This window comes from Dermacentor andersoni, chromosome 1 (genome assembly GCF_023375885.2).
Source record: "Dermacentor andersoni chromosome 1, qqDerAnde1_hic_scaffold, whole genome shotgun sequence".
NCBI classification, from domain to species: domain Eukaryota; kingdom Metazoa; phylum Arthropoda; class Arachnida; order Ixodida; family Ixodidae; genus Dermacentor; species Dermacentor andersoni.
This window is the reverse complement of record NC_092814.1, coordinates 331080968-331153056: the sequence shown is the minus strand read 5'-3', so window position 1 is coordinate 331153056 and position 72089 is coordinate 331080968. Positions and strand designations below refer to the sequence as shown.

The following is a 72089-nucleotide window of genomic DNA, read 5'->3' as shown; positions in this document are numbered from 1 at the left end:
GCTGCTCGCTTAGTGGTATAATACAGTTCAGTAATTGATTTGTGGCTAGTGCAGCATGCTGGGTATGTCTTCGGCTCTTGTTAATTAGCTGGCAATATTAACATACGAAATGCTGTCTAATTTTTCTGAAGAAATATACGGGCACCGAATGATGTATGAAACGCAACAACAGTTATTTGTACATTTTTGTGTATTCAATGTTTTGCGAATATCACAATTTATAAAATAATCTGGTATAGCCCATCTCTCCATTACTGTCGTCGTTATTGAGATTGGTATTTAAGCAATGTACCGACACACCGTATTGCTGAAGATACCGTCATTTAGAATCTGCAGTGGTAATTCGGAAATATCCACTGCTTCGGCTATATGCGACCTACAATGTCTCCGTGATCGGCCCACATTGTTGTGACGCTTGCTTGCCAGGGTTGGCCATGACCAAGACGGCACGACGACTGTATGACGACCACTGACGTCAAAGGAACGACGAATGTGGCATGACGACGACGGCACGACGCCAACGGTATGACAATTCCCCAATGATGACGGTAGCATTACTACGACAGCGTGACGACGACAGCATGACGACAATGGGATGACGGCGAGTGCATAGCGACGATGGCGTAACGACGACAGTATGACGAGAATCGGATAACGAATCTGGAATGATGATGATGATGATGGAACCCCGACCGCGTCACGACGACTGTATGACGACGATGGCATGACAACGACGGCATGATCGTGACAGAATGACGAATGCAAGATTACGGTGAAATTATGTCGATGGAATGACATAGGCGGTTAGACGAGGATGGCACGACGACAATGGGATGACGTTACTGAAACGATGACGATGGTACGATAACGGCCGCACGAACGGCAAAGTTATGACGAGAAAGGGAATGGCATCGACTGTATGAGGACGATGGTGTGACGAGAGTCGGACGACAAAGCTGGAATGATAACGATGAAACTGCGACGACGGCATCACGACCACCAGTGCATAGTAACCGAAAATATAAGCAGAGAACATGGGTCACTGGGTTGGCGTTAGAGGCTAGATATATAAGTCATTTTTGCTGCAGTGATTCAAACGACTTGTGAGATGTAGTACAGATACATGTATTTTGTCCTGTGTCCTCATATGGACAGAGATCCTAGGAAATGTTTAAAAAGTCACGTGTGGCAGATACCAGAATTCTAATCCTTCAGCTGTATTGTTCAAACAGGCAGGCATTACTTTAACGAGAAATCGAAACACATGTATAATCGACGAATTAGTAAAATTCACAATTTAACTTTTTAAGGAGTAACCTTACGGCATATAAAGCAATTTACAAATTGTAGCCAGGGAGAACACAACGGCGATTCAAGTGAAACCAAGTCTCAGGATGACATTAATTTCGATGTTTGCCAGAACTTTGCGAAAAATACATTGGCAGTCCAGTTACTTTCGTGCGTCAATGCATAACACGGCTTTTTTCGCGAAAAGTTAAACGTCTGTGCATTCTTTACTGCAAGTTTGATGTCGCATATCTCGAAAATGATGCCATTCAAATAGTTATTTTCAACTGGATATTCCTTGGGGGATATACCTGCAATCACAGTCTACAATTTGTAAATTGGAATATGTGCCGTAAGTTAATTGAATAAAACTTAATTCGTACATTGTAACTGGTCGATTCTCCATTTGATTCCTCACTCCCGTGATGCCCGCCTCTTCGAGTAGACTGGCTAAAGGACTAGTAATGTGCCATACACCGAAGACGATCTTTAAATATTACAGAAACACCTGGTATTGCAGAAACACCTGCAGAAACACCTGGTATTGCAGAAACACCTGCAGAAACATCTGGTATTGCAGAAACACCTGGTATATATACCCTTTCAACGTCAATAAATATTCAGTTGGCAGTTCTGCAACGTGTCGTCTACTTTATGCCTTTTCAAAACGTCTGTCAGCTGATTTTCTTGAAAGTATGAGCCAACTGTAGCTCAGCTGAGAAACGTACGTATTACGTGGAACGGAAATCGGACCACGTCGCACTGCTGGCCAGTTGCATGCTTCTGTGCTGCTAACATAATGGATCGCTGCTAGCTAGTGTTAGAACCACTGATAATAATAAGCCATATAGTATAAAAATACTCTCGCGTATATCGACACTGTAGAAATTGCTAACTAGACGTCTTCAATTGCCATGTTTAAAAATAATAATTTAAATGAATTGCGGGGCTTGGCGTCTCGAAGCGTGGCTATGAGCAACGCGGCAGTGTAGGTCTTCGGATTAATCTGACCTACCTGGCGTGCTCTGATGCGCACCTAAAGTGGAGGAGCGTTTTATTGCATTTCGACCTCCGTCGCGATGCGGTCACCGCGGCCGGTAATCGAACTCGCGACCTCGTGCTCAGAAGCAGAACCCCATATAGCCACTGCGATATCGTGACCGGTTGCATTATCAGTCATTAACGTCCATGAGCGCCGCATCCAATTGCAGAGCAAGACGTACCCTCCCCCCCCACCCCCACCCCCGCGGACTATGGCCGAGAGAATTACGCACCTGTTAGAGAAGTCACTGACGAATTCCAAAACGCCCTGTGCCGAACTAGAAGGGAGAAAGGGAAATAAAGGGAAGAAAAACAAATACGAATCTAGCGCTGATGTTTCCCGGAATTTGAAATAAAAATAAAATCCACTAAAGCATTCTCCCCTCATGGATTAGTTTTCGCGTACAAGTCAGAAGTTGGATTCCTACAGCAGATCGTAATCCCATGCCCTGCTCTTTGTTTCGAGTGGCGGAATGAGATACGACGTAGGTAAACTGACGTCTCATTAACTTAATGACAACGAAACAGCACACCAGTGTGCTGCAATATGCCAACGCAGATAATTTTACTGTCACTCTACCTTCTGCTTTGTGTTGCACAGTCGTTCTCAATATAACAGGATAACTCTGTTGTAGGCTCTCTTATGCCCCTTTAGAGCCAAACCATCCTGCTTATGTCTCTCGAACTGTGATGACCAGGTTACAAATACTTTGACGCTCTGGGGGTGGGCAGCTCTTGAGCCATGAAACTCCATCAATTACCGGAACTGGAAAACCTCATTTTGGCCAAATTGTGAAACGCGACGGCACAGGGAGAAAGGCGTTGTAACACCGCCGCCTTTCTGAAAAGAGGCGCAAGACAATAACGGACGACAGGCTCAACCCACCCTCGATGTTCTCGACCTAGTACACTTATGTGGTCTTACCTGTGACGACCGCTTAAAGACGCAAAAGAAGACAGGGCGCGACGTGTGCCGAAGTCGTTATGGCTGTTGCGAGATAATGGCCCGAACCCACCAAGGGCGATAGATCAAGAAGACGGTGACATGAAGTAGCAACAAAAAACTAAAGAAAACGCAAGCAGTGAACGGTTAAGTGAACAGCCAGCCTTTCAAGAGCAGGAAAACGCCCTTAAATATATGTTGGCAAGGGTTAGTACAGATTAGAAATGTGAAAATACAGAGAAAAGAAAAATAGTTTCTTTGGGAATGGAATATCAGGGGGTAGAAGTGGTGGTTCTTTAATCCCTGGTCATGTTGTGGGCTTCACTGATCGTCTGTTTCACCTGTATTTGCATTTACCTTTTCTCTTTCCTACAACATCCTGTTTTTAATTTCTTTTCACTATTCACAGAACGCTCCTGGAAAATTTCTTCACAGCTTCATTACGAGATATCTCAGAAGACTCGAGGCACGTAGCGCTTGTACCATTAGTCAGGCACATCTTCGCCTGGAAACCGCAGCATATAAGGCGTTATCCTTAATACAGACCACATCGCGGCTATCAATAGAGCGCGGGAGTGCTACACTTCCGAAGTGGGGTGGCGCCCATCGAGTCACTGTACGCTGCTGCTGATGATGACGATCATGACAAGAATAATGATGATGGTGATAATGGCCCATTCTGTTGGCACTCCCTTTGAATTGGGGCGGCGACAGTCACCTAGCCTACTTGAGCTAATAGCGTTTTACTACGTCTATGTTGCAGTCTTGCATTTTGCCTATATATTTCTTTGATCTTTCCTTTATTCATTAAATCCTCTACCTCTATATTGCACCTATACATGTAATGGCGCCAGTCCTATCAATCCCTTCTGTTTATTTCTTTTTTTTCTTTTTCACCGATGCTCTAAGTGTCCCTTGCTTATTTCCATGGCTGGCCAGTTAATGCTTCTATCCCCTTTGAATCCCAGCGCTTCTAAGAGGTGCACGTTTCCTACGGGTCCTGCTGGGAGAATATTTTGGCATTCCATTGCGATGCACTGAGTCGTGTTCAGACTTTTGTTGGGGCATACGCATGCCTCATCCTGTTGCGAATATTTGCTCCGGTATATTTTTGCCCTTAGGCAGCAAGCTCCGGCCTCAGGCAGCCAGGCACAGCCCGTCTGTACATATTTTTCTTGCTAAGTTATTTATTGCCGTATTTGTAAATCTTCGTGGATGTTTTTTCGTTGTTTCCACCCTTTGCATACACTTTACCTAACTTTGTTCCCCTTGCTTTCTTTTATGATTCCTGGTTGTATACGTTCCCTTTCATCCTGTACTTAATTTTACAGCATGAAACTTATACTGCACTTGGTTGCCGATTTTCTTGACTTCTTTCTCCATTCCGTGTCTACACTATAATGGGATACAGGTTTTACTGTAAGTCAATTTTGCTGTACAGACTTTACTCGCCCATTAATTTTCAGCCATATTGCTGAGGATTTCTTCAAAAAATTATTTTCCTCTGAAAAAAGAGCGAACCATATGTCACTCAGCACTGCTTCATTTGAAGTTTTTTCTTGGGCTCCTAATTCCCATTGGCCCGCCTACCTTTGATTAACTTCCGACCCCGACAATGTGACTGTAGCCCCAAAGTGTTACGTGTTTTTCTGTTGCTGCATTCCGTTTCCCTTTCCTCCTAATATTCTCCTGGCTCAACCCACAGACCCGCGTGTGTTCACTCCCTGTCCGCCAGGCATAATCATCAGAAAAGAGGAGCTGCGCATTCGCAACTCTCACTTCTGAGCGCACGCTCAGAAGCTACTACGTGCGTTCGAGCTTCCAGGTAGGTGGAATTAGAGCATCTGTTGCATTACGGTTCCTATATTAGCACCTCTCCCGCACTCTAGACAACCATGACGGCGCTGTGCGTGTATTTCCAAAAAAGCTTTCCGTTCTTTGTTTACTGTCTTTCTTGTTTACCATGTTACTTTCTCCTTTCGTTGCTCTTCGTATCATTGAGATAGCAATTAGGCAGACACTGCAAACGCATTTCTGCCGTCGCCGTCGCCGTGAGGTTCCTTACAAAGTCCAAGGGCGATAACACGGTCGCCATGCGCCCTACGCTGCATGTGCGAATGAAAGCGTGCGAGCGGAGCCGACGATCGCGGCTCAATCTCTCGCCCGCGCGAAAGGAACGAATGCGAAGAGGAAGCGCGCCGTCTCATCCGGCGCGCGAGGCATCCAACGTTGCGAGGCGCCGGGGGAGCGGGGGATTCTCTCCGGCTGCAACTGCGCATGTGGCGGTTGCGCGTGGTCGCTCTGCCGTATCATGAGAGTGATCTGCGTTGGCGGTAGGGTCCAGGTACGTCGGCGGCTCGTAGCTTTGCACATGCTGTGGGCATATGTCCTCAGCGCTCACTTTGCGTTGCAGCGATAGACAGCACGAATGTCATTTCGCTCGCTGCTGCCGCCGCGTTACCTCATGACAGCGTTTTGACAGCGATTGTCCGTAGTCATCGAGTGTGATGTGTTCATGTTTGCTCTGCGCGCTGACACCACGCTTATTAATTTAGATAGCATGCGAATCTTTACAAGTTGATATGGCTGATAAAAGTAGTATACTTACTTCGTATGGCTGTCTGCTAACTTGCTGTCGCAATCAATGCTTGTCCATTCGGGCCAAAACCGCGTCTTTTTATCTTTCTTCCGAATTCTTGCCGAATCATCGAATGAACCTTCTCCTTTTTTTCTTTTCAACTAATTTCCATTCATCTGGACTGATTAATCGATTGCTTGGTATACTCTTGTTACTACTTATACATTTTCCTTCTTCGTTTCATGTCTATTATTATTATTATTATTATTATTATTATTATTATTATTTTATTGCGTTTTCTTAAGCCACCCCAATCTTGGCACATTACACACTATGGGTAGAGGCTATACCTAGAATAATCATAATCATCATGATCATTAAAGAATTCAGGCCCTGCGGAGAACGCTGGGTTCGCCGCACGCGTTCATTCTAACACCAGCGCCCGGTGAAGAGACTGCGGACGAAGACAAAAACGAAGTGAACGATGCGGGCCCGAAAGCAAACTGCCGTGCCTGCGAAGACACCGAATGTGTCCGATGATAAAGGTGAAAGGTACGTCCACGACGACCCACGCGAGAACAGCAAAGGAAATGCTGTAGGACACGAGCCAGATGCAGACGAGGAACCAGGTAGGAAGACAACGGCCGCTCCCCGCGGTCGAGCCAAGAGGCGTGCCCGCTACGCTCGCCTCACTACCGGTGGCAAGGCAGCTTCAATGGACGATGTGCGACCCGGGTCTGCAGTCAAGCATCCCGCGGAGCAACCCGATTTACTCGCGCGGGAGAAACAAACGTTGGATAACGACGAGCAGCGGTCTGAAGACAGGAGCCGGCGCCACCGCGAGAAGTCCCGTAGAAGCAAGTCCCCTCGTAAACGAGCCATGCCCGGTTTGCACCCTTCTTACAGAGAGGCTGTCGTCGAGGAGCCCAACGCAGTCGCAACGCCACTGACGCACAAACGACTGCTCGCCCCTCAGCTGCAGGATCAGGAGGGACAAACTACCGAAACGGAGCTGCTCAGCTCAGCGACTGAGAAAGACAAATATTCTGAGCAGGTAAGCATTCCGAATAGCACTGCGGCTGACCATAAAAGGAAAAGTTTAAGTCTATTGAACGGCACACTCCATTCGTGCATCGATCTATTGTTTAGCGTGGATTTTCCGGCATAACATCAGAAAAAAAGAAGGAAATAAAAAAAAGAAAAGAAATGCGCCTAACAGGTTATACAATCGTATGCATTCATTCTCAATCACTCAAAAACCACCGCCGTAGTGCAGATTCTGTGTACTGGTATTTCAGGCTTGTAGTTTCTAGAAGCGTACGGTGAGGGGCTAGTTGGTATGATATTATGCGAACAACGAAAAACTGCGCAAAAAAGAACAAGACAGAGACATGCGCCTGTGCCGTGTGGTTCTTTCTATGTCTTGTTCTTTTTTGCGCAGTTTTTCGTTGTTCGCATAATTGTGGTTTCTATCCTTACATTATTTATGTGCATGTCATAGGTGAAATAACATATTATAGTTAAAGCAATAGAATGACTGGAGGCATTTCAATTAGAAAACTATCCCTATACATCGCGCATCTAAAATTATATGACGACATTCTCGCATATTTCGTTGCCTGACGGCATTTCGTTCGATTGACCGGTAAAGTGGCACTCGCGACTAAAGCTGTGTCCACAGCAATTATCAATCACTCGTGGCATTTGAGGACAGAGGCGTGAACGAGATAAAGGGCTCCTAGAGGGCTTGTCGGACCAGCCTTTAAAACATGTCCCATGCATAATTTTGGTGACTGCTGCCTACACTCTGTTGACCTAATTTGTCGCTCAGTCCACTCATATTGTCGCGCTCCACTACTAAGAATATGAGTTAAGAATGAATTCTTCATTGGGCGTACTTGTGCTTAGAAAGACAACATTGGTATCACAACGATAGTGGCAACCACAGTCATCCGTAGGTCACAAAATCTGAATGACGGTTCAAGTACGTCCAGTATTTATACATGTGAGTCGCTGTATGCATTCTAGAATAATCACTGGTACCCGTGTAGATTCGCGAATGTAAAACACTATTCGTGTCGCGTGTGCATATATTATGAGACTAAACTATTACGGTATAGAATCGGCGACAACGTTCGAAATACTTTGATACAGTTGATGAAGAATGGGGCTGACAAATGGAATGGCACCCTGTGCTATAAAGGTTATAAACAGGGATAAGGTGCCTAAAAAATGCTGGCCAACGTTTCGATAGGAGGACCTATCTTCGTCAATGGCGGCCTCGTCATCCTCGGCACGTTAGTTTTAACGGGTTAACCCGTTAAAACTAACATGCCGAGGATATGTCGAACCCTTTGACATATCGGATTGTTTGGACGTGCTGGTCTACTCTTCTGGACCACCCCCACTTCAGTTTTAACGGGTTAACCCGTTAAAACTAACGTGCCGAGGATGTGTCGAACCCTTTGACATATCGGATTGTTTGGACGTGCTGGTCTACTCTTCTGGACTTTCGCTGGACGCCATGACACCATTTACGAAGAGCTCCGGGTTGCCTACCGAGATGTTGATTCGTGTGCTGACGCCAACCTTTCCCTCGAACACCGCGACCAACTTCTGTCCCTCCTAGATAGTTTCCGCTATTCCTTCGTCTGTACGGAAGGCGCGTTGGGTCGTACGGACAGTGTTTCCCACCACATTGACAACGGGTCCCAGCCTCACCTCAGACAACGCCCTTATCGCGTCTCAGCGGCGGAGCGTCGTGTAATCAACGATCAAGTGAATGACATGCTCGAGCGTGGCATCATTCAACCATGCCAGAGTCCATGTTCTCCTCCACTTGTGATAGTGCGTAAAAAGGATGGTTCTATTCGATTCTGTGTCGATTACCGCCGCCTCAAGAAAGTAACACGGAAGAACGTCTACCCCTTACCCCGAATCGGCGATGCACTTGATTGTTTACAAGGCACCCAGCACTTCTCGTCATTGGACCTGAGATCAGGTTACTGGCAAGTTCCCATGGCCGCGTGCGATCGTCCTAAGACAGCGTTTGTCACCGCTGATGGGCTGTATGAGTTTAACGGCATGCCATTAGGACTCTGCAACGCACTCGCAACTTTCGAGCGCATGATGAATACCATACTTCGCGGTCTCAAATGGAGCATATGTCTGTGCTACCTTGATGGCATCTTCGTGTTTTCTTCAGATTTTTCGATGCACCTCTCTCGTCTCCAAGTTTTGACATGTCTTACAAACGCTGGTCTTCAGTCGGATATCAAAAAGTGTCGCTTTGCAGCTCGCACCTTGACAATCTTGGGCCATGTTGTATCCAAAGATGGCGTCCTCCATGATCCTGCGAAACTTGGAGGTGTCGCCGAATTCCCTGAACCTACGTCACTGAAGAACCTCCGGAGCTTGGTCGGCCTTTGTTCTTATTTTCGTCACTTTGTGCGCGATTTCGCGACCGTTATCGCTCCTTTGATGCACCTTCTCACTGTTGGCACCGACAGGTCTAACTGGGGCGCTATAACGTAAAACTATTCCAAACTTTTCTATTCCAATTCTGCAATCAGCCCTCCGCGATTGGTCAAACACTTTTTTGGACTACCCCTACTTCACCTGTCTCACGCGACGTCACGAAAACCGTGATAGCTCCCCATCTGATATGACGTGTACACAGTGATTATGCATAATTTGACCGAACAATAGAAAAATAGTAATTTTTCATTCGACGCCTTCTCGCCATTAGCCCTCGGCTATTGGTCAAAAGTTTCGGGCTGCGCCCACTTCACCTGCCTGTCACGCGACGTCACAAAACCGCAAAAACTCACGGCGTCAAAGTGACGTGTACGCGTTAAAGATGCATTAATATGCCGCACATAGCCACATGCTGCCCCGTTCCGAATTGAATAAAAGATGGCTGCCGTCGATCGCCCAGGCACGGGCTACTCGCACCTGCCAGACAGCGTTGGTTTATTTGCGTATAATAAACCTTTTTGCGTGGCCGTGTAACGTTTTCGAGCACTTTCGGCACGTTTACGACCTCGTTCTGCCAACTCTTCTTTGCTGAGGATCAGTTTTAGCGTCATTCTTAAGCTTCCGTTGCATGCCGCCGCGATTGTCGACGAGCCACCGCAAGCTAAGTAAGAGAAAGCGGATCAATCGCCGACAGCTGCACCACCCTCTTCATCCGGTTATCTTTTTTCAGTGCACTGGCTCGGCCCCATCGAATCCCTCTTCACTTGAGCGTGCTCCTCGCCTCTTATGAGCCAATTAGATAAAACAAGCGGCTGAGTGTAGGCAATGTTATTCGTTTTTTGAAGCAAACAAAAGGGACCTCCTATGAACGAGGAGAGCGTTTGATTGGTTTTTTCAGACAACCCTGCAGGTGACTTCCCGATGCTTGCGCCGCCGGTTACGCGAATTTGACGTCAGGAGATTGGAATAAAAACATATTGGAGTAGTTTTACGTTATACGGCCCCTGGCCTCCCGAATGTGATGATGCATTCCAGACACTACGCCAATTGCTAACATCTCCTCCGATACTGCGGCACTACGATATCCGAGCGCCTACAGAGATGCACACACAGATGCAAGTGGCGTGGGCCTTAGTGCGGTGCTCGCGGAACGCAAGCCTGACTAGAACGAGTATGTTGTCGCCTACGCCAGCCGAACCCTCATAAAGGCCGAGACTAACTATTCAACCACTGAGAAAGAGTGCCTGGCCATATTCTGAGCTCTTGGGAAGTTTCGACCCTACCTTTACGGACGACCCTTTTACGTCGTCACGGACCATCACGCTCTTTGCTGGTTGCCAACTTTGAAAGACCCCTCGGGCCGCCTTGGTCGCTGGACCCTGCGGCTGCAGGAGTATGATATCCACGTACTGTACAGGTCTGGCCGCAAGCAATCCGACGCGGACGCCTTTTCTCGCTCTCCACTACTCCACGATACATCATCTCACTCGGCACAGTACACCGCTATCTCAGCGCTGAACGTCGAGTCCATGCATTAGGAGCAGCGGAAGGATCCGTGGATTGCTGCTCTGCTCGACCTTTTGTCGTATTCTACCACCATCACGCCCCCCCGCGCGCTGCGCCGTCCAACCTCTCCTTTTACCATGCGAGACAACCTGCTCTACTGCCGCAACTATATACCGGATGGTCGCAAGTGGCTTCTCGTCATACTCAGTCACATGCGCTCCGACATCTGCGCTGCTTTTCATGCGGACCCGCAGAGTGCTCATGCAGGCGTGCTGAAAACTTACGCAAGGTTGCGCTAACGCGTCTACTGGCGTGGTATGCACAGCTTTGTCCTCAAGTATATCTGTGCTTGCGAAGCCTGCCAACAACGCAAGCTTCCTCCGGAACGCTCGACCGGCGCTCTTCAGCCCTTACCTTGTCCTGCGCTGCCCATCGATCGCGTCGGCATCGACCTTTCCCGCCCACTCCCGTGCACTACGTCTGGAAACCGATGGATAATCGTTGGTGTTGACCATTTCACCCGGTATGCTGAGACAGCCGCCCTTCCTGCCGCTACAGCACGCGAGGTTGCTTTCTTCATCCTGCGCAATTTCGTGCTTCGACACGGCGCTCCTCGAGAACTCTTCAGTGACAGACGGCGTGTCTTTCTTTCCCAAGTGGTTGAAGCTCTGCTTGCCGAGTGCGACGTCACCCACCGTACATCTACCGCGTACCATCCTCTGACCAATGGATTAAGTGAGCGCTTCAATCGTACTCTTCGCGACATGCTCACTACATACGTCGCGTTGGATCACTCCAACTGGGACATGTCTCTCCCCTTTGTTACATACGCTTACAATACCGCGACTCAAGCGACCATAGGTTTTTCGCCGTTCTTTTTGTTGTATGGACGAGAACGCTTGTGCACGCTCGATACAGTATTGCCATACCAACCCGACGCCTCCGAATTTAGGCCCATATCAGAAGTAGCCAAGTACGCTGAAGAATGCCGCCAATTTGCCCATACCTTCACGACGGAGGGTCAAGCTCACTAGCGGAATCGGCATGACAACGACCTGAGCGCCACCCCTTTCCGTGTTGGCTCCCTCGTTTGCTTATGGATTCCGCCTCATGTTCCCGGTCTTTCGTCTAAGCTGCTGGCTCAATACCACGGACCCTATCAGATCGTCGCCTGTACATCTGCTGTCAACTATGTGGTCGAACCTCTTGACTCCCGACCTGCGGCGTCGCGGTCGTGAGTCAGTGCACGTCAACCGGCTTAAACCGTATTATGATCCCCTTATCGTGTCGTCACCGTGAGTCGCCAGGATGGCTACTCCTCTCCCGTGGGGCCATTGTAAGGACGAAGATAGCACAAGCGTTGCTGCAGCCGCATGGCTCCTGAAGTGAGAAAGACAAAGACCAAAGGGTCGGTGTCGCTGTTCTTGCTCGCGCTGGCGCTTGGCTGAAATTGATCGGCTGCTCTCTGCGCTGGACCAGACGTGACTGCCATTCCCGTTAATAGTCAATAAACCTCGTAGCAACTGGAACGCCAACTGCGTTGTTACGCACATCGTGGGGTGGCTAACTTCGAAGTGGTGGTAGTCTCAGGATTTTTCCGACCAACATGACTTCACCACTTCTCGGGTTAAGTTTCGCAATTGCAAATCGTGCTCTAAAGTGAATAATGAAAGCGTAATTATCGAATCTTATTAATTAGCCACCTGGATATTGTGACTCGTGCATGTAGTGCCTGCATGTTGATGCAATCCACCCGAATGTGTATATATATATATATATATATATATATATATATATATATATATATATATATATATATATATATATATATATATATATATATATATATGTTTACGTCAAAAATATGTATACAGATGTTCGTGCGGCTTTGTTCTTTAAGTGGTCAGGGGCCGACTAATCAAATGCCCTATTGTACTGAAATGTTCTCGGCTTTTCCCATTTGAAGGTACCGTAACGGAATTGGCAAACTCAGGTCGTGCCGCACAAGGCTGCCATGGAGGTGGAGAGTCCAGCCGCTACCAAGGCTCCTCGGAGTGCGGCCGAGGTGTTGTCGGATGAAGGCGGCTCCAGCATCTCGGCTGGTGGAGCTCGCAAGAACGGCCAAACGACGCAAACCATGGGCCGTAACCGCACCGACATGAACCGCGCCATCCTCGTGGCTATCCTGTGCGCTGCGTTCGTGGCCGTCGTGGCGCTCCTTGCGCGGCTCATCGCGGCGCACAGGTTGGATGGCGCCGGCTTCACGGCTTCTACCTGGCTCAAGGTGCGAGACGACGTGTATAAGTGAATTACACGATGATTCCGCTGCAGCGCCAAGAAAAGCGAACGAAGTGCGAAGACTATATCGCGAGATTTCCAGGCTAAAATCCCTGCTTGTTTTGCCCATTGCTATAGTATTGCACTTCGTACTATGCGTTACATAACTGCATATTTACTTTGTACATTAGTATAGGACTTGAAAGTCGATTTTCTTTGACACACAGACGGACTACAACGTTTCCCTTCCAAAATGGGCCAAATTGACCTAATATATGTCGACTGAATTCGTCTACACTCCCTGAACTTGTGCAGGATGTGCATGTCGGTATTTAATTCATCAGTGCAACTTGGCCGAATCTGCACGTCGCCATTCGTTTTGCACGGTACCGGCTTCGCGCTTAACGAGTTCACAGCCTTCCCTGCAATGACCGCCTAGGGCGACTCCGCGAATGCGCGATGGCTCTGGGCGGTGGCCCGCCGCAGTGGCTCAGTAGGGGCTACGAAGCTCTGCTTCGGAGCACGAGGGCTCTGGTTCCATTTCCGGGTACCACGGCGACCGGAATCGCGCGCGAGTGATATGCGGATATGCGTTCACAAAACTTACGGTGCACCCAAGAAAAAAGATCCTTAGTGAAACTCAATCCGGGGATCCCTTCACTACGACGTCTCTCATGGCTTCTGTGCTGCTTTGAGGTGTTAAACATCACGAATTTTTCGGAGACTGTACCTATCGGTCGCTGCGCAATGACGGTGATATGGGTTTTGCTTACTTTGATTCGAATCTCTTAGGACCCAATTAGCCAAGCGACATCTTCTTCCCCCCTTGTTCAGGAAATTGACAAGCATTGTAACTCTCCCGACTGCCTTGCTGCCGTCAAGTTAATCGCCGCCGCCATGAACGTTTTGGCCGACCCTTGCACCAACTTCTACGCGTTTGTGTGTGGCCACTGGCGGTCGTCTGCAACGGCCACGAAGATTGAGCCAGACTGGCCGTCGCCCGCCGATCGCAACGTATCGTACATGGCGTCACTGAGGAGCGACTACGTGGCCGCCGCCAACGAGAGCCTGTTGCGCGCGGCGCAGGAATCGGCGACCTCTGACGAGCAGGTCAGTCACATGGGCAAAGTCTACGCATCGTGCCTGGCATTCTTCGTTGACAAGGTGAGTACAAGCACGGTGCAAGTTAGTTCATCCGAGTCGCAACACTATACGCAGCTGCGCTTCTTCCAATAAAGCGTTCAGAAGACGAGCTCAAGCGGGGGCTACATGGGGCGTTTTTCTCCTGCGATTATCGCGCGCCAAAAAAAAAAAAAAAACGCGCTGGCAGGACGCCGGCCAGGCCACATGAGGCGTACGAGCGGCGAACGCCGCCACAGTGTGGCCAGACAAGGCAAAAATGTTTTGGCTACCAGTAAAAAATGAACGAACAATGATTATATGTTGTTTGCTTGTGTTATAATTAATAAGTTATGCTATAAATACCCCACTAATATGTCTATCCACATTACCAGGTATGCTTTCGCCGATGTAGCCATGGTGCTGACCAGCGCACGCGCGCGAAGGGTTCAAGGGACGGCAAGGAACGTTGAGACGGCTGGCCGCTCCCGCCGAAAACAGACGGAAGTGGCTCCGACAGGCACTTCCGGTAGCGTCAGACGCGTGCGCGCCGCGTCAAAATCTAGCCGGTCCTGATCGGCGGCGACGGGCGTTTTTCTCGACGCCGGGCGTCAAATCGGCGCCGTGAGGCGAAAATCGCCTCAAAAACGCTCCATGTATTCCGGGCTTCAGAGACGGTAGGCGCTTACTTGGCCCATGGTAAGGGCACCAAATACGAGCAGCGGTGTGTCTGTTGTTGTGAAATGCTGTGAACCCCCTTGTAATAAAAAATGTCAGCAGGATTCTTTTTAACGTGCCCTGTAGTATTGTCCCAGTGTAATGACGTGGACGGGAAGGCTTTGCCAATCAGATAATCCCAGCTGTCGAAGTGGAATCAACCGATCAATTGGCGGGCTGTTTATTTACTCGGTGGTTCATGGATATGTAGGCGAGTATCAAAGGATGATTTGCTTTCCTTAATCAGCTTGTTAATGAGCGCTAGTATTCAATTTAGCGGGAGAAAGACTTTAGAAGGTTGGGGCGCCAAGATCGTGCCAGGTCGGCTACCCTGCATCGAGGGAGGCGAAAGAGGCAAAAAAGATTACGTGAAAGTACAGTGAATGACAACTTCACGCTCCCGGGAAGACTCACCAACAGAGTTATGGCTGCCGCAGTGTCTAGGTGTCGCTAGCTTTATTTTATCGTTGTCCTCATAATTTCGTGTACTGAGATAATTTGAATGATGAGACTGAAGCAAAAAACAAATTGTGAAGAAACAATCGACAATGATTGCTAGCGTAAGCGAATAGAACCGACCGACCGACCGACCGACCGACCGACCGACCGACCGACCGAGAGAACGAAGGAACGCTTTCCTTGCCAAAGCTCACGCTCGACGAAGCGTTATGAGGCACGCTGTACGGGGGGACTCCAGAAATTCTTGACCACTTGGCCATGGATCTTTAGCGTGCCCCCAATGCGCGGCCCACGGGTGTGTTTGCATTTTGCCTCCATGGAAATGCGGCCGTCGCAGCCCGATTATAACCCTTCAACTTTGTGCTAAGTTGCGCCACGCCATAGCTGCTGAGTCGCTACGGTGGGTTGTTGGTTTGAGAAATTGTGCAGGTATGTAGCGCAATAAACAAGCATTTTAAGCCGCATGCTGCAGAAAGAATTTCATTTTATGTACGTTTCGTAGCGGTCCTGTTCAAGTGCATAGCTTTCGGCAGTATACAGTGAACGTCTACTTAGTTCCTACAACACGCCATGCGGAGATCTGTAACGAGTGACGTCAAATATCCGTTTACTGTTGCTGAGTCAGGGACGAGCCCGTAGTAGCGTGATCATAGCTAATTAATAAGGCATTGACGGTTCCCCGCAAAGCAACCACCTCTTGCAAATGCCACGCTGCAAGCGCGGAATTCTCGCATTTCTCACCTACCGCGAGCCAACTGTATTGGCAGAGTGTGGTTCATAGCACGGAAGTGGTGCCATTTACACGACAATTGTACCAACAGCGCAATGTGAACGATTATCGCGGCACCATCTGCTGTTATAAAATTTAAGGTATGTTATCGCCTATCAAATGTGACCTTTTATTTCAATCGCAGCCACTGAATTTAATGACGGCATGGCAAGCTGCCAACATCTACACCAACCTCTGGCTTGAGGCCAAGACGTTCCAGGAGTCCCTGTTCCTGGCCGTGACGCACCTACTACATTTCCGGCTAGACTCAGCCCTCTACGTCGCCTACAAGGCGCAGGTTGTGCACATCTCGCCAGGCACAGCCATACTCCACCACGTCAAAGCAGGGTTTCGTCGCGCCATCGTCGTTCACGCCGTCAAGGCACTGCTCCCAAACTATAGCTTCCGTCAACGCTCCAATCTGGCTGACGGCGCCACGGGCGAAAGCCAGATGGTTGACGCTATAGCGAAACTGGACGATGTTGTGTTTAATCAGACGGATACTTCGCCTCCAGTGGAAATCGCGCTGAGTGAGTTGGACTCGTCCAAGTGGAATTGGACACAAGTGTTCACTGCCTACTCTTCCGTAGAACTCATGGCTTTGCCCATTAAGGCGCGCGTCACAAACATCGCCGGTGTGCGAGCCATCTTGGACTCGCTGTCCAGTCAAGAGGACATGATGGCGACCAAGATCTACCTGATGCTGGTGCCGTTCGCCAAGTTCTTCGGACTGGAAGAGCGGGCCAGAGGTCACCGTCGTCTGCCCAGGGACGACATCAGAAACGAGCTCTGCGTTACGGCGGTGGAGACGATGTTCGGAGATGTCTACCAGCGCTGGATGACGGCCGAGTTGGCAGGCTCAGACACTGGTGCCGAATTGAGGCAAATGCTCTCCGGCGTGCTGAAGGCGGCCGACAAGGTGCTAGAAATTACCCGAGGTGCCGCCCTAGACTACGGAAAGATGGTCGCGGCCACTTACCCAGCGCGAAGTAAGTACTTTATCTCTTTGCGAGCAGTGTCACTAAGACATCGCTCGACGCTATTGCACCGAAAAATGCGGAGACGAAACTATAACGTAGCGATGTGGGTAGGAATAGTGGAAGGTTGGACGCGAATGGAATGTCACGAATTACAAGTAGAAATGCTTTTATAGACTACGACCTACTCCCTTTCTTTCTTTCTTTCTTTCTTTCTTTGTCTACTTTAGTGCTCGTTACGCCTGCGTGCTTTGGTATTCTGATGAGCAGAACATAAACGATCCGTGCAAAGCACACAAAATCGTGCTGCAAGGTTTAGCATCACTAATTATCATTGCCTTAGCAGCGCCACAGTAATGAACACAAATTTGCATCAGCCTTTGCTAAGCCACCGAAGGCGCTGTCTATGTCTGAAGTTTTTTAACAATATCTACGAGCGCAATTACATCAACATAGCAAGATATACAGGGTGTCCCACATAACTTAAGCCATGAATTTAAAAATGAAAGGCGCGTCGGAAGCGAATTGAATCGAATGCATACTATTCGCAATAGTGTATAGTAACTAAGGCAATTTTTTTTGTTCTCCCCATAACTCACTAGTTAATTAATTTTATTTACCCAACTTCGTAATTACTGCCTGAGGACCCCTAGTGTGATACGCAGATTTGTAGAGCACCTTCAGAAACCACCGATCGAGTTGTTTCCTTTACTATACGTCTCACGTAGTCCGTTGTTCCGGCTTGGAAAGAACGCCCGCGAAATATGAAAAAAGCCCCGTGACGCAGCGTTTGCGCAGTGGTATTGTGCTGCTCTCAAGCATGCGTTCGGTGAACAAGGTCGGCTGCATCGTGACTGGCGACGGTGAAGCGACAGGGCGTTCTTTATCTCATCGGCAGCGCTCGGCCAGCAGCATGCATTTTCGCCGTCATCCGAGGGGAGCCGACCTCGTTACCACCACACTACGTCTCTCAACGACGAGACCACGAATTGAAACTTTGGGAAATAAAATCTAGAACCAATTTACTAAAATAGTCTTTTTCGCACTCGTAATATCAGTGAAGCTTATTTTCTGAAGAGGTTGTGAATACTGAATCTCAGTGTTTTACAAAGGGATCTCATATGTAAGAATGGAATTGTAATGAAATTTTGTTTTTTATTGTTTTGATATTGTGGTTCTTTATCACCGTGTTGAAATATGCTGTGTTTTTGTAGACTGTATTTGCATTGTATTAGTTTTTTTATTACTCTTTTCTACAACAGCTGTCTTTGCTTCTCGTGGCGCCGTGTACACCGTTGTTCTAAAAAACCATAAACACAACCCTCCCCCCCCCCCCCCAAATCATGCAATACTATTGAAAGGACCCAATATGTCAGTTACAAAACCTCATCAATGAAGTACAAGGTGGAAAGACATCTTCCACCCTCCGTGGTTTAGTGGCAATGGCGCTATGCTACTAAGCCCGAGGGTGCGGGATCGACTCCCGGCCACGGCGGCCACATTTCGATGGGGGTGAAATGCAAGAATGCCCTTGTACCGTGAATTGGTTGCACGTTAAAGAACTGCAGGTGGTGAAAATGAATTCGAAGGCCTCTCACTACCGAATTCCTCATATCAAATTGTTGTTTTGGCATGTAAAACCCCACAATTTAGAGTCTCTGCAGCAATCCGCTGCGGCACGTCCAACCTTTAACATCCCGAATGTCCGTCATTTGCTTAAATCCGCACGCAAAAGAAAAACTTGATGAGGCCCAGAAAAGGTTGAACGTTTAAAATGCCTGTGGGTGACAGCAAGGACAGACCTCTCTCATTTTTATCCTTACAGTGTATCCTCTCGACAACGACACAATAACATCGGTAGAGGCCAACTACGGGTCAGACTTCGTGGTCAACGCTGTCCTCTTTACGGCCGGCGGGGGCAGTCCCGCAAGGCCTTTGCTGGACTTTGACGCGCTGTCGGCGGACTGGAGTGACCGAGAAGTGGCTCAACGCCTCCTGATACCCGACTTCTACTACGCGCATACGGCGCAGGTCGTGCTCAACTACGCCACTGTCGGGTACTACTTGGCCAAGCAAGCCTTTTGGGCAGGATCGCCGTGGCACGGCGCTGGGAACGACAGGTAACCCATAACATGGAGATCATCAGGCTGAATGTTATTCATAAAGTTTAAGTCATAAGTAGGGTTCAGTGTTTTCGGTTTTTGCTTTTCCGAGATTCGGCGTACTTTTGCCGCTCTTTACTTCCGCTCGAAAATTGGGCCTTTTTCGGTGATTATGTTTTCCCATTTGAACTGCTTTTTTTCGTTGAATACATGGGCCATATAACGTAAAACTATTCCAATATGTTTTTATTCCAATCTCCTGCGTCAAATTCGCGTAACCGCCGACGCAAGCATCGGGCGGTCACCCGCAGTGTTGTCTCAACAGACCAATCAGACGCTCTCCTCGTTTATGGAAGGTCACTTTGCTTTAAAAACGAATGACATTGCCTGCACTGAGCGGCTTCTCTTATCTAATTGGCTGACAAGAGGCGAGGAGCACGCTCAACCGGAGAGGGATTCAATGATGCCGAGGCACTGCACGGAAAATCGATAACCGGATGGAGAGGGTGGTGCCGGTGTCTGTGATTGGTCCGCTTTTTGTTACATAACTTGCGGTGGGTGGTCGAAAATCGCGGCGGCATGCCACTGAAGGCTAATGCTATCTTCGGCTGGTCGTTTCTGAGCACTCTGGAGCGCTCTCGCGAGCGGCGTTGTCTTCGACTGGTTGAAAGAGGGTGCGCGCCCTGCGTTCGGCTGGTTCTTCTCGATTGCTCTCCTCTATCTTGGAGCGCTCTGAGGCGCTCCGAGCCCTGTCGTCGGAGTAGTGATCGAGATTGAAACGTCATCGCAGCGCCGCGTCGCTGCTGTTGGCGACGGCCCACCGTAACCTTCGCAACCTAGGCCACTGCATGCTGGCGTCTCGACGAACGTTCGTCCCGCCGGCACGTCCGCCGGCTTTTTGGGCAGCGCCGGGAGCTTTGGATAGGCGAAACATCGGACGTTGGCAGTGAGCACGTGGTTTCGCATCAGCAATTTCCTCCTCCGAGAGCGAGTCGCACGTTCGGCTTGCGCGCTTGTCCCCTACCTTTGAGCTCGGGAAACGACCGATCTACCCGACTCTGCTTCGGGGCATACAGGCGACCAGTCGAAGATACCATAAGAATGCCGCTAAAACAGATCTCAGTAAAGAAGAGGCGGCAGAGCGAGGTCGTAAACGTGCCGAAAGTTCTCAAAAACGTTACACGGCCACGCAAAAAGTCTCCGGCAGATGCGAGTAGCCAGTGCCTGAGCGCTCGGCGGCAGCCATCTTTTGTTCCTTTCGGAATGGGGCAGCCTGCGGCTATTCAGATAAACATCGAGTTCTGTTTGGCACATTCATGCATCTTTAACGCGTACACGCGACTTTGACGCGGTGAGTTTTCGCGGTTTTGCGACGTCGCGTGACAGGCAGGTGAAGTGGGTGCAGCCGGAAAACTTTTGACCAATAGCCAGCGGCTAATGGCGAAAAGGCGTCGAATCAGAAATAACAATTTTTCTTCCGTTCGGTCCAATCATGCATAATCAGCGTGTATACGTCATGTCAGATGGGGAGCTATCGCGGTTCGCGTGACGTCGCGTGACCGACAGGCGAAGTGGGGGGTGGTCAACAACTTTTAATCGCGGAGAGCTGATTGCAGAATTGGAGTAGAAAAGATTGGAATAGCTTTACGTTATAGGCAGCCTTTGTTCGCATCAAGCTTACCGTGTTCTTTTTTTGTTTTGTTTTTCTGTGGATATCTGGCTCACTTGTTTTGTAGACTCTGAAACGTGCTACAAGACCGTAGTTCCCACTCATTAGCGCCGCAGTCCTAGCCAATGCATTGGATGGCAATGTTTTCGACAGCAGTCTAGCAAGTGCATAGCACCATACGACGGTGTTACTATTCAGAAATAAGAGAGTACTTAATATTCGCACTAAAATGTAATGAAACTTGATTTCTAACATTATGCGAGTACATATGTTCAAATTATTAAAAAAAAGGACCAGGTAGACACAGTCCTGCGTTACCACAGGGAACTTGTTCGTCCAACACAGTGGCTGCTGCAGAGACTGGAACAGCCCTGGCCAGGCCTTCCTAGAACCTTCCTCTTACAACCACGCTCCGCCCCCCTCCCTCACGCCTTTTTGTCAGCTTTTAGTCGTTTTCACAGCAGCTAGGAAATTGGTTGCACATCAGAAAAAAATAAAGATACCTTGGGTATCGTACTGACATCTGACGCTGAGCTTGCGAGTGCCCTGTCATCAAAACGCATGTACGCACGGAGTCGTGCCCATCGTCATTTTGCCTGTCTGGTAAATTTTGTTTCATCGTCATCACCAGCCTATCTATATGTCCACTGCAGTACGAAGGCCACTCCCTGCGATCTTCAATTACCCCTGTCCTGCACCAACTGATTCCACCTTAAGCCTGCAAAATTCCTAATTTCATCACCCCACCTAGTATTCTGCAGCCCTCGATTGCGCTTCCCTTCTCTTGGCACCCATTGTGTAACTCTAATGGTCCACCGGTTATCCATCCTACGCATATTACGTGGCCTGCCCAGCTCCATTTTTTTTCTCTTAATGCAATTAGAATATCGGCTATCCCTGTTTGCTCTCTGATCCACACCGCTCTCTTCCTACCTCTTAACGTTACGCCTAACACTTTTCGTTCCATCGCTCTTGGCGCGGTACTTAACTTGTTCTCGAGGTTCTTTGTTAGCCTCCAAGTTTCTGCCCGATATGTTAGCCTCTGTAGAATGCACTGATTTTGCACCTTTATTTTCAATGATAGTGGTAAGCTCCCAGTCAGGATCTGGCAATGCCTGACATACGCACTCCAACACATATTTATCATTCTCTAAATTTCCTTCTCATGATAAGGGTCCCCTGTGAGTAATTGACCTAGATAAACGTATTCCTTCACAGACTCTGGAGGCTGGCTGGCGATCCTGAACACTTGTTTCCTTGCCGGGCTACTGAATCTTATTTTTGTCTTTTCATTAAAATCTCAACTCCACTCTTATACTTTCTCTGTTAAGGCCCCGAGTCATTTGTTGTGATTCCTCCCCAGTGTTGCTGAACAGGACAATGTCATCTGCAAATCGAAGGTTGCTTAGATATTCGTCGTTGATCCTCACTTCTAAGCCTTCGAATACTACTTCCAAGCATGTAGTGAATAGCACCGGATAGATTTTGTCATCTTGTCTGACCCCTTTCTTGATAAGTAACTGTCTACTTTTCTTGTAGAGTACCAAGGTAGCTGTGGATTATTTGTAGATATTTCCCAAGATGTTCACGTATTCCTCCTGTACTTCTTGATTATGTAATGGCTCTACGACTGCTGGTATCTCTTTAAGTCAAATGCATTTTCATAATTTATGAAAGCCATAGAGAGAGGTTGATCGTACTCTGCAGATTTCTCGATTACCTGATTGATGACATGGATGTGATCCATTGTAGAATATCCCTTCTTGAAGCCAGCTTGTTCCTTTGGTTCACCGAAGTGAAGTGTTGCCCTTATTCTATTTAAAATTATCTTGGTGAATATATTATATAATACAGAAAGCAAGCTAATGGACCTAAACGTCAAAATGAAGCTTGCAATGAAAAAGACGGACCATATGTTAGCGTAAAGCTATGTATGGTGTCGTAATGACGCGTAATTAGCGCAAACAGGCCGAAATTAAACCCAGATGGTCCAGATGGGCCGATCCTGGATAATGTGCGGTCTCTAATGTGGGCCAATCACGAAAGTCGTGCAACCTAAACAGACGACATGGTACGCTAATGCGCCCCAGAAGACCTTGTCTTCGGTGTAAACCGTTGTCGAGTCGCTTTGCTTCCCCTTTTTCTTATTTTTTTGCTTTAAAGCAAGACCTCTACATTATAGCTATAGAATCAAGCCACTTTACCGTTCGCAGGGTGTCTCGGCAGGTACAGTGCACTATTACATTATAATATATAGGGCCCTTAAACCAGCGCTAAGTCGACAATTCTTCACTGTCGACTCTACGGTGCCGTCGAAGGAACCGCCGCCCTCCAATCCTGCCTTATGCCATCCACGGTGCCCAACCCAAAGAAGCCTTGGGAAATGCGTCAGACTACGCCAGGCTCTCGCGTCATGGCTGCGCTTTTTCTTTGTCATTCTTTCTCGATAGACGTTGACTCTACATTGCCATGTGCAAGTGTTTCGCTCGCACTGTTTGCGTCGGCATCGCGCGCGAGCCTCGGTTGATATCGTTAACGAAATAACGCTTGCCTGGCTGACGTACGCCAGTTAGGCAAGGACTGCGCATCGGGGTGCCAACAGAGATGTTATTGGTAAAAGCAATAAAAGCAAGTAAAACAAAAGAAAAAACAACGACAACAACTTGTATCCTGCACAAGAAAAGGCTCCCGCTTTTAGGCTCAGTTCATTTTGACCACATATAGCCAGTTGGAATTTAACAAAAGGCGCTCGCCACGTATTGGTGCACTATTACATGTGCGAGCCAATCAGCGTCCACCATTAGACTTCTCCTATCATTGCATGTATTCACTAAATCGACGCGTTCCAAAAGTGCGCGACCAGCGGCAGCTGGATTTCGATGGAGGCGAAATGCAAGAACGCCCGTGTGCCATGCATTGGATTAAAAATTACGGGGTTTTACGTGCCAAAACCACTTTCTAATTATGAGGCACGCCGTAGTGGGGGACTCTGGAAATTTCGACCACCTGGGGTTCTTTAAAGCGCACTTAAATCTAAGTACATGGGTGTTTTCACATTTCGCCCCCATATAAATGCGGCCGCCGTGGCCGGGATTCAATCCCGCGACCTCGTGCTGAGCGGCCCAATAACATAGCCACTGAGCAACCACGGCGGGTGTCCATTGGATGCATGTTAAAGGCGGCCAGACGGTCAAAATCATATAAATATGCAAATTATTTGTGTCATTACAAACCGTACGCAAATGTTGCAATTGCGAAACTGATGCTGAGGAGTAGTGAAGTCATGTCTGGTTAATAGAAATTTTATAACTAGCACCACTTTCTAGATACCGGTCCCCAGAATATGCTTAAGAATACCTCGGTATTTCAGTTAAGATTGTCTCGAACTGGTTAGAGGCACACTTTTGGGAAGCTGCTAACTGGCACGCCCAATTATTTCGTAACACATTTTAAGGTCACATATATCTAATGTGATGACAGTTGTAGGATTTCTGTATTGCTATATCTTAAGTTAATAATTAAAAAGGAAAATATAAAAATTTACGTAATTCGCTGAATTGTCGTTGAAATCTACTTTGCTGCTAATGTACGCCTAGACACGTAGCATATCAGGAAAAACGGCAGTAGCCTAGATATGACAGTTAAAGTGTTCCGCATAAAACGAAACTTTAGGATTTATGTTACTGGATGACGGCGATGAAGGTGTGAGCATCCGCTTTGAAAAGGGGCGGTGAGATATGCAATCTAGCTATTTATTCTAACTTTTCTGGTTTATCGAAGTCATTAAATATTTCTTTACCCAAATTTACAGTATACAAAATGAAACGTTCGCTTCACAACATTTCTTCCTTTCTATTGCGCAACCAATCTCGCAGCAGTGTACCTTGCACACTCTTCGCGTATACGAAGTGTCACATAGCGAAATATAACGACTATCTTATCGGGAGGCTATAGCCGCGTTTGTATATGATTGAGATAGTGGTACATCGCATTGCATTTCTAGCACGTCGCATCCATGAAAATCTCAGTAAACCCCTAGCAAGGCAAATCGCATTAGTTGCGCCAGGCGAGCTTAGTGCTAGGGTGGAGACAGGTAAATCGCCTCGCATGGTGCATGTAGGCGCTGGCGTATCACATCGAGGGGGAGTGGAAAAGTGAGACAGCTGCTGGCGTGTGCTCTTCTTCGCCCGCCGGACAAACCTGATCTCCGGAAAAAGGTTCTAGCTTGTTTAGTACGACCGATAATGTGCCCTATGTAAATGATGAAGTGCACCAAGGTGTGACCTTTACTTTTAGATTGAACACTCTAAATAAAGTTTCGGCGACAAGATCAGCCCCAAAGGGACCAAATGTTTCTTAGTATGTACTTCAAAGACGAATGGCATGACGCAGTGCACAAGAAGTGCATGGAACTGCTCGCTCGAACACGGCGCCTCGTGTGAAACTTTCGGACAATTAGCCTTTGTCAATTCGGGAACCACAACCCGCCGTCACGCGACGTCATGCAGCTACTCTTTCGCTTCCGTAACATCATACTTTCGACGCAGCCACGGCAACTCGTCCTCGGCGTGGGACCTGGCCGAGCACACGCGCTGCCTGGCGTCCTACACGAAGCAGACCTCCGGCATCGAAATGTCCGGCGACGAGCCGTGGTGGCGGGACGCGGTCCAGGTCCGTTGGGCCGCCGAGGTCTCGTTCAGGGCGGCCGCTTTCCGAGACGCCAAGATCGCGCAGGAGAGGTCGCTCAGGCAGCTCTTCTTCCTCCGCTTTGGCCACACCTTCTGCGCAGTACCCCGCCGCAGCCAGTGGGAGGCGGCAGCGATGGCGTGTCGCGTGGCCACCATGACACTGCCCGCGTTCGCCGGAGCGTTCGGGTGCCCCGTCATGGTGGGCATCGGGTGCTGACCACTCTGCGACTGTACGGTACAGGGAGAAAAACGAGAGTTACTCGCAGAGAGCAGCAGTGCGGCTTCGCACTGCGCGTCAGTTTCTTTTAAAACGTGCAACATCTCGAAAGTGTTTGTGATTGATTTTCTTCACTATACGTAGTGAGTGCTGACTAAGCTGAGCAAGAGGATGGTACGCAAGAGCGCGCTTGCTAATAAAGTGACACAGCCTGGTAAAGAAAAAGAACTCTTTTTCCCATTTTACACACTGACAACGACTCTGTTAAGTGAGCATTCAATATGTTACCAATGGCGTTACGCGAACTGGAGAGAGAGAAAGAGCGATAATTTTATTGCGATAGCAATTATATGGACATTCAAGACGAATTTCCGCCGTCGCCGTGATGTTCTATATAAAGTCCTAGTGGGATAAGATTGCTACCGCACGCCGTGTTCTGTAAGTGCTAGTGGAAGCGTGTGAAGGTGAGAACGATATAGTGGTTTCATTTCGCGTGCGCATAGGGGAAAGGCGGAGAGGATGCGCGCCGTCTTCCATTTCACGCAAGGGAGCAGGAGGCCGTGGTCCCATCCCGGTCGCGGCCGCGCTGGCCCTACCTTGAAGGTATACTTGCGGTGGGTGCAAAGGCTAGGCATGCCGATGGCTGATGGCTTCGTCTGCGCTGTGTTCTCGCCGCTTAGTTAACGTTGAAGCGAAACACAGCACGAAGGGCAATTAGCTCGCTGCTGCTGCCGCTCTTTCTCACGCCAACGTTCTCACAGCGAGTGTCCGCGGTCATCAGTTTCTTAATCACGGCTCAGAAATAATCACTAGCCCTGTCCTCTGAGCTCTGCAGCTATCATCGAAAGGATCAGCACATTAGAAAACTTCGGATATTTGGGATCAGTTATTCCTGCGTCGCCATTGCGTGGTGTAACGTGAATTTCATTATCGCCCCTAAGGTTCAAATATAAGAAATGCCTGCGATGACACAAACAGCGACATCGTGTGACCAGCCGGTGAAATTATTAACCGGCGCAGCGAAATAAAGAACATGTCCGCAAGCGATGCAGTAGAGCTTCCACAATGCTGTGGATCTGCGAGCACAAAACCACTCGATGACCACGTGGCCAAGGACGTCACGGCATAGAGCACGCTTATGTCTGTACTGCAGACGAGGATGTCTGTGGGGTTTAACGTTCCAATGCAATACAGGTGTGACGACGATGTGGATCAAGGCCTCCCGATTAAAATTGAATACAGGGTTCTGTGCACCCAAAGCTTTGTATAAGAGCATGGCTGCATTCCGCCACCCTTCGAATACCACCACCGCACTGGGAATTGAACCAAAGTATTCGTACTCAGTGCAGATTGCTTCTTTTCCCTCCTATTAATGTTGCTTGTATTTGAGAATGTAGTTATCTAGGTTTAATTTACCAACATCAAGCACATCATCATTAGGTGCGTGTCATTTGTGTGCCGCCCATTAGAGCATGCATCTCTGCTCAAGCAAATTGAAACGCCGCTAGTGGGCCGATCGTGATGCAATTAATATTTCTCTTTGCGAAGCACGCCTAATCAAAATTGCGCTGTCAGTATATCAACCAAAGCTTCCTTGTTTGATTGTTTCTTTCATTTGTCATTGTGGGTCCTTTGTGCTTGTCATCGCATTCGGTGCGACCAATTTCCGTCGCGAGTGTATGAGCTATGTTTTGCTGCTACAATGACAGCATTTTCTGCAGGACCTGGGCTCCCGGAGAGCCACTAGTGTTGAGGGAGCGCCGGTGGCAATGAACACTCGGCCGCTCGCAAGTCACTCTTAAAGTAACACTTTTAAGCTTAGATGCTGTCAGTGGTTTAGGCTGAGCCTTGAGGACCTCCCGTGCCGAGTTTCAGGAAATGTTGAGCCGTTTGCTTGCGGCAACTATTATAAAGACGAATTCACTACTAAGTGCAAATTTACCAAGTGTCTAACGGAATTTTAGAAAATTTGTGCGGCATAACAATAAGTTACCAGGAATAAATTTCTCTAGCATTTTTTTTTCCTAACGCGGACTTTATTCCTGCAAAGTTTCATTGTCATAAGTTTAGTAGTTCACAAACAACAAACGTTTTGGTCCTCCGGCAAGCATCGAAAAGCACCCCAGTTAATACAAATTTTATAATATTCTACAGCACGTACAAAGCATACCTACGAATTTGCAATTTCTCTGATATGTTTCTCTCGAGAAACTGTGATCCTAGCAAGATTTATCTTGATTTGCGCGATAGTTCTGTAACGAAATACCGTTGTGTACTTCATGACGCTCAGATGCGGAATTGGTAGAACTTTGGTGATATTCCACAAGGGTGTCTAAATTTAAGGCATACTTATGTTACTCGCACATTGCCCGTAGCAGAGCCAACATCCCCGCCAAATTTAGCTGCTCGATATAGGAAAATTGTTTGGATTATTTTCGTAGAGTGCTGGATCTATTGTTTTGGAGCAGAAATTATTCACCGCATCTAATGGCCGCAATAGCAGCGTCTTCGTAGAAGAAACACGAAGAATGGAAGCAGAAGTGTACTTTATTACTGCTTGCTGCATTTTTTCTTGGCACTGCCACTAAGAACATACGTGCTACTGCGAGACAGCACCGCTTAGTGCACATGGCGTTCCGTTGCAATAGGAAGCCAATAAGATGCTGCACTAATACTGGAAATTGGAATGGTGGTGGCAGGCTTGAGGCCTTGAAGTGTACGCACTAGCCAAGTTAGCAAATTCGAGAAAAAGAACAAGAAAGAAACAACAGAAGGGGCCGAATTAGTCACTTTCAGGGAAGGCCAATGACAGGCAGATCTGTCCCTCGCGACGCCCTCGTCAGATTATTCAAACAACCGTCACGAGAGTCTCTTCGTCCTTCGTTGTTCGTGACAGAACAAAACAAACAAACAAACAAACAAACAAATAGAAACAACAACAAACGAGTCCTTATTTCCTCTACTTGGAATTCTGCCTTCACGTAAACAGACGAAATGATTCTAGGCATGGACGTACATTTTGTTTTGTGAACGACTTTTTTCTTTAAAGACTGTCGGCTGGATCAGTAATACGGATGAACACTGACATGTAAAAGAAGAAACAGTACTCCTACCAGCACTTCTGCCTTTACGCCTTCAGAAAACACAGTAATCACGCACAAATTGAAGAAAAATACCATTCTTAACGCCTTCCAAAGCTATCGCATAACTCAGGCAATATACCAATGAAAACATATTTTTAGAATACATATACAGATCGCACGCAGTATGGGAAACCGCATTATGTGAAGAATTTTGCAGGTAGCTAGCTGTCGAGCATAGTTTGCGTTTCTGCGAAGCTTTACCCGGTGGACAAAAATGTTCTTGTAAACCGCACAGTCCTGCGTGTGACGACAGCGACAAGACAATGACCATAATAAAATTAAATAAAATTATGGGGTTTTACGTGCCAAAACCACTTTCTAATTATGAGGCACGCCGTAGTGGAGGGCGCCCGAAATTTCGACCACCTGGGGTTCTTTAACTTGCACCTAAATTAAAGTAGACGGGTGTTTTCGCATTTCGCCCCCATCGAAATGCGGCCGCCGTGGCCGAGATTCGATCCTGCGACCTCGTGCTCAGCAGCCCAACACCATAGCCACTGAGCAACCACGGCGGGTGACGACCATAATATGTGAACGATCGGCATGATGACTTATTTATTGTACTTCGCCAATGAAAGGGCGGGCTCATGTGTATAGGGCATCGTGCTTCAATCGAACAATCGGACACGTGAACATTTTAAAGAGAAGCTTGCTTTGCCTGCTTCCCAGAGTTTGGCGTGGTTGCTGCGGGACTGCTGCTGGGTTGATCGGAATTTTGGCGGTTGTATTTGTGCATATGTATACATGAAGGTTATGTGCGCGCTGGATGAACGCTACAGAAGACGGGTTAAATATGGGCTACCTTTTGTCCCACAGTAGTGCTAATGAGCGCATCTCTGTTCTACGTTATATATATATATATATATATATATATAGTCGTACCGTAACAAGCCAACAAACACTGACACTAAGGACAACATAGGGAAAATTACTTGCGCTTAATAAACGAAATAAACGATAAATTAATGGAAATTAAAGTGGATGAAAAAACAACTGGCCGCAGGTGGGAACCGAACCCACAACCTTCGCATTTCGCGTACGATGCTCTACCAATTGAGCTACCGCGGCGTCGTTTTCCCATCCGCTTTCTTGGGTATTTATGTGTCCTATGAGAACCCCGGGAGAGTTAGCCAGCGCCACCACTCGGAAACCCTGGCGGCGAACGTGGAACGTCCTTTTGGCCGCAGGCGTCATGAGACCGTGATCTTCTTGGGTGAAGGCAACTGGTCAATAAACCCACATATGCTACCTGAAGGCATCAATGTTGCCGGATTCAAGACCCTCGTTATGTAATCAACGAGAAGAAAGGGCGTTAACCGAGGGGCCCGATTTTGATTAGTCATACCATAACAAGCCAACACACACTGATACCAAGGACAACATAGGGGAATTTGCTTGTGCCTAATAAATGAAATAAAGAAACGATACATTAATGGAAATTAAAGTGAATGAAAAAAACAACTTGCCGCAGGTGGGAACCGAACCCACAACCTTCGCATTTTGCATTGTGGGTTCGGTTCCCACTTGCGGCAAGTTGTTTTTTCATCCACTTTAATTTCCATTAATTTACCGTTTCTTCATTTCATTTATTAAGCACATGTAATTTCCCCTATGTTGTCCTTGGTGTCAGTGTTCGTTGGCTTGTAATGGTATGACTAATAAAAACCGGTCCCCTCGGTTAACCCCCTTTCTTCTCGTTGATATATATATATATATATATATATATATATATATATATATATATATATATATATATATATATATACGTTGTCGCGGTTCAACGTGGACCGAAGACAGGGAGACGTTCTTCAGAACAACAGGACAACCTGTTCAAAAACAAACGGCACAGAGGCACGTCTTATTCGTCCTCACCGAATCTCAGCCACCCACTAGACGGAGTCCGTTAATGCCACCTTCGTCGTTGTCTTCTGTGTAGAAGACACGCGTCGTTTGTCCCTCGCTAAAAAAGCATCGCCCCGATGCTAAACCGGAAATGTCACTCGCGGAAGTAAGAGTCTCTCGCATAGTCATTCGCTCACATACGGCTTCATGCGCACAACGTGCACAAGATCAGGACGGTGCGTGCGGCGCCGCGTACAATTGGGACTATCGGGGACGACCTCGTACGGGACATCACTGAGTCGGCGTAATACTCGATATGGTCCGAAGTATCGTTTTAGCAGCTTCTCGGAGAGGCCTCGTTTCCTTATGGGTGTCCAAACCCACCCTCTGTCGCTGACGTCATAGATTACCATTCGACGGTTAAGATCATAGCGCCCTGCGTCGTAGTCTTGCTGCTGGCAGATACGCAAGCGTACGAGCCGCCGAGCCTCTTCTGCGCGTTGCGTAAACACATCGGCGTCCGTATCAGTGTCGTCAAAGTCGTGTGGAAGCATTGTATCCAACATCGTTCGTACATCCCGTCCGTGAACAAGGGTGAACGTAGTCTTGCGCGTTGTCTCTTGTTTCGCCGTGTTATATGCAAAGGTGACATAAGGTAGGATGTCGTCCCAATTTTTCTGTTCAACATCCACGTACATGGAGAGCATGTCTTGAATTGTTTTGTTTAGGCGTTCTGTTAATCCGTTGGTTTGTGGATGGTAGGTGGTTGACTTCCGATGAGCCGTTTCAGTTAGCAGCAAGACGTTATCTAAAAGTACAGCCGTGAATGCGGTTCCTCGGTCTGTTAGTACGACGGTTGGTGCACCGTGTCGCAACACAACATGCTCAATGAAAAAGCGCGCCAGCTCGGCTGCTATGCTTCTCTGGATTATCTTTGTTTCAGCGTAACGTGTGAGACAGTCGGTTGCGACGATAACAAAGCGATTCCCTGCAGTAGAAGTAGGAAGTGGGCCCGATATATCCATTCCGATTCGGTCAAATGGTCTTCGAGGAATCTGGACAGGTTGCAGGAGACCAGCTGGTTTAGACGGAGGCGACTTGCGCCTCTGGCAGTCGAGGCAAGTGCGAACGTGATGTTTCCCGGTGGTGGTAAGTCTCGGCCACTAGTACCTCTGCTCCACTCTGGCCAACGTTGTCGTGTAGCCTAAGTGACCAGAAGTCACCTCGTTGTGACAGGCTTCAAGTACTTCCGTACGAAGAGCTGCAGGAATGACGAGCAGATAGGGGGACCTGGTCGGGGAAAAGTTTCGTTTGTAAAGTAATTTCGCCCGCAAACAAAATGACAACAGTCCTCTTGCGAAAACTCTAGGCGGTTTCGCAGATCTGCCCTCTACGTAATTGATGAGTTCAAGCAACACAGGGTCGTCCCGTTGTTGTTGCGCGATGGTGGATGTGTCCAGAACACAAAGAAATCACGAGTCTTCTTCGGGTGGAGCAGACGACTCTATCGGCAATCGAGACAGGCAGACAGGATGGATTGCAGAACCACTTCAAGCCGTTCGAGATGTTCTTAAAATGTTTCGGAGAACACGATGACGTCGTCGAGGTACACTAAACAGGTTCAGGCCTGTTTAGTGTACCTTCAGGCCTGAAAGCACAGTGTCCATGAGGCGTTGGAACGTAGCAGGGGCAGAGCACAAGCCGAAAGGCAGGACCTTAAATTCGTATAGGCCGTCTGGTGTCACAAAAGCAGTTTTTTTCATGCAGCCGGGGAGGAACAACGAGAGACGCTCTGCGCGGGCCAAGGCACTGGCTCGACAGCTGGAAGAGGACTCCGAGATTCTCTACGCGGACGCTTCGCTTCCCAAACACGGAACCAGAGCAAAGGCGGTGGTCACCACCATCGAAAAACTGGTCACAGGCGCGTCGATACCGACGACGAATACAGCCGAAGCAGAAGAAGTGGCCGTGGCCCTCGCAATCGCACAACCGGGAGTGAAGACCGTGGTCACAGACTCACAGACCGCCTACGCAAGCTACCGCAAGGGGAACATCTCTCCCGCGGCACTAGCGATCCTCACCAAATGCAAACCACCGGGACGGGCCGTTGAGCTCGTGTGGGTCCCGGCTCACTCGCAAGTGGAAGGCAACGCACTCGCCGACCACTATGCCCGAGAACTGTCAATCCGGGCCGAGGAAGAGCCAGAGCTACCGCACCCCCTGACAAGCTACAAAGAAATCACGCAAATGTACAGAAGCAGCAGATGTAGGCTTCCCCGTCCGCATCCGCAACTCAGCCGAATGCAGCAAACAATCGTGCGACGCACGCAAGCGGGGTCGCTAGCGCATCCCGTGCTCTTGCACAAGATGTTTCCAACAGAGCATGACACTTCATGCCCTTTTTGCAGACGGTCAAAAGGCGCTCTAGCACACATCCTTGCAGAGTGCACTAAGCTCAAGAACCCCCCACCATCTCTACCCCCCCCCTCCCCAGCCCCAACCCCCTCGAGCGATGGGAGACCTTGTTGTCCAGCCCCGACCTACCGACCCAGCTCGCGCTGGCGGCTAGGGGCCAAGAACTGCTGGACACATATGGGACCTGAGAAGGTTCCACCCCATCTGGTGCCAGCGCGCACCAACCGTCACTATGGGCTCAGTACAAAAGTTGTTTCTCTCTCTCTCTCACGGTCTCTTGGGTATACCTCAATTCGCCAATATCCGCTTTTTAAATCCATTGAAGAGAAATAACTCGCATGTCGAAGCCTGTCGAGTGAATCGTCTATACGGGGAAGCGGGTACACGTCTTTCTCCATCAGCTGATTTAGTTTTCGGTAGTCCACACAGAAACGCAAGCTGCCGTCCTTTTTCTTGACTACAACTACAGGAGGTGCCCAGGGACTCGTTGATGGTTAGATCACGGCGTCTTTAAGCATTTTTGTCACTTTTTGTATGGCTTCACGTTCTCTGGGAGCAACACGATAAGAATTTAGGTGAATTGGTCTTGCCGTATCCTCTGTAATTATTCGGTGCTTTGTTAGAAGTGTCCGACCGACGCTGGACGTCGACGCAAAGCATTCGCTGAATTTGGCCACTAGCGTAAGAAGCCGTTCTCGTTCATGCGGCGACAAAGCAGTGCTGACGTCAAGTGCAGGAGCTGGGTCTTGCGTAGGCGCTTCTTCGAGTAGTGAACAGCAGCCGCGGACATCCGTAACACCGTCAAAATAAGCTACAGCCGTGCCCTTCGGAAGGCGCCGTCGCTCTGTGCTAAAATTTGTTAGCAACAGGTTCGTGCGCCCGTCGGTGACGTTTACGATTCCTTGTGCGACCAAGATAGGTTATTTGGTCAGCAGAGAGGTTATTTGGTCAGCAACGTCTTCGCAATGAAACTGTTCGTCACATGCTACCGAAACAAGTGTACATGATCGAGGTGGGATGACAGAGTCGTCTTCTGTTAGACGAAAGGAGTGGTGTTGCGGCGATAAGCAGTAGACTAAGCGAGGACTCTTATAAAACGTCTCCATGCGATGCGGGATGTTAATTACGGTGCCATATTCTTTCAGAAAATCCATTCCTATAATCAAATCTTTACAGCACACAGGCAAAACGATGAAAGCGGCCACGAAAGAAGAATCCCCAATATTATTTCTAGAAGTACATCTTCCAGTAGGCATCAGTAATTGGCCGCCTGCCGTCCTTATGTGAGGTCCCGTCCATGGCGTCTTTACTTTCTTCAGGCGTAGGACGAGTTCCTGACTCATCATAGAGAAGTCGGCACCAGTGCCGACTAACGCTGTCACTGGCTGTCCGTCCACCAAAACATCAATGTCGGCGCTCACAATTTCTTCGGTTTTTATCGGGTTCACCGCGTTCTGCAGCGGGAGTGTTGGGGGTTTTTTATTGTCTTGCGGCGGGCCTGCAACCTTACCCCCAGAGGTCGCCGTCTTCGGTTTCCCCTGCGTGGGCTGGGCGACCTTCGTCCTCGGAGGTCAGCAAGAGTACGTCCAGTAGGTGAAGCCATCTGACGTGGAGGGGTTGGAGAACGCGACCGACGGCCGAAATCGGAAACCTATACGGGTTCCTCGAAAGAAAAGCCTCGCAGTTGAAGAAAAATTCGTCCTGGTCCTGCACTCGAACCCGGTATCACCGCCGTTAGTTCAGATAGTAGGGCGGGTGCCCCGGAAAGGCGGTGGTCCCGGGTTCGAGTCCCGGACCGGGACGAATTTTTCTTCAACTGCGAGGCTTTTCTTTCGAGGAATCCGAATGGGTTTCCTTTGTAGCAATTGCTACGAACGAGTGGATGTGTGATTTTCCCTTTATTAATTACTTCTCTCCACCTTGCGGGTTTCCGCAGAATTATTACGTCAAACTCGTGCCTTTGCTTCAAGTTGTTGACGAATTCGACTTCGCCCTATCATCTGCTAGCCGCCTGGTTAGTTCAGATGGTAGAGCGGCTGCCCCGGAAAAGCGGTGGTCCCGGGTTCGAGTCCCGGACCAGGACGAATTTTTATTCAACTGCGAGGCTTTTCTTTCGAGGAACCCGCATGGGTTTCCTTTGTAGCAATTGCTACGAAGGAGTGGATGTCTGATTTTCCCTTTATTAATTACTTCTCTCCACCTTGCGGGTTTCCGCAGAATTATTACGTCAAAGTGCTTGGTTATCTAGCAAGTGGTCACGCCCCTTCGTGTCGTACAAGTCGGGGTTCTTAAAGCCTTTTCTCTGGGTTGGCGCACGCGACAGAAAAAGTACATATATTATATTTCTTCACCGTGAGTAAAAACGCGAGCGGCATGTCGAGCTGTATACGCACTGCTTTAAGGTACTGAGAGCGTGATGCATGTAGTATCTGTGGCCACCGTTCAACTCCTGCGGTTCACTGCACGTCAGCCGACATTGCAGCAGGATATGTGGGAATTGTTGCTGAAATACGAAGAAAAAGAGAAAGGTAGACGAAGTGAATTTTGAAAACAGATTTTCGGATTCAATACACAAAGAAAAGGCAGCCAGTGCAATAACCAAAAAAGAAAAGAAAAGACAAAGCCAACAGCTTCAAAACATTTTTAACATTTCCTGTGGCAAATAGCACAAGTCTAGTCCATGAGCTGGACTACTCGAGAGGCGGACATTATTTTGACATAAAAATAAAATGCATAATCGACGAATTGATAAAAACTAACTAATTAAGTTTTTAACTAATTACCTTATGGCACATACTGCAATTTACAAGTTCTGTGGGATGATACTGTAAGGCATATCCACTGAACAAAAATTGTGTGGATGTCATCATTGACGATATATGCGTCGTCAAACTTGCGGTAAAAATGAAGTCTTTCGACTTACGTTCTTAACAAAACGTCGTTTTATGCATTGAAGCAGAAAAGAACCTGGAACGCCGATCCATTTATCCACAAAGTTCGCAAATTATTATCTCGAAACTGGTGCCATCCTGAGAATTCGTTCCAAGTGGATCCGCCTTGGGAATTCCCCGGCTAGAATTTGTAATTTGCAATATGTGCCATAGGGTAATAAGGTAAAAACTTAATTGGTAAATTTTTGCTGTTTAGTCGATTACGCATTCAATTTTTTGTACAAGTAGTGTCTGCCGCTTCGAGTAGACCATTCAGGGGTTAGAATTGTGCTATCTGCCACAGGCAATTTGAAATTTTAAAGTGTTCGCTGAAACACCCGGTATATATATACAGATGTGTTTACTCAGGTATACGGACGACTGATTATGCTGTTTCGGCGAAGGTGTTTACGAGAAGGAAATATTTTGGGCTGCTGCCACATTGTTCGTCAGTGTACGAAGTCGCTTTCTATGGTTAGCTCTAGGATGGAGTCAAGCAGGAACCGCCGGCTGGGGAGCCGCTGATTGGATCCAGCTCTCCTAGTTCTTGATCGTGGCTGCATTGCGTCTGAAATTAGGTGTCAGGCCGTTGGGAGGCAAGATATGTGGCAATCGAGGCGTTCTTGAGCTTCTAGCACCTCGTAGGTTCACTGCTTTTCGCCATCTCTCCTTACGGTTGCTTGCGAGGCCGCTGTCGTTACCATTTCAAATTACTGTTCTTTGAATACTGGTGTAGAACATCCATCGTTCGCCAACGTCCGGCTTCAGGACAAAACCCTGGTGGTTACGGCGGGGTAAAACCTGTTTACCTATGAGAAATTTATGCGGTGCCTCGTATTGACTGCATGTTACCCTAGCTCTTACGGCTGCCCTGTGTTGTTTTCTTGCAAGTCTTATGGCCTCGCGCGAGTCGTTGCAGGTTTCTGCGATGCCATATTCATTGTCATTTGCTGGTTGCGTCCGATGGTGATCAGGCGTGTTGTGGCTGTAAAACAGCCTGGACCAAATGGTCGCTTCACCTTGTCGCGCACCCGCTCATTTTCGGCAATCTCTCCGTGATTCGGGTGCCTAGAGCACAGAGATTTTGTAGTCGTACTTTCTGTGCGCGTCTTTAATTTCTTGCACGGTAGAATTCATGGTATGCCCTTTCTTGTATTCTCTAAAAGCAGCTCGCGAGTCTGTTAATGCACGGGTGGCTGGCCTCACTGCAGGATGATTTGTCTTGACGTATGGACGAGTGTAAACATCGGACATACAAATGTCAAGCAGACCGGTCCGTCGCGTCCTCATAATGACAGCACCGAGGAGTGCCAAGATGAGCTCAAACGGGCGTCATTTGCGACATAAATCGCGGAGAACGAAAACACTTCCAACATCGCTATTGCTTCAATAGATATAGGGTGTCCCGGCTAAGTTTAGCCTAGGTTTACAAATAATTGGGTGCACTGTACGAGTACGCGAATAAAATAATATTGTGGGCCACTTGATGGAACAGTCACGTGGTTTTTGTATTCTATTTATGCGCATAATTGTTCAAGAGGAATAACGAATGTTTTATAGAAAATTTATAAAAAAGACTACCAACGAGAAAATTCTAGAGCCCTCTGGGAAACGTCCGATTCGTCAGTATTCGTCAATACGCGACTATGTTTTCTGGGTCATAAAGAAAGCCCGCCGACTACACGTTCATGCTCCGCGGTGCCAGTGCTCTCCATATATATTAATTAATTTATTTAATGGAAATACTGCCACTCTCACTTCAGAGCACAGAAAATTGGCAATACAGAAGTTTACAATGGAGAATCGAGCTTCCGAGGGAAAAAAGTCTACATTTTTAAAACATGCAAACTTTACAGACATACCCACACACGTATATACAAAAAAAAATTAAACGTCATCCCTTGGGTTAGCATAAAACGAATTATAGAGCAATAAACTGTTCCTAAGCGGCTTCCCCTACAAAGAAGGCAAACATGTAAATAAAACTTCATCGTTGTACAATCATGCGCATTCTACACACACCAAAAAACAAAAAGAACAACAACAAAGAAACAATAAAAGCTCCTGAACAGAACTATCGAATCAAAGATCACAAATATACATACACACTAAGCCAGATAAAGACTCAAGTGTTTTTTAAACACTGTTTTCCTTTCTTTTTTTAAAAAAAACGTCTTTATTTCTGCATTTAATAGGGGAAGCCTTGCGGCAGAAAAGGCGTGCTCTATGGGGGAGGGGGAGGGGGATCGCTGCTCTCTATTTCGCGGTAACAAGTTGGTTATTAGAAAAGATAACGACGGTCAAAGTTCCACTTTGGAATTTCGAACCAACGCACCCGCACTGGCAAGTCAATCTGACATTAGGAAATTCAAACTTTTTTTTTCGTATTTGGGTGTTCATTGAAATTTCCTGAAACTTCCTTAGTTCACTCTTTGGCTCTTTTAAAATACAATGTAGTCCATCTTTACTGATAAAAAATGAACTAGGCCGGAGTTAATTCCTTCAGAATTCATTACACCCTGGCGAGCTGCATTGGTGCATGAACTTTAAGGCGGCGTTGTCCAGAATCTCGTGACCTTTTGTGCTCGTTTTTGACATTTCCAATTCATAATAAATAAAAAGAATTGTGGCCGAACCCATCTCACGATCACTGTCAACGAATTTCTCGATTGCGTTAGCGTTCAATCTATATAGCGACACAATGTACCGCCACCGTCGAAAGGATTTAAGCATGAGGAGGGTGCTACAGTGTGACTCCCATTTCACGCTATTCTAAGAACACTCAGTGCCATCTAGCGCTGCCGCCGCGAAGCTTCCACGTGGCCTCTGAAGTTCATGGCGTGCCGGTGCGTGCGAACGTTGAGAAAAGGCTGTTTCACATGCTGCGACTGGAGTGAAAAAAAATTGGTGCAGTCACACCTGCCGCAATAAGAGTTATAGAAAGCTCATTTCACACGACCGCGATTTCAAAAACACGCCTGGTGCGACTTCCAAGGTTGCTGGCTGCCAGATTTTGTGACATAAGCCGCATAATTTTTTAAATGTAAAGAAAAAGCTTGCGCATTATGGTACTATAGAGCTGTTTTTATAGTAGCAAAACATGCGCATGTTTCGTAATTTAAGAATGTTTTGAAGTTTAAATTTGTTTTGGAGTGCGCAACAGCAGTTTCTGGAGTTCAGTGCGAGGCGACACGTCGGAAGTTCAGCGTTGTGCGTTGTCTCATGTGTTTCCTCTGTCCGTGTGGTTCTGTCTCCGCTATAGAATATATTACAAAATGACCTATCAACAAGCCCATATAACTAGCCTCACCGCATATGCAGGGGCCGTATAACGTCAAACTATCCTAATCTGTTTTTATTCTAATCTCGTGATGTCAAATTTACTAACCATGCAGCGACGCAAGCATCGGGCGGTAACCCGCAGCGTTGTTTGAAAAGCCCAATAAAACGCGCTTCTCGTTTGTGGGAGGTCACTTTCTTCTGCTTTCAAAGCGAATAGCATTACCTACATTAATAGCTTGGGGTGACTGGTCGAAAATCGCGGCGGCGTGCAACGGAACGTTAAAAATGCCGGAAAATAAGAGTTGGCAAAGTGATGTTGCATACGTGCCGAAAGGGCTCGCTAACATTATGCCACGGAAAAATGTTTATTATACGCAAATAAATCCATTCTACGCGGCCGCTTTCAGTAGCTATTGCCAGAGCAATCCGTGGGCAGTCATCTTCTATTCCTTTAGGAACGAGGCAGCCTCCAACTATTCAGAAAGAAATTCAGTTTTGTTGAGCATATTAATGCGTCTTTAACGCGTACACGTCACTTTGACAATATGAGTTTTCGCGGTTTTGTGAAGTCACGAAAGAAAAATACAGAAGTTAGGAATGGCGGCATGCGAACCCTTGTCTGATCTATTTAATATGTACAGGCTTATTACACGCGATGAAAAACAATGGATCTGGGGATGATGCGTCTTCTATAGGAGATATCAACGCATCAAATTGCTGTCCCCTGCCGAGAGAAATTATTCCTTCACCGATTGGGAGTGCTTGGCTTTAGTTTAGGCTGTCGCCGAGTTCCGGTCATATTTGTACGGCCGCACGTTCTCGGTCATTGTATACAGACCACCACGCACTCTGCTGGCTGTCTTCCCTCCGGGACCCGACAGGACGGCTTGGTCGCTGGGCTTTGAGGCTCCAGGAATTTCCGTTTGCTGTCAACTATAAGTCTGGAAGTCTCCACAAGGACGCTGACTGCTTCTCACGTCACCCCGTGGATCCTGCTACGCATGATCCGGTGACCTGCGTGACGGCTTTTACTGACATGACCGACATGCGCACCGAACAACAACGCGACGAATCCACACAGTCCATCATCGCCGGAGTGCAGTCTGGCAGCACTGACGCCACATGCCGCATGTTCGTTTTGCACAACGACATCCTCTACCGCCGCAATATCAACCCTGACGGCCCTAGGTAGCTCGTCATCTGCGATCCGTCGCTCTCGAACAACTTCACGATGCGCCGACGGCGGGACCTTTTGGCGTTTTGCGTACTTACGACCTCGTACGACGCCGGTTCTTCTGGCCGGGTCTCTACCGCTCCGTACGTCGTTATGTCGCCACTTGCGAATTGTATCAGCGCCGGAAGAAACATCCCCTTCCACCTGTCGGACGATTCCATCCAATTGAAGTTCCCTCTGAACGGTTCTTTCGCGTAGGCCTTGACCTGCTTGGTCTTTTTCCGATGACGACTAGAGGGAATAAGTGGGTCGCCGTCGCTACTGATTACGCGACACGCTACGCGATAACAAAGGCGTTGCTGACTAGTTGCGCAACAGACGTCACCGATTTTCTCCTCCACGACGTCATTCTCCACCACGGCGCACCTCGACAGTTACTTCGTTCTTGTTTCGAGTTGTCGACGACCTCCTCCGCTCTTGTGCCACTGAGCACAAGCTGCCCACCGCCTACCACCCGCAAATGAACAGTCTTACGGAACGTCTCAACCGAACAATCACAGAGATGCTGTCGATGTACGTCTCCAACGATCACGGCGACTGGGTCACCACGCTGTCCTACGTGACGTTCGCGTATACCTCGTCCCGACATGACACCACAGGATATTCACCCTTTTATCTTTTGTATGGTCGCGACCCCACATTGCCGTTTGACACCGTCCTCCCTTCTGTGCCACATGTTGCAATTGAGTACGCCCGTGAAGTCATCGATCACGCTCGCATGGCCTGTCAAGTGGCCCAGTCTCGTTTATTAGCCTCGCAGCATATCCAAAAAGAGCGTTACGACCGGTTCCATCGCGATGTTAAGTTCGTGCCAGGTGCTTGGGTGCTCCTTTCGTCACCATGTGGTCGGGTTGGCCTCTCCCAGAAGCTTCTCTCTCGCTACACGGTGCCCTATGAAGTCCTACGTCAAGTTAACGACGTAAATTACGAGATTGCGCCGCTACAGGTGACGGCGTGCATATAGGAATCTTCGCACGATTCAGAAGGTGTCTGCACGTGCGTAGTTCCTTGAAAAGCGTCCTTGAAAGCTGACTTTAAAGAAAAAGTCAGTTTCGCCCGAAAGGCGAATCATTGATTGCGATAGCAAATCAGCAGACAGTCATACGATGTGGGGATAGTATTATCGGCCGTATCAACTTTTAAACATTCACTTGTCGACTAAATCAAGCAAACGTGAACAAGCAAACATGAACACATCACACTCGATGTCCGCGCATACTCGCTGTCATAACGCTAACGTGAGGAAACGCGGCAGCAGCACCGAGCGAAGTGACCTTAGTGCTGTGTATCACTACAACGCAAACTGAGCACTGAGAATACAGCACGCAAAAAGTTACGAGCCGCCGACCCACGAACGCAGATCGCTCTCAGTATACGGCCGCGCGACCACGCGCAGCCGCCATATGCGCAGTTGTAGCCGGAGTAGAACACATCCTCCCTTCCCTGCACTCGGTGCCTCGCAAAGTTGGGTGCCTAATGTGCGACGGCGGACGGCGCGCTTCCACCCCGCTTTCTTCCATTTAGCGCGGGCGAGATTGAGCCGTGATTGTCGGTTCCCCTCGCCCGCTTTAACTCGCACATACAGCGTACAGCGCCTGATGACTGTGTTCTCAGCCTTGGACTTTATACGGAACATCACGGCGACGTCGAAGGCGACAGCAAAAATGAGCCTCTAGTGTCCATATATAATTGCAATCAGAATAATAAAATACACGTGGGGACGACTCAGAGTTTGAATTATTCCACTCTCTCAATGTTGTTGATAGACAGTATTTATATTTAGGCTAATGTTATTGAAAGCGCTTCGTTAGGCAGTCCCACAATTTCGCATTTTTCACGTTATTGACACGGGTTCACAGATGATGTCACAGACGACGCTAGTTCCGTATTGATTCCGTTTGAAAAAAATTTCGAGGACGTAAAGCTTCGTCTTTAAGAGGGGAACACGCTGACATTTAAGGATGCTTGACTATTTCTCACGCTTCCCAGAAACTGCTGCTTAAGTAATCATAACGTTTACCGGGAAACGCTGGTGGCGAACGCTATGCACGAAGGCGAGCCTTCGGGTAGAAACGCTACCTCCTGCGTGGGCCGCGGTGCGGTGGAGGCGAGCGCCATCTGGAGGTGTTGCAAGGAACCGGACGTGCCGCTTTATGGCCTTTGAGATTTGCGCGCGCAAATCTGGGAGGCCATAACCGCTCTATGAATGGTAGAAACGCTGGAAAAGGGGCTTGTGCGTTTTTTCAGTTTTAGCGTTACAGCATTAGGTTTCCTCGTATATTCAAATTACAATCCGACGTTATCACGTCTGTAGGATGTGAGAAAGTCGTACTTTGCGATTTTTATACTATTTTATCTTGAGAATATCAATTAGTTCAGTAACTTCCTTGCGCCACATGGAGGGCATGGGTAGGCGAGGTTCCACGAGGCGAGGCGAGGTTCCACGAGGCGAGGCGAGGCGAAACGACGTCCGACTCGGAACGCCGACGCCGAAGCGGGACGCCGACGCCGGGAGTTTTGTCCAGTGATAAGCGTGCCTTTCGAGCGATCGACCAACGTGAGCAACGCCCAGGCGTCGCGCGTCCCGCAGTGGTAGCCAGGGCAACATCTACACTGTACACTCTCAGACAAAGGTACACCCCACACAACGATAATCGTCATCTGCCTCGCTTGCGTTTCTTTTCTTGAAAACACCGCGCCCGCTACTTTCCTGTCGGGAATGCTATGTTATGCTGATAACGCGCATGCCGTTCGTTACTGGCATCTACCGGGCTCGCAGCGTTAAACAAAGGAAATGCGGACGAGACAGATGACGTTTATCATTGTGTTGCAAGATAGAACCCAAAGGGTGTAATTTTGTTTTAGAGTGTAAGACACGTTTAAACCCTTTGAGTCGTATCTTGCCACACAACAATAAACATCATATGTCTTGTCCGCATTTCCTTTCTTTAACGCTGCGAACCCGGTACCTCCCAGTAACTACCGGGATGCGCGTTATCAGCATGACATAGCATTGCCGACAGGAAAGTAGCGGGCGCAGCGTCTTCAGGAAAGGAAACGCAAGCAAGGCAGATGACGATTATTGTTGTGTGGCAGATATACACCCCAAAGGGTGTAAACTTTTTTTAGAGTGTAGCCGTCTAACTCAACGAGGATGGCGTTCCCTGAGCCCCCACCCAAGGCGCACTGGTTCACCTTCAGCGCGTCAACAGGCAGCAGCGCCGATGAAATAATCCACGCCATCCAAGAAACCGCAGGGCCAGGAGGCCTTGATATCTTCTAACACCAGGGAGGAGTGAAGTTCATCGCAGCTGTCATGTGCGCAGCAGCCGCTGTCAAATTATCGTCCCGGGGCTCGTTCGTTCACAAAGGTGCCTAGGTCCCAATAGCCCAAGTCGGACCACGAGTCCTACATTTTCCCCTTCCGTGTCCCCCCGTACGTGGGAGACGCCGCACCTGCGACACTCCTGTCTACATATGGATAAGGTCTTGCAATTGAAGAATCACACTAAAGTCGGCACCGGCATAAGGGTCATTCGCGTGGAAATGGCGAAGCCCGTGCCAAATTTATGTCAATACAAGGCCATCGCATCATGTTCGACAACCGAGGAATTCAGAAGGTGTGCTCACGGTGTGGGACGGAAGAACACCTAGGAAAGGCATGCGAGACACCACGTTGCGAAAGGTGCGAAGTCTTCGGCCACGAGGCTGCCAAGTGCACATCCCTTTGTCGCCGCTGTGCCGGGAACCACATCAAAGCGGACTGCTTCTTGCCTAGATCCTATGCCGTGGCAGCCAAAAACACTAACACCCCTGTCAGCAACGAAGACGGCGACCAACAAAAGCATCATGAGCTCCCCAAAGAAGTCATTTAATTTTGTAAGTGAAACAAAGAGACTGCCATGTTAATGTCATTGTTTTACTTTCCTCAATATGAACAAAAAATATTAACTTAAAACCTTAAAATAACAGCCTGAAAATTGATAGCGATTCATCATCATCAGCCTAGTTACACCCACTGCTGGACACATGCCTCTCCCATACTTCCCTCTCCCATACTTGCCTCTCCCATACTCCATGCCTCTCCCATACGGCGCAGTAACGTGGTATTTTTCATATTCGTGAGGTTTCTTTGCCATTGGGAAAAATTGTACGCAATTAGTACGCCGCTGAAAGCACCAGAGTTAGAAGTCATTTGAAAGTGCTTACAAATGTCCCATTCACACTTTCATAATTAGGACAGTAATTATCCAGTTAGATAATTAATTGCAATTTCCGAAGTCATCCTCATCACAAGCCTGGTTGCGCCCACTGCAGGGCAAAGGCCTCGCCCATACTTCTCTAACCTCCCCGGTCATGTACGAATTGTGGGCATGTCGTCCCTGCAAACTTCTTAATCTCATCCGCCCACCTAACTTTCTGCCGCCCCCTGCTACGCTTCCCTTCGCTTGGAATCCAGTCCGTAACCCTTAATGACCATCAGTTATCTTCCCTCCTCATTACATGTCCTGCCCATGCCCATTTCTTTTTCTTGATTTCAGCTAAGATGTCATTAACTGGCGTTTGCTCCCTCATCCAATCTGCTCTCATCCCTTAACGTTACACCCGTCATACTTCATTCCATAGCTCGTTGCGTCGTCCTCAATTTAAGTAGAGTCCTTTTCGTAAGTGTCCAGGTTTCGGCCCCGTACGTGAGTACTGGTAAGACACAGCTGTTATACAGTTCTCTCTTGAGGTATAATGACAACCTGCTGTTTATGATCTGAGAATGCCTGCCAAACACACCCCAGCCCATTCTTATTCTTCTGATTATTTAGGTCTCATGATCCGGATCCGCGGTTTCTACCTGCCCTAAGTAGATGTATTCGCTTACCGCTTCCAGTGCCTCGCTACCTATCGTAAACTGCTGTTCTCTTCCGAGAATGTTAAACATTACTTTATTTTTCTGCAGATTAATTTTTAGACCCACTCTTCTGCTTTGCCTCTCCAGGTGAGTGAGCATGCATTCGAATTGGTCCCCTGAGTTACTAAGCAAGGCAATATCATCAGCGAATCGCAAGTTACTAAGGAATTCTCCATTAACTCTTATCCCTAACTCTTCCAAATCGAGGTCTCTGGATACCTCCTGTAAACACGCTGTGAATAGCATTGGAGAGATGGTATCTCCCTGCCTGACGCCTTTCATTATTGGGATTTTGTTGCTTTCTTTATAGAGGACTACGGTGGCTCTGGAGCCGCTATAGCTATTTTTGGAGCCGCTATTTTTGCGTATGGCTCATCTACACCCTGATTCCGTAATGCCTCCATGACTGCTGAGGTTTCGACTGAATCAAACGCTTTCTCGTAATCAATGAAAGCTATAAATAAGGGTTGGTTATATTCCACACATTTCGCTATCACCTGATTGATAGTGTGAATATCGTCTATTCTTGAGTAGACTTTACGGAATCCTGCCTGGTCCTTTGGTTGACAGAAGGCTAAGGTGTTCCTGATTCTATTTGCAATTACTTTAGTAAATACTTTGTAGGCAACGGACAGTAAGCTTATCGGTCTATAATTTTTCAAGTTTTTGGCGTCCCCTTTTTTATGGATTAGGATTATGTTAGCGTTCTTCCAAGAGTCCGGTAGGCTCGAGGTCATGACGCATTGCATATACAGGGTGGCCAGTTTCTCTAGAACAATCTGCCTACCATCCTTCAACAAATCTGCCCTTACCTGATCCTCCCCAGCTACCTTCCCCCTTTGCATAGCTCCCAAGGCTTTCTTTACTTCTTCCGGCGTTACCTGTGGGATTTCGAATTCCTCTAGACTATTCTCTCTTCCATTAACGTCGTGGGTGCCACTGGTACTCTTTAAATCTCTGTAGAACTCCTCAGCCACTTGAACTATCTCATCCATATTAGTAATGATATTGCCAGCTTTGTCTCTTAACGCATACATCTGAGCTTGCCAATTCCTAGTTTCTTCTTCACTGCTTTTAGGCTTCCTCCGTTCCTGAGAGCATGTTCAATTCTGTCCATATTATACTTCCTTATGTCAGCTGTCTTACGCTTGTTGATTAGCTTCGAAAGTTCTGCCAGTTCTATTCTAGCTGTAGGGTTAGAGGCTTTCATACTTTGGCGTTTCTTGATGAGATATTTCGTTTCCTGCGATAGCTTACTGGTATCCTGTGTAACGGAGTTACCACCAACTTCTATTGCACACTCCTCATGATGCCCATAAGATTGTCGTTCATTGTTTGAACACTAAGATCCTCTTCCTGAGTTAAAGTCGAATACCTGTTCGGTAGCTTGATCTGGAATTCCTCTATTTTCCCTCTTACCGCTAACTCATTGATCGGCTTCTTATGTACAAGTTTCTTCCGTTCTCTCCTCAAGTTTAGGCTAATTCCAGTTCTTGCCATCCCATGGTCACTGCAGCTCACCTTGCCGAGCACGTCGACATCTTTTATGACGCCAGGGTTAGCGCAGAGTATAAGGTCTATTTCATTCCTAGTCTCGCCATTCGGGCTCCTCCACGTCCAGTTTCGACTATCACGCTTGCGGAAGAAGGTATTCATTATCTGCATATTATTCTGTTCTGCAAACTCCCCTGCTATTCCTAGAGCCTATGCCATATTCCCCCACTGACCTGCTTCTTGCCTACCCTGGTATACAGGTCGCCCATCAGTATGGTGTATTTTGTTTTGACTTTACTCATCGCCGATTCCACGTCTTTATAGAAGCTTTAGACTTCCTGGTCATCATGACTGGATGTAGGGGCATAAACCTGTACGACCTTCAATTTGTACCTCTTATTGATTTTCACAACAAGACCTGCCATCCTCTCGATCATGCTATAGAATTCCTGTATGTTACCTGCTATCTCCTTAGTAATCAGGAATCCGACTCCTAGTTCTCGTCTCTCCGCTAAGCTCCGGTAGCACACGACGTGCCCGCTTTTCAGCACTGTATGTGCTGCTTTTGTCCTCTTAACTTCACTGAGCCGTATTATATCCCATTTGCTGCCCTCTAATAGCACCGCTAGACTCGCCTCCACTAGGTAACGTTCTAGCATTAAACGTTGCCAGGTTCAGATTCCAATGGCGGCCTGTCTGACCGCCGCCGTGGTCAGGTGCTTCGCAGCTGCTGGGGACTGAGGGCCGGGGTTCGATTGTTGTATTCATATGGGAGATTGTGCCCAAGTACTGCACCAGGGTGGCCAATCCTGCTCTGGTGAGGGAGTGCGTTACTGGTTCTGGTCACCGGGATCAGGCTTCACTCCAGGCCTGTTGATGCAATTTTATCAACACGCGAATTTTTTTTTTTTTTTTAATCCGGTGGGAAATTGCGCGGCACCGGGTTTCGAACAATGGTCCTCTTGCACGCGAGGCGGATGCTCTACCTCTACGCCACCGCTGCACCACAGGAATATTCATGTGGTCTTTTTATGCTTACACCTACATCGGAATCAGGCCGGAAATCAATTCTATTACATGTCTTTCCAGTCCACATTGTATCAGTCTTTAATCGATATCGCTGCTATCGAGTAACGATACTTAACGTATCTTGATACAGAGCGCTCATTCGGGCACTGTGACCCGAGGTATAGGCACAATAAATCTTGGCAAATTTAGCATGGAAAATGTGACATGGTTTCTTTATTGACAATTTGAAATGTGCAGGTGACATTAAAACGTGCCACAAGAGCGCTGAAAGCAATGAACTTGTGATAACATGAAGAATGATGCGAAGTAGCAAAATGATGAGTGCCAGTGTTTAACAGTAATACTCAACTCAATGCGAGTTGTTGACTAAATGGCAGCAGGTATATCAAAAATCGCCTAAGGGCGGCGTGACGTTCGGGATACCGATGCAGTGCAAGCACTTGCATATTTCGGCATAATCTTCCTCGTTGAAGTTTGGGAATTGGCCGCGACTGATTCGTGATCAGGCAAGTTCTGCCGCCAACTTCTACAGACAGGCAAGACCGAACAGGTCGTCCTGGGCTGTCCTGATGGCTTCCTCTAGCTTCTCTACAAAAACCACTTTATCGCAGCCCATGCCCATGCAGAAGATGTCCGGGCCTGGATCGCAAGCCATGATCAGCTCTAGGGTGAACACGGTTGCCCTCGTGAGTTCCTTGTCCGCCATTAATGTGGTGGCGCATGCCGGCGCAGTGTTGAGATGCAGCGACCGCGAAATCGCCGACTCGTGCAATTGCTGTTGTCCGTGGGAGCCCAACATCCTTACCTCGCGCAGACTGTAGTTTTCTGTTAGGCCACGCCGCAGATAAGGCGTGAGGATTGTATCCGGTCTAGTATGTTCCTTGACAATAGTCAGCTTTATGACACTCGTGTTCCTCCGCACAAAGTGTTCGAAACCCTGCGCCGTGGCTTATCTGAGGCATTTCTCGGTCCCCGTCAGTGACCTCATAGATTTCGAGTGCTCCAGTCCCTGAAGAATGAGCAAGCTTGTACCGGCGGTGGAAACCATGTCCAGCTTGAACTTCCTGAGAACCATACTTTCTCGTAAGAATCGCGAAAGCTGTCTGGCGACGTCGTAGAGCAGTAGAATCCCCGGAGAGATAGGGTCGTCAGCATGTGCTTGACGTTTAAAAGGCCCCGGAACAATGTCCCAACTCTGCCCATGGCTGGGCAGTTGAGCTCAAGGAAATGAAATGGAGTGTCCTTTTCTAATGCAAAGGCGATTGTCTCTGCCTGAGGACGTGAAAATCCAGTGAACGCGATCGTCCAGTCCACAATCTTCGATCTCTCCGAGAAGCTGGCTCTGCTCGCACTCGCTTCCCGTTAAGACGCCAAGTTTCAACTTCATACAAGTCGAAGAGTTTTGTGAAAGCGCCCGCACGAACTGCAGGCAGTCGGTGCAGGAGAATCCGCAGCCAATCAGGTTCAGCGTCTGGAGATTCTCGTTCATTTTCATGGCCTCACTTATCGAGTGCACAGCGTGAATACCCAGACACGAATCACGGAGAGACAAAGTTTCCAGCCAACGACTGTTCTTAATCAGGGCACCCAGGTGCTTCCAGCAGAAACTTGTGTCCGGCATCCATGTCATGTCGAGGTTGAGAGCGAGGAGCCGCAGCGTCATGTTTTGGGCCATAGCAGAAGCTAGTGTGTCCAGACAGGCGCCAGCCGGGCAACAGCGTCCGAGCTCGAGCTCCATCAGCTGCGTGTTGTGCTTGAGCTTCTCGAACAGCTGGGTCAGGTCGCACGTGATATCGAGGCTTAGAATTTCCAAGGAGCTGTCCAGCAGCCTCGAGAGCAGTTCAGTGCGCGTCGCACTGTAGGGGATCCTCCCTCGCAGTTCAAACTCTCGCGGTCGGCGGTGCTCCTTGAACTCCTCCGCGAGTCTGGCCAGAACGGAGTCCTTCATGGTCACGTTCCGAAGGGCCAAACACTGCAGTCCGTGGTTGGCAATGACCAGTGATGAGAGATGGATGCCCTCAGCTTCCATCAGCGTTACCTGCAGTTCAAAGGCAATCGATGTTGCGAAGAAACAAACACGTCGCGAGGCGTCATACGTGACGAAAGTCGGACTTCTGTAGTCCTTCCCCGTTTATATATATATATTTATTTATTAACTAAGATTGCAAAAAAAAATTTTTCCCCACCTTTGGTTCCACGTCAACGTTATATAGATGTTGCATGCACGGTCATGTTTTCCCGAGGAATGGGTTTTCCCGACAAACGCTAAACCGTTTGCACAACATTGCTTTCTCGGGCGCTTAGGAAAATGCGATTCGATGATGATTCAGCTTACGCTTGAGCAACCAACATGTAGCGTTCTCTGGTATCACCTCTACATTTACAGGCTGGCGCTACGCTTTCATTTCGCCTTAATATTTCCGCGTGCTAAAATTGTGAAAGTATGAGCGAACAAGCCCAGCAGCACGTTCTTTTAACCTTTCAAATCCCCTAAAGGAAAACGAACATTAATCATGGCCAACAACGTCGGGAATATTACAATATAAAAAAATGCTGGTTTTGTTATGACTGATCATGTTTCCATAACAGCCAGCATGAATCTTGCCGTTATATTTAACAGTGGTTCATCGCTTTCTATTTTTCTGTTGTCTACATAGACAAAAGTCAAGTCTAAGGCGTTGGGTGCCAAAACCGCGGTCCGTTAATGGGGCATGCCGTAGTGGAGGGCTACTTACTAATTTTCTCTACCTGGGGTTCCTTTGACGTGCACCGAAGTCTAAGTGCACGAACCTTCTTTTTTTTCATTACACCCTCACCGAAATTTGGCCACAGCTTCCGGGTTATTCATTTATTACAGATGGGCTATTTTGTTAATAATAAAGAAACTCAATTTTTTTCCCGAGTGATGAGCCGTTCTCGCCAATTTTTACATGGTTGCGGCAGGGTTCTATGGAAGCCACTTGTCGCATCGGCCGCTCTGTAACGCAACTTGCACGTACATATCGCAGTGAGTCGCTAGGGATGGTGGCCCCTCTGTGTGTCTCTGATAAGAAAGCCACTTCAATGGTGGCCTGCGAGAGCATGAGCTCGACTTGCGGAAGACGTGCCTCTCCGCCGAGCAAATGTTGCAAGTGAAGGAGTGAGGAAAAATGATTACCCACAATAATCCCAGAGAATCCTCAATTTCTCGCTCCAACGCGACCGTATTTACATGCATACTGAGGTTGTTTCTAGACAAGTGTCGGCGTCGGAGCAGCGATAAAAGCGCGGCTAATTTGTATGTGGTTTGTTACACATCAATTCTTGCTTGTTTATGCATTGTTTATGCAGTGACCGGCGCTTTTCCCCCCTAAGAAGCCATGAACACAACGAGTTTGCGCTTGCCGCTGCTTTGCTTTTGCTGAAATCTTGCAGCAAAATAGTATTTGACGGATGATGGTTCGGTATAACGCTAGACACTGTTACTTGGCTGGTTTCTCAAAATCAAAATACGAATTTACGTCCGTCCAAGCATCTCACCATAAAGGGGTGTTGACAACATGGCAGAAATGATTTCACTTGGTCACCCTCGTAGTCTTCTCCATGGTATTAGAATTTTTTTTTCCGTTTTTTTACATGTAGGTACGTGCGCTGACGATGGACGCAGACGAAGGAGAATGTGCATCTTTTTCTGGCCAGCTACGACTGCGCTTGAACGCACTGCTTAGTTCGAGCAAGGCCGTGAGCCGGCGAGTATAGACCCGCATAAGTACACTTCTGAAGGGCGTGAGAAGTCCCTTAAACAGCTTCGCAGTATTTGGTGTAATAATATGTTGCGCACATCCGCATACAACTGCGAAGGGGGTCTCTTTTTTTTCGCACCAGAATTATAGTAAATCGAAGGCACGACCTCATGCGGAAGAGCAGTATCGGCATATAACGCCATATCAATCAAGCAACTGCGGCGCTGGCTGGTCCATTCACTGGCTGTTCGCCCCCCCCCCCCCCCCCCTCGCACCTTTCTAATACACTCCATTGTTTGTCCATGCTAAAGCTGCGCTGTTCTTGGCGATAAGGGCATGTCACCTGATTGCCGACCAGCGTCGTGCAGGCAACGTTGTACGGCGGTGGTGTTGCGGGACGCGGAAAGGAAATTTCCCCGCCGCTTATAGGAATTTCTCGCGAGAAATTTCGTCCCCCTAATCGGCGCTGGGTTCTAGCGAATGCGCGTGGGCACCTGCACGAAATCGCCAGGCAAGCCGCAGCGCCTGGCTTCCGCATCTCCTGGTAAAGTAGTTGGAAAAGCACGCGTTCTAACGGTAAGAGCTAAGCATCATGTGCAAGGCTCTGTAACGACAAGTCACGAAGCCGCACTCGACTGTGCCACCATGTCGGTTCCTTGCAAAAATCGAACCAAATTATGAGGTTTATTGTCCCAAAGCAACACACCGGCTATGAGGTGCTAGTAGTTATAGATCTAGGTAAACTAATGTTTGTTACATATTGTTCCGATGATACTGGGTCCCTAGCCAAATGTACTCAGAACAGAAATTAAATGAAAAGGACAGCCCGCACCCACCACAAGCAACAACAGGAGTAAAATCAATCAAATGCAAGAGGAGCTTTTAAGCAATTAATACCCAAAGCATAAAATTTTTATTTATAAAAAGGCAATAAATACAAGCGGGCTGCTCAGCTACGAGAAGACTTGCTGGCATAGTGAGTTGATTGAAAAGACCGAGAATTGAGTGATGGAGCATTACGCCGTCGGGAGAGTTGTTGCGCAGTGCTTTGAGTTTGCTGAAAGTAGTTGTGGTGTAGAAAATGTGACAGAGATTACGCTTGCTTCATAAAGAAGATATATTTAGGAAGAAGACCAACGGCATGCAACCTAGAGACAGCGAACTTTTATCTGGGATCAAGAAAATTATGGACCGAGATTCTTTTTTGGTAACAGCCGAATGCTCTAGCGGATTGCGCCACGGAGGCTGGACTGGTAATACAAGAAAGGAGAAATGAAAAGTGAGAGGAGATAATGGCGGAATGCGGAGTTTTACAATTGAGACGTCTACTTAGGCAAGCGGGAAAAAGATTTAAAGTTAGGGGAATGGGCTGAGGGTATTAAGGAAGAACAAAATAAAAATGTGCGTGTGAAAGAACCAGGAATGATATGTATAAATTTAAATTTAAATATTAAGTTTAACGTCCTGAAACTGCACAGGTTTATGAGCAGGGTTCCGTGTTTTCGGTGTTCACCGATAAACACTGAAAATTACCCACCCAGGCGGTTTTCTCTAATTCGATAAAAATGGAAAAAACACGAAATTGGAGCTGTCCTTAAAAAGAAAAGATGGCAAAAATCGCCTGGAGTCTATGATTTTTTGAGTCACCAGACGACAGAAAAAATCTCAGACGACTCATTCAGACGTGTTTTTCACTTCGCGTGCATATTTTGTTTTCGTTTCTTGTTGAGAAAGAGCTTTTACAGATGCTAAAACAAGTAAAAAAACTTTGTTTATGTAAGCCCCTTACAGAATATCCACACTTTAAAGTTCCATCTGGTGAAGATGGCCTTGGCAGTATCTGGCGAGAGCACAGCAAAGAATGGCCGGTCGCGCCAAGAACTTCATTTAATTCTCTTGTCATCCCCGTGTCAAGCAAAAACGTACAACGTGCGTTCTCTGGACTGAGTTTCTCCGAGCCGAAAGGAGCATGCTCCGATGGCTGACAATTTTTTCGCAATGCACATGGCAATTTCTTTCAACAAAAATTACGTATTACTTTCATGCTCCAGAATGCGTCGCATTTCACTTTTTTTCACTGGTGGGTTCATTAATTATTATGTAGAGTGTTTGGAATCTGTTCAATTAAGAAGTGTCATCTCAGGTGCGTTATATTTTATGCGTTAATTGTATACAGCCGATTTACAACGCAAGCGCCGATAACCACCGATTTCTCTCAGCCATTGAAATTAGACACCGAAAAACACCGGTTCAAAGGGGGGCGGGGCAGAAATAAACACTCATTAATAACCCCCGGATTCGAAGAAAAATACCGACAACACCGAACACTATCAGAGACGCCATAATGAGGGGTATCTCCGAATTAATTTTGACAACCTGAGTGTATTCAACATGCACCCGAAGCACGGCACACGAACGTGTTTGCATTCCACCCCCGTCGGAATGCGGCCTCCGCGGTCGGGAATATAACCCGCGATCAGCAGCACGACGCCACAGCCACTTAGCTACCGCGGGGGTTCATTCGATACGTGTCGCACGAGCGGTTTGGTAAAACTGGCGCTTGAGACGCCCGCGGCCCACGGCCTATAGCCAGCCAAACAAGCGAGCCATAAGGCACCTGAATGCTCAATATATTTTGGACTCAAGTCTAACCTTACGACACGCGGCCGAGAGGCTTGCTTGCCTGATCGTCTTACAAGAATGAAGAGGGGGCAAATAAAAGCTAGAAAAATAAGAATGATAAGTGAAAGTGAGTTCCGAATTTTGTGGAGGGCTGGGAATCAAACCATGCAGCGACCTCCTGGTTAGCACCAGTCCGCCATAGCCACTGACCCACCACGGCGGCTGCCTTATCAGCGCTGTCACACCATTGTGCCGCGTAAAGATGACTAAATTATCGGCACATTCCTCATGATGCCTGGAAAAAGCGTGCCTTTATAAAACTCACCCTGTCGAGGCTCACGTGCGTAAGCAGCTCCGTTTTGTCGAGCAACCGAACCAGAGGGCACACTTCGAACGGGATCTCGATTCCCTCGACGCCGGTCAGGTGGGCCGTGACGACCCGCTTGGAGAACGTGATGTGTTGCAGGAACTGCACCGGGCGAAAGCACTCCAGCACTGACACGTTCAGGATGACGCCCGAGATACAGCGGTGCTCCCGCAGAAACCACAATGTAGCCAAGAAGAGCACCGCAGCTTTGGGGTCGTGCGGAGCCATGGGACAGCTATGGATCATGTTGAAGTGTAGGCTGCCTTCGCGCAGTTCGTCAAAGTCAATGCCGAAGGGGTTCAGGCACTCGTTCAACTCTTCCTGCATCGCGCGCAACGGCAATAAAGTTCGTAAGAGCTGCTTCCAGAAACGAAATGAACTGGCTCGTTTCACGGCTCGAACTCGTACAAGGTGAGTCGGCATAAGTGCCGTATATGAACAGTTCTAATTGTCTTGCCTGCCTTGTCCCTTAGCGATTCCGGGAGCATTCCGGGAGATGTTTTGTGCAGTCGCAGTCTGTCCTAACGTACGCTTTATATGTGTGTAAAAGTCCTTTTGTCACTGACCTGCACAGACAACGAGCAGAAGAACGTCATCTGGTATCTTAGTGGTAGGAAACACTGCGACAAGCGTCTGTGCGGTGAGCTTTATATAAATTCAAACAGTTAACCAATGCATTGCAGCTAGTGTGTGTTGTGTGTGATGCACACCCTTTACTTTTCTGCGTGGACGTGGTTGAAGTGACGGAATGAGTTACCACATAAGTCAACATCCAGCAGCGGGCACCTCCGTTTTGCTGCGTACATGGGCCGAGCAGTAAAGGCATATTTATTACATCTCGGGCGACCTGGGCAGCCCTCTCGAGCAACTTAGGGTCATCCTCGAACAGCTCTTCGGCGAACTTCAGGAACCTGAATGCCTCCTTGTCCATGATCTGGAAGTGTCAGAGATGTCAGAGGAACATGGTGGCTGGAGCCTAAAACATCAGCAACGTTTACAGTCTAATTATTAGTTCGTCAAACTTTTCTCGTGAGATTATGTGCGTATGTGATGCGTTCTTATATCTGGTTCACTTATTCCGAACTTCACATACAGAACAAAATTCTGGCCCAACCGGTCTACAATGACCATTCAAGCATGCGATCAGCCGAAACGCGTCATGCATATGGGGCGTGTACCGCGGCGGCGCTGTACTCTCGCGCTTCCCCATGGACGCGCGGCGCCTCCTGGGGGCGCCGCCGTAAAGCACGCTCATACTCCCTGGCACATACACATTGACCCGAGTTGGCGCCAAAGAGGTTCCTTGAAAAGTGACACAAACCCACAGGCACACAACAGTGGAACACACCCAGTGGCACACACCCACGTGAACAGACTACATAGTAGACTTCACAACCTTCTGGATGGGTCCACATGTTTATACTGCAATATCTCCTGGATCGGCCCACGTCTTTTGGTGGCATAGCTAGACAGCCGGAACGAGACGTGGTCCGACAATGACAAGAATGCTATTCGCATTTAAACAACAACACTCAGTTTGGTAGCCGAACACAGGTGTACGTGGGCTAGGAATGTAGTACCGTAAACAGTGCTTTTATCAGTTGGATTCGATTAGTTGATAGAGTTTGACGGCTACAAGAAACAGCACTTGAGCCATGTTCCACTGGCTCAAGCCGGGGTTGGTTAACGTGCCCCGAAATGTAACTGCGCGAGTGGTTTTGCCTTCCACACCCATCGGAACGCTGTTGACAAGGCTGGGTACCGAACGCGCCACCTTGGACACAGCAGCAGAATGCCATATATAGTCACTGAGCTACAGTGGTGGTTTGGCACGGACCGTCGAGATTCTCTTGCAACAAAGAAACAAAGCACAAAAAGCCTTTAACCATTGTAAAGACCCTTTGTGAGGCGTGAGAAATGTACTCATGGTTTCTGCTATACCTTTTTCCTAAACGAACTGTACCATATGGAAGAACTGCTAACAATTATTTTGCTGTACAAGGATATTAACTAAGAAATCGGCGGGACAACACCTCATGGCTATAAGTTAACTTCGAGGTTGCCATGTGCGAAGGTGGGACACGCGTTGTCTGTCTGCTCACCTTAATTGGGCCTCATCCTTTCAGGCTCTGAGGTGATTACGGCTTCTTATGAAAGGGTTCAAAACACGAATTGCAAAGATGCATTTGGCAGGTTCTACTCGTAAATTTTGTGCGTTTTGCCTGCGAATTAAGTCATTGAGTACCATCGGCGCCTTTCGCGCGTAGTGGCGTTGCACGGGTCCTATGCACAGGGCCCATTGAACCAACCCTCTGTTGGCACCGCTCTCATAATTGAGTAGTTCTTGCTTCCTTTCTTGTGATATACGAGGCTGCACCGACCCTTGCGAAAGCTCCTGCCATTGATGAGCTGTCTGTCCAGTATGACCCGAAAGAACAAGTATATATGCTGTTTCTGTAGCAGTGCTGGACGTCTTCACCTACTCCAAACAGCATATTTGCATGCTGAAACAATGACTCACTCTCACGCCAAACCTGTCTACATTAGATGTAACTGCTTTACTGGAGCTATAGGTGTGGTCCAGCAGTGAGGGGCTTACTTCACGGTTGCGATGGCAGTCTTTAACTTTCTCGCCGGCAGCCTCATAGGCCGCCCTGTTCCCCGCTCCCCTCATGTTGTGTCCCACTACTGTGTATACTAGAATATGCTAGTACATTGCAGCCCTGCGAGACGTCGCGCTTCAATCGCACGACTGTAATTGATGTCGCTGCTCATTGGTTTGGAACCGCATTCCAGCATCGCCTTCGCGACCATGTGAATTGAGCTTCGTTTCTCAACAGGCTCAGTATTGAATGAAACAAGCTTTAATCCTTATAAACAAACACACTGTGGTATACGGCTGCTAATGCGTTGCTTTAGTTCATTTTCAGTTTTGTTCTTCCTTTCAGGTTTATTTGCGACCCGTCGCGAGGAGCCTCCCGTGCATACCAGCGCGAGCGAATTCTGCTGTTGGCGCGCAGCGAAGCATGGACGGAATTAAGGCGCAGAGTGTTAACTTTTCTTGACCGAAATCCTTGCGTAGCTTCCACAGCGTTGGCTGCTATGTATGGAACGGAGTATACGCGGCGAGAACACAGCGCAGGGTCAATTCACATGACCGCGACGGCGAGGCTGAAATGCGCTTACAAACCAACGAGCAGCGACATCAATTATGGTCGTGCGATTGAAGCGCAGCTACATCTCGCGGGGCAATACACTAGTCGATTGAAATTATGTATCCAATACGTGAACAATGGAAACCCTCGGAAAAAGTAAAGACAATGGCATTAGAATAGCAAAATGGGAAATCACAGGCCGTTTGCTTCCATCCACTAATATTTATGGGTACGAAACTGCAGGCTTTCCCAAGTTTGCTCACGGCACGTTGGCTCGTGGTGATGCGTGCTGAGATATGCCGAGATTGTATTACCGTATTTCCCACTTCGTTGCCGTCAAAACTCTTATGCGTAGCCATAAAATATTATTGCAATATATATAGTGTGAATATAAGATTGGATCTGCAATCTTTTTTTTTTACTGCCATTTCATTAAATATATTGCAGCTATGTCTTCAGCACCAGAGAACGACTACAGAAGGCACGCGTTAAAGTGTTACAGGGCCACTCCGGAGATTTTTCGATGTCAACGGATGTTGACGAAATTCGCTGGGTACGTTCCTCGGAACACTTTGGTCATGTGCTCAAAAAAGCACGGTTTACAGTTGCGCAGATTTTTTTACAAACGAATTTAATTGTCTAGAACACCCTACCTTGCCTCCTCCTCAGTCACAGGCCACATTGTGTATGACGTCAGAAGTGTTCCATGCAGAGCATGCCGGGACCATGCAGACGACAGCGATCAGAAGTGGACGATCGTGAGCTAGTGCATGGCGTGAGATGTTGGTGTCGCGAGAAGTTGCGTTACCTACTGATGTGCAAGAGATGGGAGCCAAATGGTGTGGCGTTGTTGGCTGCACGAACTTCAGCCCTCGCCATCCGCACACACAGTTTGAGCCGATGCCGATCGCGTTCAGCGAAGGTTAAGCTTATATGTCACAGTCGCGTAGTTCATGCGTATGCTGCAGGCGGACCTGAGCGACTGACCCGAAGCTAATTAAGCCCTCAGGATGAAGAAAACTCCTTCTGTATAGTTCAGTTATGCCCATACGTATTTCAAATAAACGATTCCTCATTTCGTACACTGCACACACAAAAAGCGAGAAGCGACGATACGGAGCAGTATCGATATTGTTATGTTGCCGTTATCGACGGAATACTGCCCGGAATACCTCGTTTGAAATTGCTTTGCACGCTCTTTTGACGCCGAAAAAAACCTGCAGACATCAGTGACTCCTTCAGCAGAATCTTTTATAAATGGCGTGTGAAATGCACGTGAACGATATGTGTTTCAGTATCGCTTCTCTTTCCAGTAAGCAATGCTTACGACTTATGAAAAAAAAGAGAAACTCTTCCAATAAGTTACAACATTTATTGTGGATGGAAACATCGTTACTTGCATGCAGAGGTCATAAATATATACAGGGCGTCCCAATTAACCATGATGCACCAAGATTTTTAAAAAATGCAATTGCATTACTCTAAGAAAACGTAGTGATTGTTTCCAGTACAGTGTAGTAGCCGCCAGTAATTTTTTCGTTACTGAGATTTATTTAGGTAAATAATTATCTAACACTAGAGGTAATATCCTAATACTAAAAGTGCCAATAAGGCATTTGTAGCCACAGCCAAGGGATGTTCGCCGCCGGATGACGGCGAAAATGCATGCTGCTGGCCGAGCACTGCCGATAAACGCCCTGCCGCTTCCTCGTCGCCAGTCACGATGCAGCCGACCTTGTTCACCGAACGCACGCTTGAGAGCAGCGCAATACCACTGCGCAAACGCTCGGTCACGGTTTTTTTCATATTTCGGGGGCTTTCTTTGCAACCCGGAAAAAGACTACGTGAGGCGTATCGTCAAGGAAACAACTAGATCGGTGGTTCCTGAAGGTGCTCTACAAATCTGCGCATTATACTTGGGGTCCTCGGCCAATAATTTAAGAAATTGGGTAATTAAACTTAATTAGCGAGTTATGGAGAAAAAAAAAATGTCTGAGTTACTATAGGACACTGCGAAAAGGATGCGTCGGGTTTAATTCGCTTCCGACGCGCCTTTCATTTTTAAATTCTTGGCTCAAATTATGTGGGACACCTCCTTTTCCGGGAAAATGAAAACATTCCGCCTATGGATACTTCCTTAAATTAAATGCGAATACGAACATGGGTGTGTTTTTGTGTATTGTCATGCAGACTCATTATTTAGCTTCCGAGCTGCACTGCTTGCCTCGTATCCCAACTTGGCAGCAAGCGTAGGCCCCTTCGATACAGCAGCGTAAACAACCGCCTCGTTCAGCTGTCAACGATGTCTATACTGGCATCGGCATTTCCGCGAGAAAACTACGGGTTCTCTAAAGGAACGATCACACGCGCAAAGTCCTCATCTATGTCCCCTTAACGAAATACATTGTGTGCATGTAGAGAATACGAAGAATGATAAGTAGACAGCATAACGCTCCCCTAATACAGTCTCCCGCTCGCTGTTTCCGAAGGTGCATGGTGCTCGTATCAGCGCGATGCAGAGTGATGAAACGGTGCTTACATGCACCAAATCTGTGTTTTGATATGTTCTGATATTATTTGATATCACCGATGAGCGGCTAGCATTATATCTCAAGCGAACGACGAGTGGTCGCTGCACCTGCCGATGTGAACAAATGCTGGACTGTCAGCGGTGTTCTTGCGGGATACAAATGCGGAAAGTCGCGCTTCCAGATCTTGCAGTGAGTATGCGAAGCGCTTCTCACGAGTAGGGGTAGAAGACCTAAAGTAGCAAGCAGCACGTATATGATCAGTGGTTAGGGCTATACCCTTGGTCTTCATGTCGTAGCATGATATGTAGCGCATGGGCGCTGCCTCTCGTGGTGGCGGGTCGAATGCGAACAGCGATTCGTTGCTATCGAATTCGTAAGAATCATTCGTGAGGCCTGTCAATATTGACAGATCCGAAGGACTGGTGCGACTGACATTGTCACCCGAAGGTATTGCGCGGTCACGATTCCGCCGAGTGTCTGCTCTTCGCTGTCAGTGGGCGAGACCGGCATGCCTTGCGCGCCTTCCTCTGGGGACGGGACGCTCGTGACGTCATACGACGAGGTTCGCTCGGCTGCTTGGTCAGGTTCCGGTTTTGTTCTTGCGCTTTTTTTTCTTATTTAAAATTATTTTCGAATTTGCGTCGCAGTTCTACTATCAGCAAAACGAGTTCTTGGTCGAGTTGGTCCCTTAGTGCAGGCATAACAGCAGCGCCAAAAAACACACACAAAAGAAAAGAACCCTGACAGACACGGACTATCGCTGCCTCACAACTGATTTTATTCCACAAAAAGAAGTTGAATACAAAGGCTGCTTCGCGCATGCGCTTTCGAAGACAAAGAACGCGTGCCACCACAACATCCCACAAAGTACAACTTATTTTCTTGCTGAGAAAAGGTCCCATTCCGAACTATATAACACAATTGACTTATCACTAATGCAATCACTGCCGTTTCTCTTTTTATGGAAGGCTTCCAGTAGCTCTCGTGCGGTGTGGTCTCTGCCCCTACGTAATATCTTCGCACTCTGAAAATGCGGCGAACACTTCTTGCAGAAACTGCAGTGCTGTACGAAGTACACGTCTTCGCTGTTCTCTAAATTTCGTTGGTGCTCCCTCAACCGATCCTTCAGGCAACTGCCAGTTTGGCGTACATAGGCTTTTTCGCAGGACAGCGGTATCTCGTATACCACTCCTTGTTGGCACCGAACATATGGCCTGGCATACTTTTTTCCACATCCACCTTTTGCGGATTCCTTGCCGGAGATACGAGGGCATAGCTTGGATAGCTTTTCCGGTGCCCCAAACCTGCCCGCAACCTTCAGTTTGGGCGAAATTTCGTCTTGGTAGGGTACCACTTCAGCTCGCAAGTTTATTTCCTCTTTCCTCTTCTACAGGCTTGTCGTGCGCTTCTTCACTTTTTCAGGAGGGTCTCGGCAACAGTCGTCACGACTGACTGAGGGTAACCAGAAGCTGAAGATCTTTCCAATAGACTAAAAAAGCTGGTTTGCATTTCATGTTCGCACGATTTGTCCAGTGCTGATACCAGGCATAGGTTCACAATACTTCATTTTACGACCTTTGAATGGGCGGAATCATAAGGCAAGAGCTGCTTTTGTACAGGCGGAGCATAGGCCCAACACACACGTTCCTCACTATATTGACACGTATGTCTAAAAACTGAAGGGCATTCTGCTTCTGTGACTCGCAAGTGAACGTCAGTCCCTTTCCATGCTTTTTAAAATCATCTCAAATTTTATTAACAGTAGCGCAGTAGTGTAAAGGGCTCTGCTTGTCCAATATGATCAAAACATCGTCAACATGTCGGTACACTTTCGTGACTTCGTCCGGATTAAAAAAAAGAGGATAAAATCTGGTCAATGCTGGCTAAAAAAATATCACTTAAAATGGGTGTAACGCATGATAAGATGCAAATGCCTTTGGTCTGCCAATAGTGCTTGTTATTAAAATCGATAAAAGTACTTTGAAGATAAACAATAAAGAAGGGTCAAACAATTGTCAACAGACATGCCAGCCGAATTCTGGAAAGGAACGACGCCACTCTTGGCGATGCACTACTTCATTGCTGTGAAGAGCTCTTGGTGGGGTATTGAATAATATAAATCTTCCATATCTACAGAAAACGCGTAGGCAATGCTCGGTTTAGACTTCAGAAAATTCATAATTTCCTCAGAATTCTTTATAAGGAAAGGGTTAGTGATGGCCAATGCTTTTAACGATTTTTGAAGAAACTGGCTAACAAGCAATTGCCAAGTCCCCTTTTCACTGACTATAGTGCGCTCAGAAACATCAGGTTTGTGCGTCTTGGCACTAAAAAAAACACTTCCAACGCGTTGCCTCTACACTTGATAATCATGTTACATAGCATGTCGATTCGAACATCCTTGCAGAAGTTGGCAACTTTTTCATAAAGAACTGAACTGCTTTCTCCTCAAACATATCCTTTGGTAGAACTACAAAACCTTCAGTGTTAAAGAAGGCCGCCCCACTACTGTGCGGTTCGCACATTAGTGCGTTTCGCAGTTCGAACTCCATCGGAATGCTGCCGCCGTGCTCGGTATGTGTTCTCGCGCTCTCAGGCTTAGCAGCGCAACGGCAAAGCCACTACGCCAGCACGGCGGGTGTGTTCGCATTTCATCTGCCGTCGGAGGTACTCAGCGTATTGCACGTCGGAGCGGCACACATAATGGCTACCAAGCTCCTTATTTAACCAAGCACCGAAGCTTATCTCTCATAGCAGACAAGTCGCTGCCGATTTCGAGGTTACTTCTCAGATATGGTGGTCGCCGGGGTCCCCATGTCCAAGATTCCTTCCATTTAGCTGCATACAGAAGGCTTCGCGTTGCGGAGCTGTATAACTGGCTACAATGAACCAAACGCAAAGGCAGGAGAATTCGTAGCGGATGACAACACTTACGTTTAGCGGCATCAGGAGCCGGCGGCCGGGCCTGGTCACGTCAGCGCACGCAGAAACCAGTGCTAAGCCACTGTGGCAGGCTGCGCGTGCTCGGAACAGTTTGGCGTTCCTTCCAGTGATGGCGCCGCAGTAGCAAAAATTGTTTAGAACTCACCTCCAGACGCGCCAATTTCAATTTAAAAAAAAGGCGATGTTGCCTACGTCCAGCCCCATTATTTTTCTTGAACAAGCTTTCATCGAACATGGAATAAAAATAACCAGGGAGAGCATTATGACGTTGTTAATACGGAGCCATATAAAAAGGCGGTCCGCGAGCAGAAATAAGCCGAGTCTATATTTGTGTAGTTTTGGCTGTGCTTTCGCCACGCGCAGCCTTACGCCTAACCCGCCTCGCTTTTTTCGTGGTCGCTTAAACGAAAAGTATTGTATAGGCGTCACTTATCCATCAATTTACAAAGAAAACATGCATGAAAAAGCACGCGAAGCAATAATTGCGGCCACTGCACACGTGACCACATAAGGAAAACGTATCGAGGTAAGATAACACGTCGATCGCTTGAAGCTTGCGTTTCACTTCTTGCGGGCTGTAGTGCGCCATATCTATTCGTTCAGGAACTACGCCGCTGCTGCATTTAGAATTCATTTCAGTGAGTACGAACAAGCAGTTGTGACACGGTAATGGCTCGGATAATGTTTATTTAATGACGGAGGTTATGTCAGTCTTAATTGCGTTAGGAAGGACAAAAAATTCGGGCAAAACTCATCCACGATGACTATCCAATGAGAATGGCCCAAACACGTCATGTATGAGACGTGTAGTACAGCCGCGCCCCTCTATCGCGCTTCCCTCTTAGAGTTACTATATATGGCTCCCTCCCCAATGGGCACAGTATACAGTACACTCTAAACACGAATTAGGCCGTATGGGCGTTTTAACAGCTGACACGCCCTTTTAGAGCGCAGCTCTTAGGCCCCCATTCCTGCGGCTAGGGCCGGCGTCTGCGCCCCTCGTAACTGAGCGAGCGTGCACGGCGTGCACAGAGAAGGATGAAAGAGCGCAGCGGGGGATGAAAGACTGCGATAGCGAAGGGCGCGAGGAGGAAAGCACAGGAGGAAGGTATGGCGAAAGCGTCAGAAGAAAAGCGTAATGCCGCGCAAGATGGGCTCTGCGGCCGCGATGGCTGTGAGATGGAGCCAGACTAGCGTGCACCGTCTGGTCACCGATGACGCCACCGATACCATATGTGGAAACTAGAGTGCACTAGAATTTGAGCGGGACGAGCGCCTGGGGCGGCGCATGCTTTGCAGGTACCCTGCAGTGAGGCGCGACGACTACGAAAAATACTGTGGTGACGCTACGATCGAAGTGGATTGGGCCGCATCAAGGTTGCGCCAAGAGAAAGAAATTTAACAAGAGGGGACACTCGGCGAAAACTGGCGTTAGGAAATACGTCACGGTAGTAGTAACGCCGACAGTTTGCTGCCGCGAGCATCGAAAAGAATGTCAAATGAGGCTACCAGAAATTGTTTAATTTTTTTAATTCTTTGCCGGCAAAAGTAAAAATATCTGCGTACAAATTAAATTAAACTTTGCGGCTTACTTCCGTTGCCTAGCGACAGGCGAATCGGCGAATGACGAGCCAGATGCATGCGTCATTCGTCAGACACGCCGCCAAAGCGGGCGAGACCGGCTGCACATCTGAGCGTTGGACTGTTCGGTCACCCGTTTGCCTGTTTTGCTATTTTTAGATTTAGCCTGGTTTGGTGGGCTCCCGGCGAATTCTTACGTCCTTTCTAAACTTCGACATGGCAACACTGCACTATGAGACTATACGGCAAGGTGAGAAATTTTATTCGACAGTCTGCGAACCAAAACGATAGAAAGTTGGGCGAGTTGGTAAATAAAAATTTAGTTGAGAGTTAGCGTTCATCCTGTCTGCTTCTAGTCGCCGTCCGTGTCACTTGGCGGTACAAAAAAAAAAAAAACCGTCTGCGAAGCATTTCAAGCAATTAGGTTTACGGCACGGCACTTATAGGCTAGACTTGTGACGCAGTTAACGAAAAACAGCGCGGCCGTCATGGCGCACTTGATTTGAATTAATGAATCGTACTGGGAGATGTTTGCGACGCTTTCTATGAGCGCCACTATTATTTTAACTTATTTCGGTAGTTTTGGGCATGGTGGGCCCACAGGGCGCTTTGACGCTGTTTCGCGTGTACTGAATCTTACTGCGACAAATTTTGGCGCTTTCTCTGACCCCCAACATTATTGTTACTAATTTCGTTACTTTTTGGGGTACTATTCAAGCGCACTGGGCGCGCCTGGCGCTGTGACGCGGTTAGCGAAAAGCAGCTCGACCGTAGTGCGCAGTTAAGTATCGTGCTTTAATGCAGTGACAAGACAAGTTTATGACGCTTTCTCTGACACCCAACATTGAAAATTATTTTCGCTACTTTCTTTTGTTACCTATGAGGCACGCTCGCCGCGCCTGTCGTGACGCAGCTCGGCCGTGGCGACAAAGTTAGTTTGGCGCGTACTGTCTTACTGCTACAACTTTGTGACAGTTTTTATGGCCCCGAAACCAAGTTAAGCCACCTTTCGCTACTCACGCTTGTCGAAAACGCGATGAGCAATTGCCAAGAGTGATAACACGGGAGCGTGTAGCTTGCGCCGGCAGAACGCGCAGAAGATAATGCCAAGGAGCTCAAACGCCAGGAACTTGTAAATCGAAAGTTCTGTCTCCTGATCGACTGAAGACAGACTTTGCACCCACGCATTTGTCTTGAGTGCTAGCAGAAGGAATTCTGCGAGCGTCCGGCATGGTCTGGTTGACGGCCTGTGTTGTGGTCACCTCTGTGTATTCGTAGCGTACTATCGCGTCCGTTGTAGTCAAGTTCTGGAAATGCGCAGTAGCCCCTGTATTCGTGCTATTAAAGTGCAGGAAGTAAGGCCCGGGAAGAGGGGAATGCTTGGAAATAGAATGTTTTCGTGGTATGTATGGTATTGTTTGGGATGAGTCGGGTATTTTCTACGCCGTGTATGACTCATTCACCACTTTCGCACGCTTCGCCTTTACACGCATTATTCTTGCATGTTAACGCCAAAATGGCAAGTAAATTTTTTTTTTTTTTTTCAGCTGACATCGCCTGGCGGAACTTCCTACGGGAACTACTGCTGCTTACCTGATGCCACAACGTTGGATGAATACACAAAAACCCCGCGACGAGTATTTGTATAGAATAAAATACTGTCGGAGGAGCCACTGTCGGAGGAAGCTATCCTCGGCCCATGGCCTGACACTGCAATTTCAATACGTGCAACAAAAGTATTGTTGAAGTTTCTGCAGGACACCAAGCTCGACGAGCGGCTCTAGCGAGACAACTGTCTCATGTACATAAGCACTCACCACTGCTCTTATCATCATCCATCCCAGTACTTTCACTCCCCTTCCCTCTTCCCCAGTGCAGAGTAGCAGACTAGAGCGCACTAGCTCAGGTCGACCTCTCTGTCTTTCCTATCAATAAACCCAATTCAATTCAATTACTCATTTTACAAGGCGTCTTGCGTCTTTATGAAATTGCACGTGGCACTTATTCGATGGACGCTTGTAAAGATGGTTCGCAATCAATTTTACTTAATAAACGATTTCGCACGAATACCGCGCGCGGTCGAGCTGTAGAAGCAAAAAAAAAAAAAAGAACCCAGCAAGCCGGCGTGATGCGTACTAGCTAGCATTCAAAACGCGCGCGCACAAAACCGAAACCGGAAGTGTGGTTCAGGTAATAACGCCGGCGGCTTGGTGCGCTGCAGTCAATTGGGCCGCTGGGCTCTATGGGAGTGTCCGCTCTTGTTGTATTCCTTACTCTATGGTCGCGCCGTTGGAAACTGCTGGCAACCGTGTTCATAATTGCATATGGCATGTATTTATGCCTTAGAAATAGATGCCTTTCTTTCTCTTTTTTATTTCATTTTTTTTTTTTTTTATGCCTTCGGTGATAGCGCGTGCATTGCGGCCGCATTCATTCTATAATATTATTGCACGGTTCGCTTTGAAGAACAAATATTTTTCTTGTTCTTCAAGCAGCATGTATCTCTCGTGTGTATTTCTGCGCATATAGTTTTCCATGCGTAGGTTTTCCGAAAAAACATATGTAAACTTCTTGCTTGCCGCTCCGAACAAAGAAAAAACATATCTGCCTCATCCAGCGCCCTGTACTCAGATTTACGGGAAGTATTTTTATACAAAAAAAAAGAAACCTGCAGTGCAACATTCCATTCATGTTCCCGTTTTGCTCGCGTAACAGAATCCGGAGTAATTTGTACGGGTTCTTTTATTGCAGTCGGACCTCGGGCGCCGGAAAGAGGTTTAGGTAGCGATTATATATGCTCTTTGGCCCATAAGTCGTGTAAAATGTTTTGTGCAGTCAAAGCTTAACAAAAGAACAACAACAAAAAAGCGGCGCAGTAGCCTAATTAGTGGCTACATATGGCGATGCGCTGCTAAAGTCCAGCTCACAGGTTCAAACCACAGGTCGCGGGATTTGATGGGAACGAAATGGAAAAACACTCGTGTACTTCTATTTAGGTGCACGTTAAGGAATCCCAGGTGGTGAGAACTGAACGGGATACCTCATAATCATATATCGCCAGACGTAAAACGCCAACATTTGTTTCATTAAAAAGAATAAACATAAAAGAAAAGAAGGCAGCCGCGTACTTCGGATTTTTCTAGGGGTGTAAACGAAATAAATTATTCTCGAGCGTGATTTCTGAGAAAAGCATGCTACTCTTATGTTTCATACCTAAATGTAATGCCGTTTCGAACTGTACGTCTGCTCAACTAAGCAACTTCTGTATTATAAACGGTTGCTCTAAGTTATCCGGTGCACTGTCATAAAGACAATAATGAAGCAATTAAAGAAACGATATGACTCACGAACACGTAGATATAAATGTCGATCTACTGTGTTCGTTGAAGAAGATAAGTGTGGTACCACATTGGTCACCCAGTTTTAAATGTCTGCAGACATGGTGAGACTACCAAAAAATGTTTTCCTTGCCTGAATCAAGTTAGCAGATTTAGCAGGCCGCCCCAAAATGGGGCGTTCATATTGAATGACAGCTGCGAACATGTTCAGGACAACCGATTAGCACCCGTGCGTTAATTCTCTCGGGAACTGGTGCGGCTCTGCGCAGCAGCCACGACTCTCCAGCAGCACAATCATTCGGAATAAGACTCCTCACATGCATTGGCCCCTCACCTTCGAGACTTCAAAAGTGCTGCTATTCGTTACATTCGAACGCAAACGGCTGTTCAGTAATTTTAATACTGAATTCTGAAATCGAATAGAGTATGAATAGCAAACACCATCGATTAGACTAAATGTTTCTACTTCATTTCGCCTGCTGGCACCTTGAAGGAGATCGCCAGACAAGCCACGGAGATTACATTGGTAAAGACTTCCCGTTGTCCCCTATTCAGTCTGAGTACATAGGCAGTATCTTTTCCCTAACACTGTTGTTCATATTAAGGTTCAATAATTGCCTTAATTCTTTTCTCGGAAAGTCGATTGGTTCACCTGGGGCTGGTACCGCTCTTAAAAAAGAAGAAACACGCTTGTTCCGGTCAGGAGTTTTCACTTTTTCAATCAGTGCATTTAGAATATTTGATCATTTTTCTCTTACATATATATCCTGGATATATATGTCTATGTGCCCTTAGATTTACCTTTAATTGGGTTGGTCTTCTGCACCTCTTCGCGCCTCGCACTTAATGAACCTAGTTTATTTCACTATAATTTTGTTTTCTTTGATTATTGTCTCGGATTGATATTCCGCCAACAAGAAGCGCGTGTAAAATGACACGACATCATTAAATTTTTCTTACGTAGCTTCATGTTGCAGATAGGCGGATTCTGTGGCAAAAGATTACGTGTTACGTTTAGAAAACAATGTCAACAATAGCAGTTCACGTAACTTAAACTACAATTTGTACCAGCCGACAAGAGTCGCGGGCGCACCAAAGCAAGTAAAACCATAAACAATTTTACTGCACATACTTTCTGCCAGAAACATTGGGCGTCCACCAGCGTCCGGGCAATGAACGCGCGCTCGCTAGCAGACGACGCACTTGACGACAGCAAAATTGAAGACGTCATGTTGTATAACCCATGCCTCAAATATGTATACGTAGCAAAAAGGCGTCAATATAAATTTGCAGCTGAAATAAAGCACCATTATAAGAGCGTACGCGCGCCCACAGCGAAATTGCGTTGAACATGCCGCCAAGCGCGTCTCCGCCCCAATGGATAGATGGATGGATGGATGTTATGAGCGTTCCCTTTGGAACGGGGCGGTGGGTTGCGCCACCAACATGTCGCTATTGTACTGCCTACTGTCCTAGCTAGGTCAAAAAAGGAAAAAAAGAAGAAAAGAAAACGCACGATCAATTCCCATAACCAAATTTTCTGACCCCCTATTGTGAACTTTGTTTTTGTACGTCTCCGTTTTTTGTCGTTTGCCTACTTTTCTTACACCAATCTTACAATCGCCTCTTACTAATCTCTATTGCGGACATGTTTACTTTGATCCTGCTCTCGCTGAAGCCAAGGGCTTCAAGGAGTCCAGTGGTGCCTAAATCGACCGCTGGGCAGATATCTTCACATTCTAATAAAACATGCTCCATCGTTTCCCCATACTTTACCCCAGCAAGCACATGCTTCTTCTTCATTTTTATATCTCGCTTTATAGGTGCGTGTTCTAAGGCATCCTGATCTCGCTTCGAAGAGTAATGAGCTGCCCTTTGAGTTATCATAAATTGTTTCTTTCCTGATTTCGTTTTTCCTCTTAAGTAGTTACTTACTTATGGCAGGTTTCTTTGCAATTGCCGCCACCCATGAGATTATTCCAGCCTCTCTGACTTTCCGCTTGACGTTCATTGTTGGTGTGTTGCTCACTCTACACGCTGCATACTTGCTGGTAAGCTTCCTAGTTCTTTTCCTCCACTGTGAATCAATGCTTTTCCTGTACAGATACCTCAACACTTTCCCAGCCCATTAACTTTCTTCCATATTCCTCAGTCGTTCTTCATAATCAATTTTACTGTGAGCTTCCCTCACTTCAAAACTAGTCCAGCCCATATCACCCTACACAGCTTCATTTGTAGTTTTCCCGTGAGTGCCCAATGCGAGACGTCCCACTTCGCGATTGGTTTCGAAGCTCGCAAAGCACGGCGCGTTGCGTAATGCCGGTTCCCAAACGTCGGATTCACCTCAGTACAGCACTGTTAAGGGGTGAAGCATAACAAGCATGCGAAGGGACAATTGTCACGGGAGACATTATGTATTACTTAATTATACACGCGCGCACCCGCCGTCTCCTGTCATAGTACGAGCACCGATATGCATAATAAGTGTACTTGCCGGCCTTCAGAGTTTTTTCGGTCGTGTCTTTGGCGATTTGAGGCCTTAAGGGGTAGTAAAAGACATGCATTCATTTTTTTCGGACTGCCTAATTTTTTGACGTTTTTGGGGCCCCTAGGGAGTCCGAAAAATCGGATGTTGGCTGTACAACTGACCAAGAGGATGCTTCAAAGTTTCTGTGGGGCAAACGCATGGCGGAAGGAGGATGAGAACAGAGAGGACCGAAGCGTTGAGGAATGAGCGGGGAAGGAAGTGTGCCACCGCTTCTTTGAAGGAGCTTAAGCTTAAAGAAAGAAGTGTTGGCTGACGCCGAGATGCAGGTGTCCCTCTTCCAAGCCAAAATAAATTTTTTAAGGCAGTGAAATGCAACACTGAGGCGTTGTGCGCGGGCTGGGAATATGGGAGGACAGTTGAGGTTGACTTTCCAGCTGCTGGGAGAGAGCCTTACTTGTGACAAAGTTCGGGCCTCATACGAATGAGCTCGCTATCAGTTTGTAGAAATGGCTCACATTCGAAAATATTTGCTTCCTATGCATAAATTTTTATTCGTATTTGGGAATGTTCGAGGGGTATTACCATTTTTTTTCGAATATGTTTTATTCGCTGCGGATTTTACTAACCCCATCTGTTCTGTTTTCTTTTCGAATGAGCTAAACACTACTCCTTGCTATTCAAATTGAATAAAGCTTTTACTTTGAGCGAGCCTCGCTAGCCACCTGTTCTGACTCTTATAACTGTTTTTCTGCGCGAGCGGAAAGAAATGCTGCGCAATAAACGAGGCATGTTTGTAGTATTGCTGTACTGTAGTGTATACGCAATACTGTAGTGTCCTGCAGTATTGGTAACGGTAAAGCGGTTTGTGCTAAAATACTCCTATTTGTCAGCTGGAAGCAGCAGAAAGTGGGATCGCATTCAGCACTTTGTTATCTGCAACTATAGTCACGCGTCTTTCTTTGTAGAAAGTGAGTTTGTGGAAGCGACCTCGTTGGGAAAGTGCATGCGGTAAAAACTTACACATACAATATTTTGTAACGGTAAGGACAATTTTAGCAAACTGTTAAGTGGTAAGTACCACTGTGCGGACTTTCCTGTACGAAGTAGTTACCCAGGAGCGCTCCTTTGCTCTTTGTGGCACGCCACTCTAGATTGCAGTAGCATATATTGCAATTATTGCTAACACCACAAGAATGATGAACAAAACGTTTATTGACTGAAAAGGCAGGCCAGGTTCTTCTTGT

General features: G+C 47.6%; 2 protein-coding genes across 2 annotated transcripts; one reads left to right on the top strand and one right to left on the bottom strand.

Annotated features, from left to right (window-relative positions):
- The first annotated feature begins 13778 nt into the window (after positions 1-13778).
- LOC126516888 (uncharacterized) lies at positions 13779-26031 on the top strand. The gene is made up of 4 exons (XM_050166976.3): positions 13779-14273; positions 16319-17162; positions 18976-19270; positions 25469-26031. Exons 1-4 carry the CDS (start codon positions 14007-14009, stop codon positions 25824-25826), a joined length of 1764 nt encoding a protein of 587 aa, XP_050022933.3. The 5' UTR covers positions 13779-14006; the 3' UTR covers positions 25827-26031.
- Positions 26032-48282: 22251 nt separating this feature from the next.
- Positions 48283-63518, bottom strand: LOC129381326 (uncharacterized). The gene is made up of 4 exons (XM_055064073.2): positions 63430-63518; positions 55567-55743; positions 54768-55130; positions 48283-50136 (listed from the first exon to the last, which is right to left on the bottom strand). Exons 1-4 carry the CDS (start codon positions 63439-63441, stop codon positions 49318-49320), a joined length of 1371 nt encoding a protein of 456 aa, XP_054920048.2. The 5' UTR covers positions 63442-63518; the 3' UTR covers positions 48283-49317.
- Positions 63519-72089: the final 8571 nt, after the last annotated feature.

What these genes read in the sequence shown, in the direction of transcription:
- LOC129381326 (XM_055064073.2), bottom strand. An exon ending in GCTGGATGTTGACTTATGTG is followed by an intron (nt 55,131 to 55,566) that starts GTAACTCATTCC and finishes CGCGCGATGCAG; the next exon opens with GAAGAGTTGAACGAGTGCCT. An exon ending in CGCACGTGAGCCTCGACAGG is followed by an intron (nt 50,137 to 54,767) that starts GTGAGTTTTATA and finishes TTTGAACTGCAG; the next exon opens with GTAACGCTGATGGAAGCTGA.
- LOC126516888 (XM_050166976.3), top strand. Translation starts at nt 14,007, where the DNA reads ATGAACGTTTTGGCCGACCCTTGCACCAACTTCTACGCGTTTGTGTGT. An exon ending in TGGCATTCTTCGTTGACAAG is followed by an intron (nt 14,274 to 16,318) that starts GTGAGTACAAGC and finishes TTTCAATCGCAG; the next exon opens with CCACTGAATTTAATGACGGC. An exon ending in CACGGCGCTGGGAACGACAG is followed by an intron (nt 19,271 to 25,468) that starts GTAACCCATAAC and finishes CTTTCGACGCAG; the next exon opens with CCACGGCAACTCGTCCTCGG.